Source organism: Lycium barbarum, chromosome 9 (genome assembly GCF_019175385.1).
Source record: "Lycium barbarum isolate Lr01 chromosome 9, ASM1917538v2, whole genome shotgun sequence".
Lineage (NCBI taxonomy): Eukaryota > Viridiplantae > Streptophyta > Magnoliopsida > Solanales > Solanaceae > Lycium > Lycium barbarum.
The window spans coordinates 28,383,782-28,455,870 of record NC_083345.1 but is presented as its reverse complement, the minus strand read 5'-3'; the positions used below and the strand labels follow the sequence as shown (position 1 = coordinate 28,455,870).

The following is a 72,089-nucleotide window of genomic DNA, read 5'->3' as shown; positions in this document are numbered from 1 at the left end:
TTTATAGCATGTCCAAAACGGGAACAATTTCCAGACAAAAATGCCCCTGTGCATCAGGTGCGTCTCGCACTTGGTGTCGCAAGTGCAGCATGCGAGTCGCATGTTGCACCAAATTATCGCATGTGGTGTCGCATGTGGTGTCACACATGGTTTCTTCTTTAGCCTCCTTTTGTCAGCAGATGTTGCATCACATGCGATTCGCATGTAGCACATGCGACTCGCATGTGATGCCTTTGTTCAGTTCAGCTGGCTTTTTGCTTCATTTTCCTTCATTTTGCTTCAAGTTACTTCCGGTACATGTTATTCTACAAATTGTCACAAAAACACGAGAAACGACATCAAAAGTACTTGGGGATGTGCAAAAGACTAAGTAGTTGGTGTCGAATATCGCGTAATTTCACGACTCATCAACACCCCCAAACTTGTACTTTTGCTTGTCCTCAAGCATTTAACACAGAACTATAACATATGCCAAATGCTAGGTACTACAATGATGATCGTGACCAGTCAAAACATAGTTATTCAAAATACGAGTTCCCCTCCCTCTTGTTGCGAGACATGGTGCCTTTCCTCAAAAGGTGGGAATTAACCAACTGCTGCATTTGATGACACAAGGTTACTCTATCTTTAAAAGAAACGGCTTCAAATGAAGCGTCAAGAAGTAATTCTTTCGTTGAGCTTAGTAATCCATATGCCCTCACAAAAAGACCAAAGAAAGTCCCACACACACATATTCACGAATAGCAACTGGGACAAAAGACGAATAAGGAGAGAACCACTCGCACTCATAAAAGAACAAGTACAAGTACAAAAAATGTGGTGCCATAAGCTTGCCCTTTAAGTATTTCTCCACTAATGTAAACACACTTGTTCAAAATCAATTAGGACTTGCGGGTCATAGCTAAGGTTCGGGGTTACAGTGGGGTGAAATTTGGGTAAGAGTGACTTGACGTCTCCCTAAGCATTTTCGAGCACGCTCCCTTCACCTAATCCGTACCTTCTTCAACATTTAAGCATTATCCGCCAATTCGTGACTCCTTTTGTCAATATCATTATTGCTTCTCTAGTTTCCCCACTTATTCCTTACGTCACAACCATTATTCACACCCTTGCTTTCACTGCTAAATCTACGATTTATATGTACATATACACACCTTTCTTTACACAAATATCTATATATACATTTATATATATATATATATATATATATATATATATATATATATATATATATATATATATATATATATATATTTTATTTATTTATTTTATTTATTTTTTATTATTATTATTATTTTTTTAGCTACCACCCCCAAACTTATGCGTTTTAGCCTATTGTAGCGTATTCGATTTGCTTAGGGAGATAGGGTGCTAAAAGGTGGATATGGTTGTAATGAAAGAAAAGAAAAACAAAGTTACGGCTCAAAAATGGGTTAACTAGGATATCAATGCAATGGGTAGTAGTTTTTAGGTTTAGTGGCGGTCCAAAGAGAGCCTAATATCCTTTTTCAAACAAGTGTAGTTTAGTATTTCGCCTTGAGATACTTTCCGGGCAAGTTCTAGATCACAATTATGCACAAGACTAGAACAATAACCTTTCACGCACATGGCACATGGATTACTTTGCTAACTTCTAACTACTTCTCAACCCATCATTCTAGACTTGCAAAACATTTGTGTGTCACCAAATGAGTCATGTTAGTGTTATTCCTCCCCTCTGAGTACATATGCAAGAATTTTGGGAGGGGTGTTATCAAACTACGATGGAAAAGCGAAACAAGAGAAATTTATAAACCGATCAACCATCACTATTATACTTGGTAATGACAAACTACAAGTGTACAAACTTAGACATGAGCTATCCTAAAACAATAAAAACAAACATATATAATAAAAACAAACATATGCCGCGTGAGCTGTCCTACCCCCAACAAAAGGAATATGCAGTGTCCCCAATGCATCAAATGTATTACAAGGGATGAGTAACTCACGATGGACGCTTGGCGTCCGATGGTGTCTGATCAGCAGGGAGGACCTCCAACGGAGGTACTATCAATGGGAGCGTCACAGCATCACCCTCCCTCTCGGGTGTCAATATCTCAGGCCCCACAGACGGGGGTAATCGTGTGTCAGCAGGAGGAGCGGTGGATGAACTGGCCTCACCCGCCCTCGGGGGTCGAGAGGCACCCCTAGATTTTCTGCTCGCCTCAAGGGACTGCTGCATGGCCACATATGTGTCTATCTCGTCTTCAGCGATACCAGCAGCTCGGGCGGAAGTACGTGCCTCCTCAACAGCTGGGTCAACCTCCAGCTCCTCATCAAACTCTTCCTCTCTTTCTTCCCCCTCTTCTTCCTCTTCTTCCTCAGTTTCTTCGTCCTCCCCAGCTGACTCCTCCACCCCTTTTTCCGAAGGCATAGCAGGCGCTGTGGGCCCAGTAGAGAATAAGGAGGAACCGGATGGTAGAATGGGTGCACTGAGCTCAATGTCATGGGCTTTCAATACCCGAATGTCCTTCTTGACTTTAGCTAGGTCCGCCCGAATGGCAGGAAGGCCGCCTGCACTGCCCCCCTCAATCTGCTCCAACCGACGATCAATGTGGCGAACATGCTCCTTAATTCTGTCCTGCTCTTTTCTAATATCTGTGATCACCTGAGTGTAGGGTGCCATTGCTGCCTCAATCGCCTCCTTCACAAAATTGGGGAGCCGCTCAACCAACCAATTAACTTTAGCATCTGCTGCCCGGAGCACTCGCATACCCTCGGCAGACACTCCACGAGCTGCTGTGGTGGATGGCGGAACCGTATCAGTAGGAACTGTAGTGGAAGAACTCGGAAGGTCAGACCTCGGTGCTCGAGGGGCTGTGCTGGGAATGGTTTCCTCATCATCGGTGGCCAAGTCTTCGGACTCAAGAATATGAGCATCAAGTGGTGTCCCCGAAGCTCTCGGTTCTGTACTCACCCGCTTTCGCTTTCTAGTTCCCGGTTCCAATTTGGTGTAATCAATCAATTGATCAGCCGGTACATTTCTGTCCACCCGAGGAATATCACGAACCTCTGTCTGGCGGCATAATTCAGTAATCAAACAGGGAAAAGGGAGCGATGTGCCCTTATGAGTGGACGAATTCTTGATGTGGTCTCGGATAATTTCCCCCACATTGACAAGATGCCCCGACATGAGCGAAGCAATGAGAATACACTTAGCAATAGGTATGTTGGTGTTGTTCTTGGAAGGAATCACCCGCGATGATACGAGAGATAGCCAAAACTTGGCTTCGCGGTTGAAAGTGTTCTTCTCAATTGTGACCGATGGATCTAGCCATGGTGGAGTCCCAAAGGCAATCACTGAAGCAGCCCACTCTCGATGCTCCTCCGGGTTCTCCATCTTCAAATCATATTCCGAACTCACCGGAGGCCAACCTTCAACAGGGTCTGTTTCGCTGCGTTGCTCATATAGGATCGATGTTATGGTATCGGTAGCACAATCAATCTCTTTCCCCCGAACCGGAACCCAACATAAATGTGCCAAGGTTTTCTTTGGTTGGCGGCGCGACATCTTCGCATTCAGTGTGGCTGCATAAGCTGCGTAGAATTCCATTACCAGGGCCGGGCAATATACAGCGGGCTGCATGAAATAATTCCATCTCAAGGTTTCAAGCTTGCGAATGATGCCCGGACATTGGTCGTGCAGCCCCTGGAGAGTGACTCTCTTTTCGACAATGAAGCCCCAGACTGGATTCCCATCAGGCTTAATTGTATTCCAAGTCTTATATAGTTCCCTAGATCCAGGCACGGTGAACCATTGCTCCATTGCTTCCCTCCGTTGACCTCTGGTAACAGCATCCTCGGGCTCAGGAGAAGAAGCCCCATGTGTCCCCTCTTCAGACTGGGGGACGGGATCAGCAGGTGCCTTGTCTTTTCGTCTTCGTGTTGCTCGTTTTCCTCCACTTTGAGGTTGGTTTGATCGAGCCATCCTGCACAACATACAAAAATATACCCATTATTTATGGTGTTCCTTTAGCAACGACGACGAGGTATATAAACAGAAACAAAGCATTGAAGGGGTGACACCACATGCGAAGCAGTACATGCGAGTCGCATGTGTGACATGCGACTCGCATATGGTGTCACATATGATGACAGTGATATCACTTCTTGTGAGTGTCTCACTGTCACCATATGCTACAGCATATGCGATTCGCATGTGCAACATGCGCATCGCATATGATGCTCGCATGTGAGTCACTTGAGTTTTTTTTTTTTTTTAAATAACACAGATGCACACAAACAAAAACATGTTTACGTAACTTTTTCCCTTAAGAGCGATTTCCCCCGTCTATCATTGGAAAAGTCTATTCAATTACTCACACACGCCTAAGTTCGATGATTGTTCTTCACAACAGAAAATGACACTTTGTAATTCAAAAGGCATCACGGGTCCTATTTCACAGGTAATGTGCCATGGGTACTCAAGAATTCCCCATTTTGGCGAACGATCATATTTCCGCAACATCCAAACATTCAAAGTGTCATTTAAGCATTTAATCACATGAGTTGCGAGCGAGCCTGAACTAACAATTCTTACAACAAATGGGTACTCAAGAATTCCCCAGTCATTATCTCATTCGTCATCAACAACAAATTCCTAGAAAGACTACACAATCATGGGTACTCAAGAATTCCCCATTTTTCATCAATTTCTAACAACCCACATAATCACATAAGATAGATCTAATCGACTAACTAATTACATCACGTGTTATGGAATGACAATACATGGGATAAAGCAGATCCTAAGTACCACTTAATGTAAAGAAAAGCAAAGTTAACATACCTTGAGAATTAATGAAAATTGGAAACCTTGAAATCTTTTTCAGGGTAAAAGAAATGGGAGCAGTATTCAAGATTTGGTGATGTGAATTCGAGTGATTGGAGTGTAATTGGTATTATGGGATGATGTAGGAGAGAAGAGGAAAAATGAGGAGAGGAATCGTGAAGATTATAACTGAAAAACAACGGTTACCCTCTTTTATTTAAAACACAACGTTTCCGTCGGGTCGGGTCAACCCGCGATTTTTCACCTACCTGCACAACATGCGACTCGCATTTGGCGTCGCATGTTCAACATGCGAGTCGCATGTTGTGACACTCCGTCGCATCTGCTGACAGAAAGTTTGGTTCACATTGACTGAATTTTGGCATCAGATGCGAGACGCATATGCAATGGCAGACACCACATGCGAATCGCATGTGGTGTCGCATGTCATGCCTGTTGGAATTTTTCCAATTCTTCTTCTTTGTGCACACTTTATTCCTACACACTTGGACACACATCAAAACATCATAAAAGTAAGAACAATAAACACATGAAAATAAAACTTGGGTTGCCTCCCAAGAAGCGCTTGATTTTACGTCGCAGCACGACGTTGGTACCTGGTTAGCCCTTTTATGGCTCGTTGAGGATGAAGACCTCGATAATCTTTGCTTTATTCTGAGATCCCCAGTAATGTTTCACCCTTTGCCCATTCACTTTGATTTTATTACCACTTGGGCAAACAAGTTCAATTGCTCCAGATGGGAACACTTGTGTGATTTCAAACGGGCCGGGCCATTTGGACTTCAACTTTCCGGGAAACAACCGGAGCCTGGAGTTGAACAGCAATACCCGATCTCCGATGCTGAACTCTCTTTGCAAGATCTTCTTGTCATGGAAGTGTTTCATGCGGGCCTTGTAAAGTGAAGAATTCGCATATGCCTTAAGGCGAAATTCATCGAGTTCGTTAATCTGCTCCAACCTCAAGTTTGAGGCATCATCCCATTCTAGATTCAACTTTTTCAAGGCCCACAATGCCTTATGTTCGAGTTCCACCGGAAGATGACAGGCTTTTCCAAATACCAGTTGATATGGAGACATGCCAATTGGTGTCTTGTAGGCTGTTCGGTATGCCCATAGAGCATCATCCAATTTCCTTGACCAATCAGTCCGGTTAGCATTTACTGTTTTGGAAAGTATGCTCTTGATTTCTCTATTTGAAACTTCAACTTGGCCACTTGTTTGGGGATGATACGGGGTGGCGACTTTATGCTTGACTCCATACTTCTCAAGAAGAGTTTTGAACAATCGATTGCAAAAATGAGAGCTCCCGTCACTAATGATTGCCCTTGGAGTTCCGAACCTTGAGAAGATAACCCTTTTAAAAAATGCAGTGACACTTCTTCCTTCATTGTTGGGGAGCGCGACGGCCTTCACCCATTTGGATACGTAGTCTACTGCCACAAGAATGTACTTGTTGTTGTAGGAGCTTACAAATGGACCCATAAAATCAATGCCCCATACATCGAACAATTCAATTTCGAGAATCGGTGTCATTGGTAGCTCATGCCTTCTTGATATGCCCCCATGCCTTTGACATTGATTACAAGCTTTCACAAAGTCATGAGCATCTTGATGGATTGTCGGCCAATATAAACCACTCTGAAAAACCTTAGCCGCCATTCTTGAGCTACTATGATGTCCACCAACCGGTGATGAGTGACAAGCTTCGATGATGGGCATCATTTCTACTTCGGGTATGCACCTCCTTATGATGTTGTCGGCGCAAACCCTGAATAGATATGGTTCGTCCCAATAGAATTTCCGGGCATCACTCAAAAATTTCTTCTTTTGCTGGAAGTTCAAATCCACCGGCATAATGTCACTTGCATGGAAGTTAGCAAAATCGGCATACCACGGGATCATGTCATGCGACCCCACCATTACTTGCTCATCCGGAAATGACTCATTGATTTCTAGGCCATCCAATGGACGCCCACCCTCTTCAAGACGAGACAAGTGGTCCGCCACTTGATTTTCACACCCTTTTCTATCTTTGACTTCAAAGTCAAACTCTTGCAAGAGAAGGACCCAACGTATCAACCTCGGTTTTGCATCTTTCTTTGTCATGAGGTAACGTATGGATGCATGATCAGTGTGAACAATCACATGAGTGCCCAAAAGATAAGCCCGGAACTTCTCGAAAGCAAATACAATAGCCAGCAACTCTTGTTCTGTGACAGTGTAATTCATTTGGGCATTGTTCAGAGTTTTGCTTGCATAGTTAATTGGGTGAAAGATCTTATCACGCTTCTGGCCAAGAACAGCCCCCATGGAAAAGCCACTTGCATCACACATAAGGTCAAAGGGTTGAGACCAGTCCGGGGCAATGATGATAGGAGCCGATGTGAGTCTCTCTTTCAGAGCCTCAAATGCCTTCAAGCAAGCATCATCAAATACAAACTTCGACTCCTTCTCCAACAACTTGCATAGCGGGTTGGCTATTTTCGAGAAATCCTTGACAAATCTTCTATAAAACCCAGCATGTCCAAGGAAGCTACGAACACCTTTAACGGAAATTGGAGGGGGAAGCTTAACAATAACCTCAATTTTAACTTGGTCGACTTCAAGCCCCTTTTCCGAAATCTTGTGCCCCAAGACGATGCCTTCTCTAACCATGAAGAGGCACTTCTCCCAATTCAGAACCAAATTTGTCTCTTCACATCGTTTCAATACTTGGGCAAGATTCTGCAAGCATTCATCAAAGGAATCCCCAACTACGGAAAAGTCATCCATGAAGATTTCAATGGACTCCTCAACCATATCGGAGAAAATAGACATCATGCAACGTTGAAATGTTGCGGGTGCATTGCATAACCCAAAAGGCAGTCTCTTAAAAGCAAAAGTCCCATAAGGACAAGTGAAGGTAGTTTTCTCTTGGTCCTCAGGGGCAATGGTGATTTGGTTGTACCCGGAATACCCATCAAGGAAGCAATAATAATCTCTGCCCGCAAGCCTATCAAGCATTTGGTCCATGAATGGCATTGGGAAGTGGTCCTTTTTGATCCACTTATTCAACTTCCGATAATCCATGCAAACACGCCATCCGGTAACCTTGCGAGTGGGAATCAACTCATCTTTATCATTCGCAACCACGGTGATTCCACCTTTCTTTTGGCACGCATTGAACCGGACTCACCCATGAGCTATTCGAAATGGGGTACACAACCCCGGCATCTAACCACTTGATTATCTCAACTTTTACGACCTCTTGCATGGGAGGATTTAACCTCCTTTGCTGTTCAACGCTTGGCTCACAGTCTTCATCAAGCTGAATTTTATGTGTACAAATACCGGGTGGAATCCCTTGAATATCCGCAATACTCCACCCGATAGCTTTTTTGTATCTTCTCAAGATCACCATCAACCTCTCTCGTTGCTCATCCGTCAATCGGGCAGATATAATCACAGGCAATGTGGTGTTGAGTCCAAGAAACTCATACCTCAAATGTGAAGGAAGAGGTTTGAGTTCCAAAGTAGGAGGCTCAATAATTGAAGGTTTTGCAGGAGGAGTTGCTCGGTTTTCCAAGTCAAGATCTAGTCTCTTTGGATTGAGGTGGTAAGACCCCATTCCAATCAGTGCATTGACCATCTCCTCAAATTCTTTTTCGTCGTCCCATTCATAATTCATTATCACCGCAGCCAGAATATCACCTATATGCTCATGTTCTATAGTTGTCTCCATTGCTTCATCAATTGTGTCAATAACCGACACAACACTCATATCAGCCGGTTGTTTCATTGACTTACAAATATGGAAAGTGATCTCTTCATCATTCATTCTAAATTTCAGATCACCTCTTTCCACATCCACGAGGGCACGCCCTGTGGCTAAGAATGGTCTTCCCAAGATTATGGGAACTTCAAAGTCAACTTCACAATCCAAGATCACAAAATCGGCCGGAAAAATAAATTTATCCACTCTTACAAGCACATCATAAAGAATACCAATGGGCCTCTTTACAGTTCTATCCGCCATAAGTAATCTCATCGTGGTAGGACGGGGGGTGCCCAATCCCAACTTGTTGAATATAGAAAGCGGCATCAAATTGATGCTTGCTCCAAGATCACATAAAGCTTTAGCAAACTTGTATTTACCGATGGTGCATGGAATTGTGAATGCTCCGGGGTCTTCTTTTTTGTGCACCAAAGCTTTGGTGACGATTGCACTACAATGATGAGTGCCCCCCAATGTTTCACTACCGGGACTCCTTCTTTTGGTGACGAGATCTTTCATGAACTTAGCATAACTGGGCATTTGTTCAAGTGCCTCAACCAATGGAATATTTATTGAGAGATCCTTTAATCGTTCGATGAACTTGAGGAATTTTCCATCTTCCGCTTTCTTTGCCAATCGTTGGGGAAAAGGAGGGGGAGGCCTCATAACGGGCGGTGAAGCCCTTAGTACCTCCTTTGCCGCTTCCTTGTTTTCCGAGGCATGATTTCCGGAAGGTCCTTGTCAACGATGGTTTCTTCAATACCAGCCCGCTTATTCGTTGGGTTTGCTTCTTCTTCAATAACCATGGGTTCTTCAACCATTTTCTCTTCATCACCAAACACATTCTCTTTCACCAACGCATTTTCCCCAATTTTTCTGCCACTCCTAGTAGTAATTGCGTTGCATTTATGTTCACCATCGTTCCTTGGGTTTGCAACTGTGTCACTAGGGAGTGAGCCTTTCTGCCTTTGGTTTAGGATAGCCGAGATTTGGACAAGTTGAGACTCCAATTGTTTAATGGAGGTGGAGTGTGAACTAACAACTTGACCCATGGATTTGACTTCATCTCTAGTCTCCTTGCAAAAGGTGTCGGTGGATTCTACTTTCCTCAATACCCTTGACAACATATCTTCAATTTTTGAACTAGCGGGGTCGCTATTGGGCGGTTGACCAGAGCTTGGTTGATTTCCCTTCGGAGGGACATACGGATTTATGCTCCGATGATTGTTGTAATTGCTATTGTAACCCCCTTGGTTGTTGTCACAAATATCTCTCCAATTAGAGTGACCTGGTTCTTTGTTCCAACCTTGATTCCCTTGACCTTGCCGCCAAGATCCTTGATTCGGACCTTGGTAGTTTGGACGGGAACCATCCCTTAGATTGTTTACATAATTTTCTTTCTCATCATACATTTGGAAACATTGCTCATCCGGAGGACCCCCTTCATAGGATTCTACCGCGTTCACCTTTTTGTTTCCGCCACCCATGACATGTTTTGTCAGAAGGTCCATTTGGGTGACAAGTTTTGCCATGGACTCATCTCTCTCTTCCTCCTTCTTAATCATCTCACGAGTGAGCACATGTTTGGATGAACTTCCTTCACCCACTTCTGAATCCCTAGTGTGCCATGCTTCATTAGTCTCGGTCAATTTATCCAACAATTCACAAACGGTGGCATAAGAATTATCCATAAGAGACCCCTCTGCAATGTTGTTTGCCACTGATTTGTTGACCGAATCTAGAGATCTATAAAATGTTTGTAGAAGCACACCATCGGGCAACCCATGCTTGGGACAGCTTTTGACTTTCTTTTTAAAACGAGTCCAAGTTTCATGGAGAGCCTCATCAGGAAGTTGACGAAAGTTGTTGATTTCGTCACGGAATTGTAACATCCGTGATGGAGGGAAGAACTTCTTGAGGAATGCTTCGGTCAGTTCCTCCCAAGTAGTGATGGATCCGGAAGGAAGATCATCTAACCAAGCTGTGGCTTCCCCCGTTAGAGAGTACGGGAAGAGCCGTAGCCTGACTGCTTCAAGTGAGACGCCCGGATGCACATTGGTAGAACAGACCCCAAGAAAGTTCCTAAGGTGCCTATTCGGGTCTTCTTTGGGTAGACCACCGAACAGGCCCTTAGTGTTGAGCAGGTGCAGCATTGTGTTGGTTATATGGAAACTCGAGTTTCCAATTAAAGGTGGGGGCTGAATTGCAGCTGCATAGCCTGCCCCCGCAGCTTCTTCACCAACCGCTACTAGTGGATTTTGGACAGGGATACCATCCTCATCCATAATTCCTGCACAACAAACAACAACAAAAAGAAAATAAGAAAAGAAAATAAAGACTAAAAGTAAAGTTTTACACTAGTTAGTAAATTTTTAGACCGTATTCCCCGGCAACGGCGCCAAAATTTGATACGCCCAAATTACACCTTAAAAATCAGGAGTAAGCGGTCGTTGTCAAATATAGAACCCAACAAGGTTGGGGTCGAATCCCACAGAGAATACGATGAAGAAGAATACTAAATAAGTGTAACACCCGACTGTTAGTCTATATTTTCAGGGGAAGGGAAATATAATAAAAGTTTGATTGTAGTTTATTCATTAAAAACTGAGAATGGTTATAGAATGTAAACAATTGGTAAATGGGACTAAGGGTTTGGTTCAAATGGAAAGTAATACGATTGGGTGTCAATTCAACTTATTTATATGCCTAGGTGCGTTAAGCCAAGGGTTACATGATTCTTGCCAAAAGTTTTCCAACCAAATCAGCAAATTTCATCCTAGGCTTTTCCAAGCCCTAGAATGTTTCCTTTAAGAGAACTCCCATGTAGCCTCAACTAGCTTTCCTATTCCTAGCTCAAGCTATTAGATGGATTTAATGACCCAAATTGTTGCTATTAACTCTTTTCCTAACCTCTACTTTCTTTTCCAAGCAAAGTAATGGTATTAAGGCACAAGTAATGTTGTACACCATCACAAGACATTGATGCTTGAAGAGTTAATAGAAAACACCATTAGCATACAAACATAGTATGAATATGAAACTCAATCACATAACTAACACATTGGATACCACAACCTTAGCTGAAAGATTAGCTACTAATATTCATTAAAAGTAAAGCAATCAAGTAAAATGTATTCATAAATCTTACAAAAGTGTTGGATGAAGAAGATGACAAAGCTAAAAGAAATCTCTTAAATGCTTCAACAACTAACAGTAAATGACTCCACAAGAGTTTATGCCAAAAACTGCAGGATAATCCATCCAAAACCCTAGAAAATCTATTTATAGCATGTCCAAAACGGGAACAATTTCCAGACAAAAATGCCCCTGTGCATCAGGTGCGTCTCGCACTTGGTGTCGCAAGTGCAACATGTGAGTCGCATGTTGCACCAAATTATCGCATGTGTGACATCTTCAGTCGTCTGTTGAGCAGCATGTGCGACACCATATGCGATTCGCATGTTGCACATGCGACTCGCATGTGGTGTCGCATGTGGTGTCACACATGGTTTCTTTTTTAGCCTCTTTCTGTCAGCAGATGCTGCACATGCGAATCGCATGTGGCACATGCGACTCGCATGTGATGCCTTTGTTCAGTTCAGCTGGCTTTTTGCTTCATTTTCCTTCATTTTGCTTCAAGTTACTTCCGGCACATGTTATTCTACAAATTGTCACAAAAACACGAGAAACGACATCAAAAGTACTTGGGGATGTGCAAAAGACTAAGTAGTTGGTGTCGAATATCGCGTAATTTCACGACTCATCAAGAACCAGTTCGGATTCATACCGGGACGCTCAACTACAGAAGCCATCCATCTTATGAGGAGACTGGTGGAGCAGTATAGGGAGAGGAAGAGGGATTTACACATGGTATTCATCGACCTAGAAAAGGCTTATGACAAAGTTCCAAGAGAGATCCTATAGAGATGTTTGGAGGCTAGAAGTGTACCTGTGGCGTACACTAGAGTGATCAAGGACATGTATGAGGGAGCCAAAATCAGGGTAAGGACAGTAGGAGGGGACTCAGAGCATTTCCTAGTTGGGATGGGGTTGCATCAAGGATCAGCTCTTAGTCCGTTTTTATTTGCCTTATTGATGGATGGATTGACGCGACAAATTCAAGGTGAGGTGCCATGGTGTATGCTTTTCGCAAATGACATAGTCCTGATCGACGAGACTCGTAGTGGAGTTAACGCTAAGCTGGAGGGTTGGAGACATACCTTGGAGTCTAAAGGGTTTAAGCTGAGTAGGACCAAGACAGAGTACTTGGAGTGCAAGTTCAGGGAAGCACCTCAGGAGGTTGGCGTGGAAGTTAGGCTTGGTACCCAGGTAATCCTGAAGAAAAGTAATTTCAAGTATCTTGGGTCTATCATGCAAGGCAACGGAGAGATTGACGAGGATGTCACACATCGTATTAGGGCAGGGTGGATGAAATGGAGGCTCGCTTCCGGAGTGCTATGTGACAAGAAGGTGCCACTGCAACTTAAGGGCAAGTTCTACAAAGTGGTGGTTAGACCGACTATGTTGTATGGGGCGGAGTGTTGGCCAGTTAAGATCTCTCACGTTCAAAAGATGAAAGTTGCCGAGATGAGAATGTTGAGATGGATGTGTGGCCACACCAGGAGTGACAGGATTAGGAATGAGGCTATTCGGGACAAGGTGGGAGTGGCCTCGGTGGAAGACAAGATGCGGGAAGCGAGACTGAGATGGTTTGGGCATGTAAAGAGGAGAGGTACGGATGCCCCAGTGCGGAGGTGTGAGAGGTTGGCCATGGATGGTTTCAGAAGAGGTAGGGGTAGGCCGAAGAAATATTGGGGAGAGGTGATTAGACAGGACATGGCGCAGTTACAGCTTAGTGAGGACATGACCTTAGATAGGAGGGTTTGGAGGACCCACATTAGGGTAGAAGGCTAGTAGATAGTCTCGTTATCCTTCATTATTAGTAGGCGCATTATCGCAGTAGAATTTCTTGTGCTCTGATTTCTGCTATTATCTGTTATTTCCTGTACTTTGATTATTCTATCTTATCTGTGTCGCTTTCGTTATTTGCATTTCCATATCGCTTTGAATTTCTTAGCATATCTGACCTCTTTTTATGATTTTCATTGAGCCGAGGGTCTTTCGGAAACAGTCGTCCTACCTTGGTAGGAGTAAGGTCTGCGTACACTCTACCCTCCCCAGACCCCACATTGTGGGATTTCACTGGGTTGTTGTTGTTGTTGTTATGTGACGCACAAATGATTTTTATGTCTAACATTACCTAGGTAATTGGATAAACCGTTAGTGGTGTTCACGTTTGATCCTCAGGTAAATTAGTCATAGTGGTTAATTTAAGTACATGTGCTTACTAGAGACAGAACATAAACTTGGTACCAAAATGCATCCAGGTCCATGAAAACCCCCTGAGTTTGATCTGCACATTGAGTTGACACTAAACCCATATTCCACTACTTTTGCTCGTTTAATCAAGCTTTTGGGAAGCTAAAATTTATTAGTATTAATTTTTTCTAAAAAAATGCGTATTTTAGAAATTAAAGTTGAGTTGTTTGGCCAAGTTTTTAGGAACTTATTCTTTTGAGCAGTAGAAGAAACTGGTTCCAAGAGTTGAAAAAATAGTTTTGCACATAAGCATTTTTGGAACCTTAGACAAGCACAAATCGCTGCTCTAATATTGCAAAGGTGATTATTTACAAATTGATTACTTAAACACAAACGGCTACCCTCCAAAAGTACAATGACTAAAAATAAGTAATTTTAGAGTTTTTCGCCAAACAGGCTATCAGTTCCACCAATCAAGGAAACACATCATTAGACACAATTCTGAAGAACAATCCGTGAATGTCGGTTCTCTTAATCTCGATATCAAGTACTAATATAGTACTAATAACTAGACAAAGATATTTTCGCGCCAATAACTTGATTGGAATCAAATGAATAAACTAGTCAATAAGTAATTAATCAAGTTCAGCCTACTCTAGATTTTTCGTCATACACAACAAGATGACAAATACCGGTCAATGATTAGAGGCAAATATAAAGTGGATATTGTGAGTTTAAATGGACCACTACTTTCTACTCGAACAATTTGCACGTATACATACAAAAAAAGCTCAAAATATTCAAGCTTATAAACTCACAACTGACGTAGGAAGTGCCATTCTTTTTTACATGGTCAGGTGGTGCTAGTACCATTAGGTAAAACCCCTAGATAGTTATTTAAAATGGAGAAGTGAAATCTCACAAAATGTATTGACCAATCAAAGTCATTATTTGATTTTTACTCAAAATTTTAATGAGTAAATAATCAAATACATACAGCTCGAACTCCTAACTCATAACACATAAAGATTAAATGGTAGATGATGATTGCCAAACAATTGAAAGAATACTGTGTTACCCCACGAAGCGAGATCAAACAATATAGGACAAGAAGAAAATCCAACTTCTTTGGCTTTTTTTTTTTTTTTTTTTTTTTGTGAGTTCCTGTATATTCGAACACCAAATCCGAAGAAACCTGACAATATGCATGCAGTACAGCACATTTGAGAGAGTTGCAAAAGAATTCAAATGTTTAATAGGGGAAATTAGAAATAAAATAGAAAAGTATATCAAGAATGAGCTCTTTTCATTTCCTGTAATTGATCTGCAAACAAAAATAAGTGAAAGATTGAATGAAGAAAAATGAATCTTTGGTGAGAATTTTTTTTTTTACCTTCTTAAATGGCATTTAAATTAGGGATAATTACCTTTTTGAACCTCTCTAAAATATAATAGCCGACAAATGTATATGTTTTGCATAACAAGTATAAATATCGATATAATATACATAATATATGTTTTGTATAATAAGTATAAATATACATATAATATACATACTATTTACATAATCAGTGTATATGTTGGCTGGTGCCCTTAATTAATTTCGGACAACGGGCCAAAAATGAAAAAATCTCTTTAAATTAAGAGTTTAAGTTTTGTGCACCTATGTTTTGGAAGTATAATCATATACCATAGCAGAGCATTTACTTGCCCTATAAGGATCACAGTTGTTGTTCAATTGTACTGCTTCACATGCAGTCACATGGCATGGAAAATGTCATGTTTTATTATGTACAGCCTCGTAGGTTCATAAAATGTAAATATGCTACCAACCAAAAGAAATTCTGCACACTGATCACTACACAAGGAACAGAAAATGATAGTGATTCTGGGCAATTCTAAACGAGTTAGAACCACAATAAAAACCTCAACTTTGCAACAAACACACGTTTGTCAGTTCTACAAGCATTCTGTTTCTCCTGCCCCTAACGTTGATATTCAATGTAAAGCAATTAGAAACCTGATACAAGCCGAGTTGCCTCAAAGATGTTGTCATGGGCCGTCCCGGGAAGTCCAAGAGTGGATGATAGCATGGGATGACGGATTGGGGATGGATGCACATTGAAGGGGCCAAACGAGCAAGGAAGGCTATGTTTGCAAGAGGCCACATTCACAAATTCAAGATTTCCATCTCCACAAGACTAGTCAAACAAGACTCTTGCCTCATTAATGACATTTATATAATAATAGGGTCTTTTATTATTTAGTTAGTATAAATAGCTAGTCTTTTATTTTATTAAGGGACTTTTGATGAATTTTTGAATATTGAGTGTTTAGGGTTATCTCTAGAGAGAGAAACTTGTGAGAGGCTTATGGAATTAAGCTCTTGTTGATTATTGTTTGTTGAGAAGATTGGTTGCTTGGGAATTCAATTCCCTTGAGGTCATCTTAAGAGGTTGGTGTTATCTAGAGTGTAATTAGGAGGTATTGGTTATTGAAAAACCTTGGTTGCCTAATTGTGCCTATTTTTGTGTCAATCTATCTATCTTTTATTTTCCTTTTATTTATCTTCTTAATTTCTCGTTTCCGCGTATCCGTTATTGTATCAAAACCTATTCATGAAAAATTAAGGTACTCTTAATAATCAATTATATTGTAAAAATGCAAAAACAGGATAATTGTGTGAAGAAAAGTTCAAACAGGGCAAGCTGCGGACAATGTTTTTGTACAGAACTATGGTCTGTTATTTGTGAAAAGGATATCTTAGATCTGCTATGACTTAGAGATGATGACCCTAAATTAAGTACATCTGAAGATTTCCATGTACCCTATTGAATAATACTTCGAAGGGGAACAAAGAGGTGCAAAGAGAGGAGGAGAATATTAAAGAATGCAGTTGTACTAGAATCCATGAAATAAGAAAAGGACAGGATAAATAGTACCATCCCTCTCTAATTGATAGAAAGAACTGCTTTGAGGATTTAATCATATAAGATTATAAGGGCATCTGCAATTGAGAAGTTGTAGTGAAAGACAAGGCGCTTACTCTTTCGAGGGAACATACAAGTATAATTTTTTATTTTGATGAAAAAAGAAGAAGGTAATGGATGCACATCGAGAACAAAATTCAATTCTAACTGGGGAAGCTAACAAATCATATTACGGTTTCTATCTCTTAGCCTCGCTGAAATTACATTCTGTTCAAGCTTCTTCTCACAAGCATTTGCAGGGAAGTTAAATGGCACCTGAATCTTGATTAACTTACAGCCTCAGCTCCTTGCTTGACTAAAACCAGGGATTCATCATTACTATTGTAACAAATACATAAGAAAAAGGGAAAAGGGTCAAATATAACCCTCTACTATAGTTTATTGGCTAAGTTTACTCTCCGTTAGCCAAAGTAATTAAAAATACCCTATGTTAGCCAAAGTTCATATTTATGTCCCTCCACAAACGGAAAAGCCCAAATCAGACCAAATTATCCATTTTTTCAAAATTTACCCATGACCCATCAACTTGGGTGACCCGACCCGCAAAAATTATTTCCCCACCCAAATAATATTCCCCTGTACGCCTTAGAACTAAACTATTCAGTCAAAACGCAAAGTCCAGATATTTTCATGTGCAATCATTTTCAAGTTCGCTGTTGAATCATTTAGCACAGGTGCAATCCTGTGGAGTTTTTTATGTGTTTTAGTCAGTGAATTTCTTAATGAGTAAATGAAGAATACTTTCCACTTGTTAATCTTATTTGACTTGTAGTTTGCTTGTAGGCAGTATATCAGTAGCCTGCAATTTATAGTCGCATCTATAAATGAACAAAACCTTAAAAGGAAATAGATATCAAATTTGTCTTAAAATTTGCCAGTAAGCTTGGAACAACCAACTTCTTTGCTTTTATTTCAGGAACTCAAACTTTTAGAGCTTCCCTTGGCTTAAATTGCATGCTACTGATAACCTAAGCTTCATTTGGTTGTGATAGTACTCCATTGCGGAGCATGTCTCTTGGCTGATAAGGTAGTGATAGATAGAAGAAATTATTCAACTACTAATTGGAGCATGTGCATAAAGTATCTATCATGGAAAAACATCAAAATGGAGTAAATGATATGCTTCAGTATTCCAATATTGACAACTTCTGAAAGACTATTATTTAGACTTTGCGTTTTGACTGAATAGTTTAGTTCTAAGGCGTGCAGGGGAATATTATTTGGGTGGGGAAATGATTTTTGCGGGTCGGGTCACCCAAGTTGATGGGTCATGGGTAAATTTTGAAAAATGGATAATTTGGTCTGATTTGAGCTTTTCCGTATGTGGAGGGGTATATGAACTTTGGCTAACAGAGGGGTATGTTTAATTACTTTGGCTAACGGAGGGTAAACTTAGCCAATAAACTATAGTAGAGGGGTATATTTGACCCTTTTCCCTAAGAAAAATCCATATAGTGAAACCTTTAAGTTCCGGCAAAAATAATAGATTAGTCATAACACAATCTAATAGAAAATTTGAGCTTGTAAGAATTCCGACAAGGTAGCACTCATGGGTAACCAAATTGGTTGAGATAAAGTAATTTTCTCCCATATATAAGCACTTCACCAAAAAGTATAGAACTTACACAAAAATATAATTCTTTGTAAGAGATACCCCATCTTCTATACAAGCAACGACTTTATTGGTGCACCAAACAGAAGCTACAGACAAGAGGCTACTCCTCAAAATGTACAATATCATTCTCAAACTCTTTCAGACATTCTCCTAGTTCTCTGCTTTGATATTCATAATCCACACGAAGGCCAGCGCGGCATATTCATTACCTTGGGTCTTCTTTCCTTTTTCAAAAGGTCCAACTGTATACCGCCTCTTTCGCTGTGCATAGCATCGCCCGTGGTAATTTAAACGAATCCGAGACCACCAAACAAGTGTGTTGCGACCTGAAAATATAGAAGGAGGTGACCTCCATATCCTCTCGAACATTTACTCATAAGCACCAGCCAACATGAGTGAATAAGTGATCCTCTTTTTCCTCAGGTTCTCTACTCTCAATATCGTTTCCTTACAGCTAACCAAGCAAAGAAGCACACGTTCCTAGGCTCCCTGGGGATCCCAAACCTGTAAGTTCAAAAAATCCGACTCTTCCCTTTAAAATAATTTCTAGTAGTATGATTTAACTGAGAACAAACTATCTCTCCTCATCTTCCATCTCCCTTTCTCTTCCTTCCTCGTCATTTCCCCTCTCCGTCGCTATATAGACAGTGCCACCCTTTCCTCATCTTTTACAAACAACCTAACCCTAGCAAGCTAAAATAGGTAAGTTACGATCCACGTCAACAAAAATTCCACATACACTTCCCACCTTTTTAAGATTCATTACTAGAGGCGGAGCCAGGATTTTTAGTTTACGGGTTCTGGAGCGTAATTACTTTTTCTGACTGGGTTCTTGATAGATTATTTGTATATATTAAATGAATTTATTCATCACAAATGCAAGCTCTAAACCAATGCTACTGGGTTCTGCTGAACCATAGCCACCATTGTGGCTCTGCCTCAGTTCATTACACCATAGATGGGTTGCTAAGCTGGTGATGTTATGACCACTACCCCCTTGTAACTTCTTAATTTTTCAGAATGTGTCCTCTCTGCCCACCGTCTAACCCTTACCCAACACACGTAAAGCTTTCACATGCATTTACAGCGAAGAGGCTACCTACCAGATGATCCCACACTCTTTTCAAACCTCCCAATCAAACACCATCTTAAGGAACTCCGTCCTTCTCCAAATGTGTTCCCCGGATAACCTGAATTTGTGTTTTTACACAGTATCCACTTTCCATAATTCCCAATCATCATCAATGTTGGCTCATACGCCAAAAATTCCTTGTAGGATTTGTTGGTTAAGGTTTCTTTGGTTCTAGAAAGACGGAGTCTCTCTCTAAAAGCCATTGTCATACTATTAGGTCACTTAAGGAACTGTGTTATGTTCACCAAACCAAAGTGGTTATCAAGGAAATTATTCATTGAGAAAAGAAAACAAACACGACTAAAAATGATGTTTCATCCGACAATCACCTCCTTCAAAACCAATACATAAGAGAGGAGTGAGAATTCAACAAAATATTAGGCATCGTTCCCACATTTCAATAAAGAAAATCCACCAAATGGGAAAAAGACTGAACTTTGTTCAAACGATGTTCGCGTAGCTTAATAATCTGCAGAAAGAAAGCCATCAAGTATTCTTAAACACACTTGTTCTCTTAGAAGAATACATGAAAGGTCTTTGGCAGATTTTATTATTGTCATTCTTCTTCTTGTTTTGATAACCAGCAAACTCCAAGGGACTATGGTGCTGGGTTGGAACTCGGTGGATAATGGGCACACTACTCTACCTTTCTCCATTTAAATATCAAGATTTTGTCTGCAACATGGTTTGAACCCATGAGGTGTACGTAACTCACACATCTCATTCTAATTTATTCATTTTAGAGAACTCCCTGTTTCACTTAAAAAGAAAAGTTATAATCCTAGAATGGAATGAGCTTGGGATTTGAATAGACATAGGATTGATTTCTCGGATGGTCACTCAACTAATAGTTATTATCTCAGAAAGCCACCTTTCTTCTTGATTCCAATTGTCTTCAACAAAGAAAGTGGCTTTCTGACTGCTGAAGTGACCGAACTAAATGTTAGATTGATTCGAAGTAGAATCCCAGATCTCCATAGATGACTATTGGTAGCCGTTAGGGGCTGCATTTTCCCGAAAGAAAGATAGTGGCAAAAGGATGGTAATCAAGATCTGACTTCTCATAATAGCTATTATTTGAGTGGACATCTGAGAAATCAACTAAATAGACATATTGGTATGATATTTCTCACTAGAACCTCCTAATATAGGGAACTGAAATAACTTCAACCTTAAACATAAAGGGAAAAAAGTGAAGAAGCCTTATTTATTGTAGGTGAAAGAAAGCTTAGATTTCTTTCCTTTAAATTATAAAACCAACTTTTTATAGTTGGGCTGAGTTAAATCACCAATTCTCACTGTAGGAGTATATGCATGATAATGGGTCAGAAATCATGAAAGAGGGAAAGTACAACTAACTGAAATGTAAAGAAAGATTTATCAGGAATGTCAAACCCTGTAAAGATCAAGAATGAAAAGAAGAATCAAATAACGCAAACAAAGAAACTAAAATGCAATTTGTGAGTTCTGAGGGAACTAAAATACCTTTTGCAGTGTATATTAGGAGGGCGCTACAAAATACCGTTACAGCTTCAACAGACAACAGCACCTAATGAATAAAAAAAGCAACCAACTCAACTTTTAAAGTTTTGGGCTAAAACTGAAATTTAGTCCACAACTCTTGCTTATTTACGTGTTTGTACCAGAACTTTACTTGTTTCAAAATTTGTCAAAATAGTCCTCAGAGTATGCAATTTGGTTCTTTTTTCTGGTTTTAATCTCCCAAAGCAACCTTTATAGGTTCTGGAGGATTTAGTGAAGAATCTGTTCCAAATAGGGGTAATGACAACAATAAAAGATTTAAAATGTATTACAGCACTAGTTGCTATTTCAAAATGAAATGAAACAATCACAACCATTGTAAGTTATCTATCATTTTTCTCCGTCTCGCAAATGCTAGGAGCACATAAATTAATGTATGTTTGTCGTAGAAGTTTATGCAAATACATAAATAACATACACTTAATAAATAAATAAATAAATAAATAAGCTTCCTTACTTTTTTTGTAAGTTATATCATATCCATTATTCTATACGAAAACACATATTATAGGTGAAGAGAATTTATTAAGACGGTGCATCAGTGTAATTCAGTGAAACCTTGTGTGTCGGTTCGGTATATAAATTTAAATTGGGAAAAATATAGAGCTTTTGAAAATATTTATGTCACGTAGCATTATGCATGATATATCAATCATGTATAAAACATACAATAATGTATAAAAGGTGTTTATACATAAATATGTTGAAAATCGGGTATTTACCCGGAAAGTTGAACTACGCTAGGTAAATATTTTAAAACTAGCAAACTATGTCCGTGCGATGCACGGGCCCAACATGATTAATTTGGTTACTCACTTTAGTTAATCTTTATGGTTTATATATTTTGCAAAGGATACCGTAATTCTCCTTAGTTAGTCTCCATATTTTGTTTCTTTTCCTCTTATTTTCCTCCTTAATTTCTCAATTGTTGTTAAAATTTATCTTATTTTGATTATGTCCGCCTCTTTTTATATTTAGTAAGTTGACAATTCAAATATCCTACATGTCAAGCAGTGGCGGAGCCACAGTGTCGAAGACAGGTTCGGCCGAACCCACAAGTTTTTGTGCAAACCTTATATTTGCCTTAAGAAATTCATGTAATATGTATCAATTAGTAATTTAAAACCAAATAACTTAAAGGGTTTGAATTCGGAACCCACAAGTCTCAAATTCTAGCTCCGCCTCTGATGTTAAGTTTATAATCTCAAGATTCAAAGAAAATTTTATTATATTATACACATTTTTAATTTAAAACCATAAGATTCAAAAGTCTATCTTTATTTCTTAAACTCCGTGTCTAGTCAAACTTAGACACTTAAATTGAGACAGAGGGAGTATATGCCAAATGAAGGAAATGAAAGGACAATTAAGACACTGCGTTAGATCTAATTAACAAAGAAATTTCTATAATAAACTCACCAAAATTAATAGCAAAACTCTAATTTAAATAGGAAAAATTAAAAGAAAATTTCAAATTTAGAGTACCAACTATATGAACCACCAAGCAGCCCAGAGAAAAACCAGATCGAGCGAGTGAAGGCCGGAGAAGTAGAATAAAGGCTGAGAGACCACCGGAATAGTGAAGAAGAAAGGCATTACTCACTTTAGTTAGTCTTTATGGTTTGTATATTTTGTAAAGGATACCGCGACTCTCCTTAGTGAGTCTCCATATTTTGTTTCTTTTCTTCTTATTTTTCCCCTTAATTTCTCAATTGTTGTTAAAATTTATCTTATTTTGGTTATGTCCGCTTCTTTTTATATTTAGTAAGTTGACAATTCAAATATACTACATGTCAAGTTTATAATTGCAAGATTCAAAGGATATTTTATTATATTATACACATTTTTAATTTAGAACCACAAAATTCAAAAGTCTATTTTTATTTCTTAAACTCCGTGTCTAGTCAAACTTAGACACTTAAATTGAGTCAGAGGGACTATATGCCAAATGAAAGGAATGAAAGGACAATTGAGACACCGCGGACACGTGAGGACTTAAAAAGTAAATACACAAGAGGTAGAATTAATGTTAAACTTCTTAAATGTACACATGCTAATCCCTGCTTAGAGTACAATTTCATGTGCTTTCTATAATAGAGTAATAAAATGAAGTGTAGAAGTAAAGAAATATGATAACATAAAAGTGAAATACACGTGCACAGAGAATAAGTGGCAAACCAAGTACCCCCTCCATCCCAAAAAGCTTGTCTTAGTTTGACTTAACACAGAGTTTAAGAAATAAAGGAAGACTTTTGAAATGTGTGGTCCAAAACAAGTCTTAGATATTTGTGTGGTTGTAAATCATCTCATAAAGTTAAATTGTTTCTAAATATAGAAAGCTGCCAATCTTTTTGGGACAGACTAAAAAGGAAAGGAAGACAATCTTTTTAGGTCGGAGGGAGTAGTGGTACTTGTTAAATGAAGTGGACCCACAACTGAAAAAAAAGGAAAGAAACCAAGTACATTGAAATACGTCTAAATTTAGCGTACAACTCAGACAACTTTTTGTATAATTTGTTGTTGCTGTGTTTGTCCCTCTTGGACACTTATATATATTAGAAAAGAAAAATATTCAGCAAGAAAGTGAAAAGTCAAAGTGAACAAGTAAAAGTGCACAGAGGAAATAAATGTGTCGGAGAATTAAAATTGAAGTGCATACGTGTATACATGAGAAGAGAATAAATATTCAGTACTATGACATATGTCCATGTGGGATAAAAAAGTAGTTGGTTAAAGTGTATAATTTATATAGCTTTTGGTACAAAGCATTCATTACGTGTACAATTTATAAAGCTTTTGGTACAAGCATTCAGAGCTGCGTTAGTCCCTCTTAGACACTTATTACTATAAAATATAATATTACTACAATATATAAGAGAGAATAACAATTTTTTTAGTCCTCACTACAATCCTTATGACTTTGTGCATCCTCACATATTTTGGTAAATTTTAAGAACTTTAACTACTTTTTTAATGCCAATAAAAATGATGATGTCATGGAAAAGGTTATAGTGGCCCCACAAAGCACACTTATAATTATTTAAGTCTTTTATGAGAAAATATAATTAAACTTGTTTTAAATTATAGTTTACCTTAAGAATTTATCACAGACACGTAAAGAATTATCCTGTTATTTAAATTCTAGCCTAATATAGGCTTGATTATTGAATTAAGATATTTGTCTCATAATAATATTTATTATTTCTTAACATTATTTACCAATTATCATTTTCTATTTTAAATTTTTATTCGTCTGGTTAAACGTTAAAATTTTCTTATTTTCTCCTGTAATGTTGTGTCATACATGCTCGCAAAACTAAGTTATTGATAAAGATTTCACTTAATATAGGATTAAGTTTTAAATTAAAAGAATAAATACAATTAAACTTATACATTGTTAAATACTTTAAAAATGTATCAACAATGTAAATTATAGTCATTTCGTCTCAATCGAAAAATGAACATCGAAGTATGGTAGTTAATTAATCAAATTTTACATGCGTACGCTTTTAACATAAAATTTATCTAATAAATTACTATATTAAAAGAGGAACTATGAAATATTATTTTTATATAAATTCTGAAAATATTTGAAAAAACACTGTAGTTAAAGAAAATACTATTTCATCTCCAAACAGCAACAATACTAGACAATTGCAAAAAAATTTAAATATTAAAATATTTTACAAAATACGGATAATCAATATTTTATGTAATTTAGGACAAAATAGCTAAGTTCAACATAAAAAAGTTATTACAATATAAATTTCATCAAATGGTTCATTAAATTATGAAAAAGATAAAATGTTATTTTTAACATGCATCATTTGGAAGCTAATAATTTGCAAACCTTAAACACCATAAATCAGACGACAAAGAAAACTATATTAAAAGAAGCATATTATTTCAATATGGTTTGGCCAATTGGCCTACATATGGGAAAACTAATATAAAAATATAAAATCCTATTCCCCCCCCCCCCCCCCCCCCTCCCCCACAAACAAGAATCTTTAATGAATATATTGTGGATGCTATTGTGTTGTAGTTGTGGGAAGGAGGTATTCAATTTATAGGTGTCCAAAAAACTTTTTCCTCCAAGACAAGGATTAACCAAATATGAAAGGGAATTATATTTTCCTTTCAGGAAAAGTAAAAGCACTTATGGTACTTTGATTTTCCTTCAAGAGAAAAGGGAAACTCAAATATAGTAAGAAAATCAGGGCAAAAACCCTAACAAAACTCCCTTTTGGCCTGAATTTTCTGGCAAAATAATCTAATCCTCCTTCACATATAATCTTCATCACTGTTGCTTGTCATGGTTAAAAATAATATTAAAAATATTATGGGTTAAAAATTGGTTTAAAAATATTTTTCTTTATTTTAAGATGCAGCAGCAGGGATGTTGAAAATATGTCTTTAATTGTTTCCTCTACTATGGGGTGTTTTAGAAATATTAAGGCAATTCTAAGCCTTTTTATTATTATAGAAAATCTCTTAGACTAACTTTTTGAAGGTGACGACAGGTACTATAACTTCTTCATATGGGACATGTACTATAACTTCTCAATATGGCTTATTTTTACTCCTACTTTATTTCTTTATTTTTTAAGGTGCCACCACCCAATTATGGTAAATTTAGAAAATTTTAAGGTCCTCTTAAAACGCTTAAAAATTTGTGATGATGTCAATTAAAAAACAAAACTCGTCACTATGCATAATTTGAATGAGAGAATACACCACATTTGTAGTTACCTTAATTAAAACATGTATTGCACAAAAACAATTGAAATTTCTCTAATTAATAGCTCTTTAATTGTTCAGTGTGAAACTTTGAAAATTTGATAGATAAAATTGGTCTTAATTTGGATTAGATATTGTTACCTAATTTTTTCTTATCTAATCATTTTTTAACAATATTGAAATTTGAATCTTTTCATCAGCATGTGTTTGTTGGTTTGTATGTTGATTACCCATATTGTTCATGCTTAATAAAATAAACTTTCTTTTTTGGATATTATTTTGTGTATTATAATATTTTATTTTTTAAATATGATGCACGCATACTTAATTATATTTTCTATGCATAACGAACAATGTAAGATGTAGTTTATACTGTATTCATCTAAAAAAATAATGCAAGACGTACTAAGTGGTTAGTCAGTTCAATTTTTGGTATGAATTCATAAATATATTTCTTAATATATATGTTACATAAAAATAAATTATAATATGAACTTGATGGAGTAGTTTAAATGTTAAGAACATCTTTGAACAATATGTAGTTAATGCAACATTTTTTAGTTTTTCAGTATTAGTAATGCCAAACATCTTATGACAAAAGAGAGTAAACTTTTTATGTTTTATGAGTATCATTTTTTTTTACACGGGTAAAAAATATGTTAGGCCGTGTTTGTTGGCATAGGGAAACAAGATTAAATGAATCATGAAGCATTGAATCTTCATTTGTGTTTGAGAAAATAATTTAAAATATACATTTTATTAAATAATGTACCATTTAAACTAGCAAAAGGAAAAAATATCATTTTCTCATCACGTAAATTTTTAAAAAGTAAAAGGAAAGTTTAATTATATTAAGAAAAGTAATCGTTCACCAAAAAAAAAGTAATTAATTTTCTTCGTCTTTTCAATATACTTTGTATAATTTAATTGAATTAACATCTACAGACATTTGTAAGTATAAAATTTTATTTTTATTTATTTGAAAGTTATTTTTTTTTATAAGTAACCTCATTAAAGTCTCAACAAAAGAATAAATATAGCATATCTAATTGATGTCTCTAGAACCAAACTTTTTTTTTTTTGAAAGAAAATGTTATAGTTCATATTGGATATATGTTGCTAAAAATTAAGAGACTTTATGTCATGTTTTTGTTTGAAGGTTAAAAAAAGGGTCTAAAGTAAGGTGAAAAAAAAGAATTTTTGTTCAATTTTCAAATATTTTTATGCAATTTAAATATATGGGAAGCCTTTATTTTTAAGAGCTTGCAGAAAATATCGAACTAATCTTTCAATAATTTAATGTCATAATGAGTGGGGAAAAATAAAAAATAATTATAATTGTAACTTTTAATCTTGATATTGGGCCGGCGCTAGAGTTTATAGAAAAAAAAATTAACTAATCTTTCAATAACTTAATGTCACAAGGAAGCGGGAAAAAAATAAAAAGTAATTATAAATTTAACTTTTAATCTTAAGAAATGCCACTAGTATTACTACTTATTAGAAGCAGGAGTTTTACTACTTTTGGTCGTCTGCTTCGTCGTCATCAACAAACAAACAAACAAAAAAAAAAAACAGACGTTGTCATCAACAAACAAAAAAATGTGGGCCCCACCTAAACATCAATCAATATTAAAAAAAGTGTGGGCCCCAACTAAATCAAGCAATATTAAAATATGAATCCCATATTAAAAAAACCAACAATGTAAAAAAAAAAAGTGCATCTCATATTAAAAAATCAAACAATATTTATGTAATTTCCAAAGTATCTCATTAAATCAATAATGATGGATTCATTGCCACATGTGTATCAATCCATTAGTGGGAGCAAATGAAATTATTGTACAACAACATACTTAAAATACTTATATATTAAAATAAGATAGAATTTAATTACTTTTTCATTTTTATCCTTACTCTAATAAATGTGAAAAGAGATTAATATCAAATGGACATCAAATAATGAATAAGGTAAATTAGTCAAATTATAATTCTAATTCACGTTTCCTTAAAAAACCATGCAAAACACAACATGACAAGTAAAATGAACTAAACCGAGAATATTTACCAAAAATTAAAAAATAGCATTTCTTCGTTTAAATAGAAAATCAATTTCTACTTTGTTTCGTTTCAAACATGTAAAATTAATTTGATAATTTGACTTAGAATTATTCAAATCAAAATTTGACAAAAAATAATAAGTATTTTACACCTTTAAATTAATTGAATTAAAATTGAAAGTATCAATTGATGCTTAAATATTGCTATTGTTTTATATCAAAGAGAGGAAAATAGTTTTCTTTTAAACAAGTCTTCTCTTTTAAAAAGTATTAATAAATTTTCGTAGCAAACACGAATGTAATAAAGTTTTAGATACGGAGCACAAAACCCATACTTCGTGTGTGTGTGTATATATATATATATATATATATTATCACTATCCAAATACAACTACATAAACATAGATACACTATAATCTAAAGTGTTGGGCCCGTAAGCAACACACACCCATGCTTCGTCGTCCGTTTCCACTGGAAACAAAAAGTGTGGGCCCCACCTAAACATCAACCAATATTAAAAAAAAAGTGTGGGCCCCAACTAAATACCAACCAATATTAAAAAAAAAAAAAAAAAAAAAGTGAAACCCCCATCTCCAAACTCATGGAAAAAAAATGGACCCCATATTAACAAAATCAAGCAATATTAAAAAAAATGAATCCCATATTAAAAAAAAAACAATGTAAAAAAAAAAGTGCATCCCATATTAAAAAATCAAACAATATTTATGTAATTTCTAAAGTATCTCATTAAATTAATAATGATGGATTAAAAAAGTGAACCCCATATTAACAAAATCAAGCAATATTAAAAAAATGAATCCCATATTAAAAAAATAAACAATGTAAAAAAAACAAAAGTGCATCTCATATTAAAAAATCAAACAATATTTATGTAATTTTCAAAGTATCTCATTAAATCAATAATGATGGATTCATTGTCACATGCGTATCAATCCATTAGTGGGAGCAAATGAAATTATTATACAACAACATACTTAAAATACTAAATGTGAAAAGAGATTAATGTCATAAAAGAAAAAATAATACTAAATGGAGATCAAATAATTAATAAGGTAAATTAGTGAAATTATAATTCTAATTGACGTTTTCTTAAAAAATCGTGCAAAAGAAAACATGACAAGTAAAATGAGTTAAACCAAAAATATTTACCAAAAATTTAAAAATAGTAGTTCTTCATTTAAATAGAAAATTAAATTTCTACTTTGTTTCATTTTAAACATGTAAAATTAATATAATAATTTGAATTAGAATTATCCAAATCAAAATTTGATAAAAAAAATAATAGGTATTGTTTAGGCCCAATCTACATACATTAACAATAGAATATTTTACACTTTTAAATTAATCGAATTAAAATTCAAAGTATCAACGGTTTCCTTTTGAATAAATCTATTAGTAAATTTTTGCCAACTTTGTATTCGTAGCAAACACTAATATAATAAAATTTTGGATACGAAGCACAAACTACAATGTTATATTAATCGTGTTTTAAACAATATATATATTACTTTACTACTATATAGAAGAGTCAGTTTATAAGCAAGATCATCGTCCGTCCTTTGGTCCCACTTTTTTATTTAAGGGCAAAAAAACCTTTGTGATCCCACCCACGTTTTTATTTAAAGCCAAAAAAATGACATTTTATACTTTATATAACCAACTCTTTTAAAAAGTAGATAGAAATACTTTATTATATTTCTATTTTTCTACTATATAAAAGCATCGGTTTACCCATGCTTTGTCGTCAGTCACTCTTAAAAAAATGCTTCTATAAAAAAAAAGTGCTTCTGTATAGTTAAAAAAAAAAAAAAAAAAAGTGGACCCCGCCCTCTCCAAACTCATTAAAAAAAGATTGATCCCGCCCTCTCCAAACTCATAAAAAAAGTGAATCCCATATTTAAAAAAAAGCAATGTCAAAAAAATAAAATATATGTGCACCTCATATATTAAAAAATCAAACAATATTCATGTAATTCCCAAAGCATCCCCATCAAATCAATAATAGTGAATTCATTGCTACATGCGTATTAACCCATTAGTGAGAGCAAATGAAATTATTGCAAAACAAAAAACATGGACCCCATATTATTGTTTTTCTTAAAAAGGTTTAGTAGGCAAATACATACAATTTTCTTTCTTTTCTTATATTAGCCTGAGATCTAATCTAGATATATAATTGTTGTATTTGCTATTCCGCCATGTCATTTATTTGTTATGATTACTAAAATAAATATACTTAAAATATTTATATTTTAAAATAAGATAGAATTTAATTACTTTTTCATTTTTATTCTTACTCTAATAAATGTAAAAAGAGATTAATATCAAATGGAGATCAAATAATAAATAAGGTAAATTAGTCAAACTATAATTCTAATTCACGTTTCCTTAAAAAATCATGCAAAAGACAACATGACAAGTAAAATAAACTAAACCGAAAATATTTACCAAAAATTAAAAAAAAAAAAGCATTTCTTCGTTTAAATAGAAAATCAATTTCTACTTTGTTTCGTTTCAAACATGTAAAATTAATTTAATAATTTGAATTAGAATTATCCAAATCAAAATTTGATAAAAAATAATAAGTATTTTACACCTTTAAATTAATCGAATTAAAATTGAAAGTATCAATTGATGCTTAAATATTGCTATTGTTTTATCTCAAAGAGAGGAAAATAATTTTCTTTTAAACAAGTCTTCTCTTTTAAAAAGTATTAATAAATTTTCGTAGCAAACACGAATATAATAAAGTTTTAAATACGAAGCACAAAACCCATACTTCATGTATATATATATATATTATCACTATCAACTACATATACATAAATATACTATAATCTAAAGTGTTGGGCATAGAGCATCTAGTATAATAAAAAGAAATAGACATAGGGCAGTAATTTACCCTAAAAACCCCCATCCCAAAACCGGCCTTTTTGAACAAACGACATCATATTTACTTGTTGTCTGAAGGAACAAGACAAGAGCCCTAACCAATTCAATTCACTCTCGACTTGTTCCTATTCACAACTCTAGAAAGGTAATCTTTCTTTTTCTTTAATACCCATTAACTTCGGTTAATGTTAAAAATATTTCTTTTTTTTTTCAACGCCCGTTAATGAAGATGAAGAGGGCAATGCCATGGAGTGATGATGAAGAAGATGATACATCCTCTGATGATTCTTCAGCACTTCATACTGATACTGGAGACAATCTTGGTTCCTCCAAAAATAAATCTACCCAAGGTAACTTTTTTACCCCTTCTTTTACCCTTTTTCTCTTCCATTTGCTTGAGAAATTTACTCCTTCCGTTTCAATTTGTTTGTCTGGTTAAATAAAGAATAACTTTTCAATCCTGTGGTCTTAAACTAATGATACGTAGCAGGTACCATAATGTTTTGTGGTCTTAAACATGTCACGTGAAAAGTTATTAAATAGTTGTCAGCCGCTACCCTTTGGGTGCTCACAGGGTAAACCCTGCTTCTGTTCAATAGCTCGCAAATCACACAGAAGAGATAACCCGCACTAGGCAAGCCCCGTGCGATGAGCTCGACCCAGAAGGCAAATCCCCTGCTTTTTGTAGGCAGTGGGTTTCGAACTTGAGACCTCCATTAAGAAAGCCCCATGCTCAACCAACTGAGCCACCCTTGCAGCTTGTTTATATTGTTAGTTTTATTACTTAAAATTGAGAAAAGTATGATCATCTTTGTCCTTTGATTGGACAGAATACTGATACTCCAATATGATACTACGATTTGCTTATTAATGTTCTTGGGCCTAGTTAGAATTGTTCCCTATTCCTTCATTGGAATTCTAAGGGATGATTTTCTTTTTTTAAAAAAATAAAAATCTAGCATAGTTTATTATGGTGATGGAGATCAACATAGACGCATGGAATAAATCACCAAGATCCATGAATTTGCAGAGTCTCAAATTCTATTGAGGATCTTAATTCAAGCAATTTGTATTAATTCTAGCATCAATATAGTTCTGGTTCTATAGCTTATAGGAAATTTAAGTCTCTGTGTGTGGGATACAACTGTATAGGGGTGTCAAATGGGCAGGTTGGGCTGAAATTGAGAGGGTAAAATTGGCTAAAAATTGGGTTGGGTCATCTTAATTTAACTTTCTGTAACATTGAGTAATTTGGACTTTATCAAAAATGGAAATAGACGTTTCATATCCATATATAATTACTCCATGGCTAATGTGCTTGATAGTCATGTTGTCCACTAGTTTTAGAAGAATGAAGGAAAAATATCTTAGGATTTCTAGCACCTTCTATATTCCTGTGAATCTTAAGGCTAATTATATGTCGTAAAGAAATGAGGTGCTTAGAAAATTCAACCTTTAATTGGTTCCCGTATGGAGCAATTAATAGATAAAATTTAACACCAGAGGAACATTTCATTTGCGACAAATAGCACATCGTACCTTTGTGCAATATGCCAAATAATACTGCTGGAAGCAAACCTTAAACTAAAGGTAGGAGATGGAAGCGAGATCCAGTTCTGGAAAGAAACTTGGATTAGCCAAACCTCTCTCATGAATTCTTTTCCAGATATGTTCAACATTTTCAGCTATCCTAGAATAAAAGTGAGTGACTGTTGGTCACCCCAAGGGAGGGATCTTACTTTTAGGAGACTTTTAAATGACTGGAAAGTGGAAAGGGTGGCATCTCTTCTGGGAAATTAGCAAATTTCAATGGTCTCACAACTGATTCGGACTATTTTTTTGGGAACATAGCTGTGATGGATGGATGCTACACAGTCAATAGTGCCTACAGAAAAGAGATGATAGATCCATCTGGGAGACTACGATATCAATGAAACTACATTTGGAAAAGTTTGTCCCCTACCAAGGTGAAGCGTTTTACATGGCTGGTTATAAAGAGAGCTTGTCTCACACAAGAAGTGCTACGGAAGAAAGGAACACAATTGGTATCAAGGTGTTTTGTGAGAAAACTTTCCTCTGTAGCAAAACAGAGGAAACAAACAAACATTTGTTCCTTCATGTAGCTCCACTTTTCAACTCTGGGCACTCTTATTCAACTTCACTAACACTACATGGATCATGCCTGAATACACAACATTTTGCTAAGCCCCTGGATTAGAAGGGGAGGAAGCAAAAGCCAAAAGAGATGGTGGAGTATACCATCTTGCATCTGTGGACTGTATGGAGGAAGAGAAATGGTTATTTTTCGCAACCGGAGAAAGACTCAAATCAATTATAAGCTCCATAAAGCGCACATATGCAACAATGGAATCAGCTTTATGAATAATTTTGTTATAACCAAATATTTAAACGAAGAGATTCTATTAGGCACCCCCTTTATAACTCAAATAAAACCATATCTCGCAGGGTTAGATAGAATCCGCACCATTGCGTTAGGAAAACAAATTATTTTTCCCTATTTAAATAGTATGTCAAAAGAAGAAAGCGAGTTTATAAAAGATAAAATTATCTTCAGAATAAATCTACTTTCACAACAAATTTGCTTTTTAAAGGATGATATAAAGATAAAAAACGATTGAATCTTCTTTAAAAACCCCGGAGGTAGAAGCTAAGGTGAGGCAAAATACTTACAAGTTGTTTATTGGTAATAGTAAAACATAGGGAACATTCAGAGAGAGAGAGAGATGTAGGCAATATGAAAGTCAAGGACGATTTTTAGATGCCTCTATTAATGCAATTTTTGGAAGTCTTATAGACCTCAGAATACCAATCAACTAGTTGTTATTAACTTTACATGTGTCGAGCTATAGCTTTAACTTTACTGAAAGGGCAAGCTGGAGATAAGATTTGAGTTATCCCTTGTGGGCTCCATCTTGTCTTTATTAGCTGGCTTCTTTATTCATTTCTTGAAAGGGCACAATAACTTTAACTTTTTCCAAAAGGGCGAGCTTGCTTTTCTCGCTAGTCAAGGAGATGAGCTTGAGCTATCTCTTGTGGGTCCATCATGTCTCCATTGCTGGGGTCACTCGCATGTGAAGTCGCGGTGTCTAACAATCTTATGATTTGTCCCTATCCGCATTATTGTCTAATTTTGATAAAGCTTCTTTGAGCCTTTTTTTTTTACTCTTCTTAGAAACTCAGGATTCCTCTCTTAATGAAAATGCTAAGGATGGTACCGCCTTATTTTCTTTGGGTTTTACGCCCAACCTTTGATTCGGATAGTCTTAACGCCCAACCTTTGATTCGATAGTCTTACTTAGATAGTTGATCCTTTCAAATTCATGGACGTCGAAAGACCAACTAATAATGTAAGAAATTCTTTTTTCTATAAAGAATTTACAACTATAATATAAGAAATTCTTTTTGCTATAAAGAGTTTACACCATTTAACATTATCTGATAGAGTAGAGAGAACAAGACTTGTTAAAACCTTGTTATCAATCGGAACTATGTGGAGACAGATGATCCCCTCAGGACCCGAAGGTATTACGAGTTCATATTAGCTGACACCAATTAATGGCTATTGAGCATATATTAGAAGATAAAAATAATCCTGATAGTCAGGTTTTAAAATTCATAATTAAAAGGATCTTGAGCCCTTTTGAATGGTTCGTAGATCATCTACACTCGCCCATTCCTCTGTCAAGAGTTCATCGACCACAAACATATAATTAGTATGATTATAAGGACGCCTAGTAAAACTCATGTATCTAAGGCCCAATACTCCCATTCCTGGTTTGTGAAGTATACAGAAGAAAATAAAAGAGCAGTCATCCTCAGATGGTTTTACGAATGGTGGAGCCGGTTGGGAGGAAATAAACACGTGTTGTCCAAACATTTCCAGACTCAGTTTGAAAGGTTCCAGGTAGAATAGAGTATCTCTACTCTACCGGATAATATTAAATGATGTAAATTCTTTATAGCAAAAAGAATTTCTTGGTCTTTCGACGTCCATGAATTTGAAAGATTCAATTATCTAAGACAGACTATCAAAATCAAAGGTTGGGCGTAAAACCCAAAGAAGATAAGGCAGCACCATCCTCAACATTTTCATTAAGAGAGGAACCCCGAGTTTCTAAAGAAGCATAAAAAAGAAGCCTTATCAAAATTAGACAATAATGCAGAACAGAGACAAATCATAGAATTGTTAGACTCTGCATTTTAACATGCAAGTGACCCCAGCAATAGAGACATGATAGACACACAAGAGATAGCTCAAGCTTATCTCCTTGACTAAAGAGAAAAGCAAGCTCGCCCTTACGGAAAAGTTAAAGTTATTGTGCCCCTTCAAGAAAGGATTAAAGAAGCCATCTAATAAAGACAAGATGGACCCCACAAGGGATAACCAATTTTATATCCAGCTTGCCCTGTCAGTAAAGTTAAAGCTATTGTGTCCTTCAATGGAATGAAAAAGCCAGTTGCCCAGACAGCTTGACACTTGTAAAGTAAATAGCAACTAATTGATTAGTATCTTGAGGTCTATTTAAGACTTTCAAATTGTATCAATAGAGGCATCCGAAAACCATCCTTGACTTTCATGTTGCCGACGTCTCTCTCTGAATGTTTTACTATTATCAATAAACAGCTTGTAAGTAATTTGCTTTATTTTCAATTCTTCTTTATTTCTACGATCCGCTTAATGGTAAATTCAATTCCATCCAGAAAGCTAATGAAATTGCATTGTATCTTTATTTTCCTGGTGTAAACTACAATGTATAGAGGATGTAGATTTATTAGGAACTCTGTAACTTTTTGGAGGTAGCCATTAATCCTGAGGAATACAACTTTACCAGCTTCAAAAAAATAATAATACTGGCAGTCAGCTAACTTCTGATTTCTGAATATCAACTTTTGACATAGGTATTCGTTAATTCGTATGATCAACAGGATTGCACAGTACCAGTTTCTCAAAAAAAATGTGCAGCAATAGAACCCGCAAGGGTGGCTGAGTTGGTTCAGTGAATGGTTTTCCACATGGGAGACCTGGGATTAATTCCCCTCGCCAACAACCTTCTCAGTCTGAGCTCGTCACACTTGGCTTGCCTAGGGCAGTTTACATCTCTTGTGAATGTGTGGTTTGCGGGCTATTGCACTAGCGGGGTTTACCCAGAGTGCATCCAAAGGATAGCGATTGCGGGTTTCCTAGTTATCAAAAACCATATGTACAGCGATGGAGATTAGCAAACTCAGGTTACAAAGCTGGTTGGATTGGGCATAGGAACTGGGCTAAGTTGGGGATTGTTTCAAAATGGGTTGTGATTAAATGGGTTAAAATTGAGCCCATTATTAAATTATCTTGGGCCCAACCCATAAAATTCTGGGCGGGCCACTAATATTTGGGCCACATTTGCCACCCCAATACTGAACTTACTAGTTATTTGTGACAATGGCTGCAAAGTTAGTATAAAGTTTGATCATTGGGGTCCTTTGCTTTTGATAGAATATTGAAACTCTAATATTATGATACAGCTTGTTCATGTTCTTAAGTTCTTGGGTGTAGTTAGAGTGGTGTAGTTAGAGTTTCTCGTCCCATATCCTTCTTTGGGAATAGTAAGCACTTATCGTGTTTTTTTTTTTTCTAGTACTAATTTATTCTAGTTATGGGAAACCATATAGATGCATGGAACAAATCACCACTCCGTCTTGTTTGATTTCCATGAATTACCTAGGATCTCAAAGCAGCTAATTTCAATTCTAGCCTCAACATAGTTCTGGTTCTATAGGCTATCTAGGCAATTTAAGTCAGAAGAGTTAGTATGAATATCAATATACTATATTGTCAAAAGTAAAATGAATATGTATATGCAGTTCAAGCCGAAGGCAGTTGATATGCTCCCACATACTGCTGAAGGCTATATCTACCACTGTATAACTAACTTAGGATAGTACACCTTTGTTGCCTGCTTCACTCAGTTTTTCAAAAAATTTAAGTCAGAAGAGTTAGTATGAATATCAATATACTATATTGTCAAAAGTAATATGAATATGTATATGCAGTTCAAGCCGAAGGCAGTTGATATGCTCCCACATACTGCTGAAGGCTATATCTACCCCTGTATAGCTGACTTAGGATAGTACACCTTTGTTGCCTGCTTCACTCAGTTTTTCAAAAAATTTAAGTCAGAAGAGTGGGTATGAATATCAATATACTATATTGTCAAAAGTAATATGAATATGTATATGCAGTTCAAGCCAAAGGCAGTTGATATGCTCCCACATACTGCTGAAGGCTATATCTACCACTGTATCACTGACTTAGGATAGTACACCTTTGTTGCGTGCTTCACTCAGTTTTTCAAAGTAGTTTGTCGTCCTGTATACCAGGAAAAAAGTCAATTAGTTGATGCATAATGGCTAACTTGTCTATGTTCAGCTGAGTCTGCAAAGCGGAAGAGCAAAGGTGTGGACTTTGAAGCTCTAAGCCGCCATGGGTATAAAGGTGGATTATCTGTCTTGAAAGTTCCACCACCCAAGGAGCCAGAACAGGAACAGAATTGGTCTTGGTCAAGTGGGAAGGAAACTCGGGAAAAAGAGAAGGACGAAACTTATGAGGAGCGTCAGAAGACGAGAGCTGCACTTGTGGAAGCAGAGCAACTGGTTCATGCACGAACTCAGAAAGAGAGGAAGAACTTTTCTTTCTCACAGAAGGAAAAGAAGAAGAGAGATCTTGGTCAAGCTAGCAGAGGGAAGAGTTACGTTGAAGAGGAAAAGAGGCTGCTAAGGGATAATGGCATTTACTCTGGATTTGATGCCTGATTCACGACCTGTTCTTCTTTAGCATTTTATCATGTAAAGGGTTGTAAAAGTTGGTTGTGACTATTGTGCACACGCTATATCCAGAATACTAGATACTGTAGTCACATGAAAATGAGTGTATTATACTTCTATTGTATTGCTAGACATTGCCATTTCATCAGTGTCCCAGAGAAATATAATCAAAGTTGATGTTCGGTTATCCATTTGATGCTCAATATTTGTACTTTCCTAGTGGCTTTGCTTGATAAGTCCTCAAGTCCTAAGTTCTTTACCCAAAAAAAGGTCCTCAGTCCTAAGTTTTGCAAAAGACGGAGTTAATTCATTGTCTCCCATGTTTGGGGAATTACCTATTGAAATCATTTTTATTTCTTTTAGGACTCGAATATTACTTAACTATCACTATTTTTCTCCGAATATGCTGAACACCACAAAATCCTCCTCTCCTAATTGGCATGTCATGTCACATTAAAACTCTATTTTTCAACAACCAAATGGTGTGCCTTGGTGCATGTTATTTTGTGGATGTATATACTAAAAACCACAAAACCCTCCTTGTTGCCAAACTAAGGTTAAGTGAAATGTAGACCATATACTTCTTTGTGTTACTTGATGGAGCAAGTGTTTCTCTATGATATTTGTAAAACCCAATTATTCAGAGAATTTAACTAAGTAGGCGTTTGGCCATGAAAACCAAATATTTTTTACTTTATCTAGAATTTTGGAGTTGGAATTGAAGATGGTGTTGTGTTTGGTTATAGTTTCTGCAAAGAATATTTGGTTGTTTGAAAGTGAAAAAAAGTGAAAACAAGGTTTTAGTTGTTTTCCAAATAAGTTGTATTTGGAATTTTCATGGCCAAACGCTGATTTCCTAATAAAGTGAAATAATTTTCCAAAAAAAAGTGAAAAAATTTCATGGCCAAACAGGTCCTAAATAAACATAGGAGGACTTTGTATTTTTTATTTTATTTTTCTGTTTAGCTATCAATAGCCCTTGATGCATAACTAATTGACCTTGTAACCCGTATAGTTATCCCCTTCTGGAGGGGGGAAGAGATAGAAGAATAACATATTGTAATATGCTCTTTTGATAGCTACTTATATTAGTTCCGAGTAACAACCAGCAACTCAGGAACCATTTCATACAATAGCCATCACCATCTCATGAAGCAAAAACCTACATATAACTAATGTAATCAGGGATTTAAGCACTCAAGTCAGGAGCCACGCTTCCGCAACAATCAGACAGCACTCCGTGTAGAACTGGGCACCTGCTTATATCACTCCCATAGCCCTTCCGATACTGCACATCCAAATTTGTCTATATTCTCCTTGGAAGATTGTCCAGTCATCAGTCATGGTACCTGACCCAAAGTTGTTCAATAAGGCCGACTTGTTAAATCTTTTTCTTGGTAAGGCAGAGTTCCTCAATATTGCCATGGCAGCCGACGGCCTGAAATCAGGCTGAAGATGAGTGAAAGTTTGATTTGTCTCCACGTACACAGACACACTAGAGGGGTGCTCGCGTTTGATTGTAAAGGAGACTATTGTCAATTTCCCACTAGCCATACTGGCAAAGGAGACCGGTAAGGCTGGGCATTCATTATGGGAATTACTGGAGATCGCAACCATGTCTTAAGCTTAAAATCATATCCATACAAGTAGAGGTCATAAGTGAACCAATACAAAGTGGAGTCTATTACCACATGTCGTGCACTGTTGATTACGTGTTCTAGAATGGAAAGTTCGCGGAGCTCAAGCCCTAGTGGATTACGTGAAGCCAAATTCAAGGAGGGATGCATAGAATCAACGCGGAATGTACACGTATGTAGATTGTAAAACATAAGACAACCCGTGTAAATTTCATGGAATACTAGTTCTAGAGGTTTTCCCTTTCTCTCCATAAGGGCAGCGATGCTGAAATTATGCAGAGGACCGTGGCTCTATCCAGTTTTTGTGAAGACCCCTTTTAACTAATTTCCTAAGTTATCCCATATAGAGGGTGGGATAAGTTATCCCACCCAATCTCATTTATATGGAATAACTTATCCTTGTACCAAACGATAATGTACCCGGAGACCCAATTGCTCCTTGTGAAGAGAAACTTGGGCACTTATTTTCCATATTACTTTTTCCTCCCTCTTTGTGTGGTGTGTTGGGGATGGGGGAAGGAAAGGGGGAGAACATTGTGTAGCTTAAGGTATTCTTCAAATACTACTGCTCTTTTCATTTTCGAAGCAACTTTTTCCGCGAAGGCAATCTTTTCTGACACTTGCATTTTTGAGACATCCCATAACAACAACAACAACAACAACAACAACAACATACCCAATTGAATCCCACAATGTGGGGTCTGGGGAGGGTAAAGTGTACGCAGACCTTACCACCACCTTGGAATGTAGGGAAGCTGTTTCCGAAAGACTTTCGGCTCAAAAGAAAATAAGGGAAAATAAGAGAAAAGAGTCAGATACGGACAAGCAAATCAAAGTAATGAGAAAATGAGAAATAACAAGAGCAAAGAAGTCATGATAAAACAACATGGATAGACAAGACCCAGCACATAAAAGCAGGATAATAATACTCCTAATACAGGAAAGAAATCCTTGCGGCCCCCCACTAGCCCTTTATCCTGATGCTCGACCTCCGCCCCCTCCTATCCCCGGTCATGTCCTCGGTAAGATGAAGTAGCATTATCTCATGCAGAATCACCTCTCCCCAGGCTTTCTTTGGTCTACCCCTCCCTCTTTTCAGGCCCATCACTACCAGCCTCTCGCACCTCCTCACTGGCGCATCAACCCATCTCCGCTGCACATGGCCGAACCATCTCAACCTCCCTTCCCGCATCTTATCCATCATAGGGGCCACACACATCTTGTCCCAAATCACTTCATTCCGAATCCTATCTCTCCTGGTATGCCCGCACATTCATCTCAGCATCCGCATCTCTGCTACCTTCATCTTCTGGACATGAGCTTTCTTAACTGGCCAGCATTCCGTCCCATACAACATAGTCGGTCTGACCACTGCTTTGTAGAACTTTCCCTTTAGTATAGGCGGCACCTTTTTATCTCATAACACCCCCGATGCGAGCTTCCATTTCATCCATCCCGCTCTAATATGATGTGTGACATCATCGTCAATCTCGTCATTCCCTTGGATGATCAACCCCAAGTACTTGAAACTTTCTTTATTCAGGATGACCTGAGTATCTAGCTGCACGTCCTCGTCCTCTACCTTGACTCACATCACTGAACTTGCACTCTAAGAACTCTGTCTTAGTCCTGCTCAACTTGAAACCCTTCAACTCCAGGGTCTGTCGCCAAACCTCCAGTCTTGCGTTAACACCGTTCCACGACTCGTCAATAAGCACAATGTCATCTGCAAACAACATGCACCACGACACCTCTCCTTGAATGTGGCTTGTCAGTGCGTCCATTGCCAAAGCAAACAAAAACGGGCTAAGAGCGGACCCCTGGTGCAGGCCCATCGTGACTGGGAAGTGTTCTGAGTCACCTCCAACAATCCTCACCCTGGTCTTGGCTCCATCATACATATCCTTAATCGCTCTAATGTATGCTACAGGAACACCTTTAGCTTCCAGACATCTCCACAGCACCTCCCTTGGGACTTTGTCGTAAACCTTCTCTAGGTCAACAAACACCAGTGCAAGTCAGTCTTCCTATCCCTATACTGCTCCACCAACCTCCTCACAAGGTGAATGGCTTCTGTAGTCGAACGCCCCGGCATGAATCCCAACTGGTTCTCTGAAATAGAAACTATCTTCCTCATCCTCACTTCCACCCCTCTCTCCCAAACTTTCATCGTATGGCTCAACAGCTTGATACCCCTATAGTTGTTGCACTTCTGGATATCCCTTGTTTTTATACAACGGGATCATGGTGCTCCATCTCCGCTGTTCAAGCATATTCGTCGTCCTAAAAGTAACATTCAACAACCGCCTAAGCCACTCCCATAGTATTTGACAATTAAACAAAATCATTCTTAAATTTCACAAATTATTACAAGTCAAGTTCTAAATCTGATACGCGATCTTTCTGCCAAACTAGCTTTCTAACAATTATTTTAACATTTTTCACTATTGCTACCATATGAGCAAGTTAAAAGTTATAAACTTCATGCCAAGTCAAATTGCATCACATACAATAAGCTTTGAACCCCCTTCCCTGAATATTAGATTGTGCAAATAGAATAAAAACTAAGGGAAGGGGACAAATATACCCCTCAACTTTGCGATATGGAGCGGATATACCCCTCGTTAAAAGTGGGGCAAATATACCCTCGCCGTTATACAAATGGTGTATGTTTTCCCTTTTCTTGACAAACCTATATTTAATGAATTAAAAATTATTTACCTTTATTTTTCAATTAAAAATTGCAATGTGGATTTTAAAAAATAAAAAAAATGAAAAATAAAAAAACTGTTCATCATCTTCATGTTAACCCATTTGTAAATCTCCATCAAAATCACTCAAAAACTTCACCAAATCATCCCAAATTTTAGGTATGAACTCCTCAAGACATTCCCGATCTTTTGAAATAACACCCGTTCGAAAAGGAGCTCGCTTGCGGAAATCCGAAATTTTGAACTTTGAGCTTCAAGCTCCTTCAATGGCTAAGAATGAACTTAAAAACACATCATCCTTTTAAGTTCATTCTCAACCATTGAAGGAGCTTGAAGCTCAAGTTCAAAATCTCATATTTCCGCAAGCGAGCTCCTTTTCAGACGAGTGTTATTTCAAAAGATGGGAAATGTCTTGAGGAGTTCATACCTGAAATTTGGGATAATTTGGTGAAGTTTTTGAGTGATTTTGATGGAAATTTACAAATGGGTTAACATGAAGATGACGAACAATTTTTTGATTTTTCATTTTATTTTATTTTTTAAAAGCCACATTGCAATTTTTAATTGAAAAATAACGGTAAATAATTTTTTAATTCATTAAATATAAGTCTATTAAGAAAAGGGAAAATATGTCCCATTTGTATAACGGCGAAGGTATATTTGCCCCACTTTTTTAACAAGGGATATATCAGCTCCATATTACAAAGTTGAGGGGTATATTTGCCCCTTTCCCTTAAAACTAAAACTTTCCTTGTTATGAAGAAGCTGTTGACTCTCCTCAACAAGTGCGAAAATTCTAATTATAGTGGCTAAAGGTGTTCAAAAATAGCTTTAGGTCGCCGGTTCAAGTCCCAAGTGTGACATTTTGCCTTTGTATAAAATCCAGGCTCTGCTACTGCACACAATGGAGCATTTTGTTTCACACGAACAGTAAATTGCCAGAGTGGCCATCAATCATTAGGTAACTTTGGTTTTCAAAGATGGTAAGATCAAGGTTCAAATCTCAGAACTTCCAATATGAAAAATGAAGTTCTAAACACAATAATACAGAAGTAAATACTAAAATAGCTATGGTTTTTGTTGGTAGTAAAATAGAGAGAATAGTACATTCATTGAGCAACCACAATGTGTGTAATCCTTGCAAGTTCTTAAAAACCTAATATTTTGTTGATCTTCGAACATCCTGCAAGTACCAAATATAATACACCGCTAACAAATAGCCTAGGTCGATCAGTGGATGTTTTCTTGAACTCCAGTCAAGCAGAAACCTCTTCTGAAATGTAGGCCATCCAGGTTTACTAGAGACGGAAACAATCCTTTCAGCCTGGACACAAGATCTTGCCCAGCTCTTAAGTTAGATTCCCCTATTTTGTTCTCCCCGGATTAGACAGTACGTCTTCCGGAGAGTGCATTGTGTATAGCTCTAATGGTATTTGGAGTAGTTCTGCAGCAACCCCCAACCAGGGATGCTCCTGCTTCACACCATTTATTAACATAAGGAACAAAATCTTCATCTCTTATCCCAGTATTACTCTGCAACACAGAGAAAAGAAAATTAGGAGGATAAATTTGAACTTTACAGCCATAGATATTACTAAGAACATCTGACAACCACACGACTACACAGCTGATGATTAATGTCTGGATTTAATTAACTACATACAGGGCACAAAGTCCTCTAAAAATTCCTGGTTGTATTAAGCTCGAGGGGCCTAACTGTTTCTTTTTTCTTTTTTTTTAAAAGGAAAAAAACTGAACAGAAGTGGCTCTTCTCCAGTTATTTCGTGAGCAGAACCTTAACTTTTGGTTTCAATTTACTTCTTAAGCGACAGTCTTGGATTTATTTTGCTATCTTGAAATGTCTTTCTTCTTCTGTTGTGCTTCAGGCAGTATCTTTAACTACCTAAAGTAAAAAATGGAAAAATTTCACATTAATGCTTGAATGATTTTTTTTAAGTCACATTACTGCTTTTGAGAATAACAAAGGTTGTAAACCATAATATCACCACTTAACAAGTGTGGAGCCTAAAGGAAAAGATGAAAGTGGCCTTTTTCGAAGATATTGACCTCTAATAACTCTAACATTCACATTAAAAGAAAAAAGAAATTGCCCACAAGGGTTAGCTCAATTGGCAAAGGTTGCGGGACTTGTGTCCTAGGTCACAAATTCGATCCCTGTGCCAAGTGAACTAAGTCCAGTATTTAAGTGAAGAAGGGTAGAGGGGTGGGCCCATCATCCCCCAGTTTCGAAGGCTGCGGTTGGCCCAATGGGTTGGCTCCACACAAATTTCTTGGTCACTAAAAAAAAACTCATGAAGGTTTCTGTTCTCCATTCCATGTTTTCTGCTAGAAAGGAAATGACGAAATGACATAGTTTCTTTCCTACAAACCGCTGACTAGGGATAAGCACATAATTGTGTTGTAAATCAAAGAGAATCAACGAGCCTTATCAGTGTGACTCAATAGGTACAGTTAAAAGCATGAAGTCAATGAGGAGAAGTACTCACCACCCACTCCTTCCGAATGCCATCGTAACTCTCACCACTGTTGGGATATATAAGAATTGGTTTTGTTGTTACCTGAGAAATGCACGTGAAAAAAAGTAACAAGACTATATTATAAATAAAGCTATTGTTAAGTAAATGAGAAAAATAACCTAGGATAACAAGCAACCTAAGCTTAACTTGAGAATCAGTTCTCCCCCTTCTGGGAGGAGAGATTAAGAGAAGAATTTGAACATTTATCACAAGATTACTTGTTATTTTCCACCTATGATCCACACTAGAAAAAATAAGAATCATGTTCACTCGACCTAATTTCCTCTATATCCTTTTTTCCCCTTGTCCAGATTAAAGTTAGAATCTTTTTTTTTTTTTTTTTGATAATCGAGTTAGAATCATTTGTTCAATATAGCTAGTTTTCACTTTTGAACTGCTAGCATTGCAAGAACTAACATGAGGCATCTGCTATTTACCCAAGCACCAAGAGGAGTTACGTAACCGCATGTATTCATGGATTAAAAGATGAGAAGCATCGTAGTGTAGACCTTCAACAAGGTCATAGATATGGCTCCATGACCCCTGAACATGAAGGCATTATAGCCCAAGACAAGTAGGTTTTATAGGCCCAAAATTGCTGAATATGTTATCATCGAAAGTGCAATATAACAGAAACTTGTGTTTCCACGTGTAAGTAAAACCAGTTCTCCTTCCCAGTTCCTTCTTCCCTTCCACTTATCGCTCTGCATGGGACAGCTAGGTGTTCTGTGAAACTAGACTGTAAGAGTCAAATAATGAACCTGTGGATAGTTGGTGAGACAAGGCAATGATGAGGGAATTGCCATGAACCTGATGAGCTCCTTTCTTGATTTGGAGATATAATAAGGAAGGAACTAAGTACATGGTTTTTTTCAATTTTGTCAAATATAAGGTCTCCTAAGACCGGGTTTAACTTGTTTTGATCATTTCACTCGTCTGGCAGGTTCAGCTTGTAACAAAGATTGGAAGACGTTCTTGGTTGACCAGGTGTTCCAGTCTAAGTTTTGGGAACAAGAAATAATCAACTCATTTATTCTTACACATATCCATCTTCTAGTAAGCGTAAGCAGCCACTAAAAGTGTCACTTAAAATCCCAAATTGATTAACAACTCTAGTGAAAAGAAAAACTGAACGAAGTCAGGAAAATGTAATGAAAAAGTACCTGATTGATGGATAGAATAAGATCCAGAATAAATCTAGGAGGGGTGCAGTTGATTCCAACAGCTAAAACTTTTTCACATGATTCGCCAATTGCAGCACATTCTGATAAAGAATCACCACTGACCACATTTATACCATCTTTAGAGTTGAAGGATAACCAGGCAGGAGTCTTTATGTCTTCTTCCTTAAGAAGCTCGACAAAAGCCTGGAAAGGTGCTAATAGCTGTCAATCTTAAGATCTTAACAAAAGAATGCAAGCTACTACTCCACAGTAGGCTTCACCACATTATACTATGTTACTAACTTTTTCTCTTGTCACAAACAGCGGTGTGTCAGATAATCATTGTCCAAAGCATTTCATAAAGAATGATAACAGAAGGATACCACTAATTTCTACTAGTAGTAAAGGCTATGAGTAGGATTAGTTTCAAAAAAAAAAAAAACTAAAGGCTATGAGTAGTATCAAAAAATCTCCTCAGAACTTATCACCAACAAGGCAACAACGACCATACCTGAGCTTCCAATTTATTTGGCACAGTCTCAAAAGCTATTATATCAGCACCAGAGTCTGCAAGAAGCTGAATCCTTCTTCGATGAAAATCCTTTAGAAAGTTGAGGTCAACCGCATCCCCGTATTCCCCACTGCAAATTGATAAGCAAGTCAGATTCACATGGATGAGAGGCTATTAGCGATTTGTGCTCAAGAGGCAAAGAATATGTTAATGACACCAGGTGAGTATTGTCAGAAGCATTTCATGGGTGTTAGTGAGACAACTTTTATGCTCTAATCTTGAGTTGACTACAAACTAAAGAGTAGTTTCTGCAAATATTTGGGACATGTCTTCCCAGAATGCACTTTAATGCACAAAACTATCAAACATTAACAGGGATGACATGGACTTAACAAGACACAAGGTAAAGAAAAATTCCTACAAGGAACAAGCAGCTCAGCATCCTTACATCCCATAAAAATCCTATATTCCTTTTTTTAATCAAGTAAATAAAGCTTTCATTAATCGGAAAACTCTCGCATACAAGTAGTATACCAAATAATCCTTAGGTTCCTAGCAAGGAAATCACATCAGACCAGAGAAAGAAAGAGGAATGAAGTCCTAATATTCTTAAAACTACCTGTATTCAGAACCATCAGCTAAATACGCCCCATAACTCCCAACAGATGCTGCAACTAAGATAGGACGCTTTTTGAGAACCTTTCCCTCAGTGTTATGATCAGATGAAGATTCACAGCATCTATTATAGTAGACGTCCCGTGCTTCACATGCAATCTCGACACTTCTTTTGAGCAAAGATTCACTTTCTTCTATAGAATATCCTTTGGCCTTAAACCCCTGGATGGTTGCCTGTCCAAAAATGGGAGACCATGAAACTAGTCACGAGGATATAGATAGAACTTGAGATGCATCCATGCGCGATTGATCATGCATAAGAGATAGAGAGAGGACGAATAGTTGCAAATGACAAAAGTGGTACCTGATAAGATGAACTGAGTATTATATCCGCACCAGCTTCAAGGTAATCCAAGTGTACCTGCTCTATTTAGTACACCAATGAGCAATGTAATAGTACGAAGAGGAGAACTTCATGCACATTATATATTTAAGAATGATGATACTACACTAGGCTCTCAAACTTTTCCAGCAAAGCTTTTGATATTTGATGAAATTCAAAGTCTAAATCCAACTATAAGAGCCACAAAGGATGGAAAGAATCAAAGAGAAGATTGCCAGTTGCCAGTTGCCAGATGTTGAGATCTAGAGATTCATTTGAGTTAGTTATGCCAAGTGCCAAGAGCTTTTAACTATTAAAGATGAGGATCATCACATTCAAATTAATATGGGATATTGTATACATGGTAACACTTAATGGTCAACAATTCACTGAACCACAAGCACTTCTGTTGGACCTGTACCACATACATATTTTCATCAAACACATTCAAGGGCATGCCAACAATGCCAATCATATTATAATTATTGGTAATGGTCCTATCTAGGATGCTCGTGATGTTGCATTCTTCCAGAAACTGTTCTCATTTTCGCATTCCTCTTATAAATAACAGTTCCAGCAATTTTAACAATAGTGCTTCCTTCATTATAAATTTTGTAGAAAATGCATATATTCAAAATTATCAAGTATTTTCTCTAATTCAGTGCTTCTATACCTATTTCACCATAAAGAATAAAAATTGGCAAAAAGTATAATCCATAAATGAAAATAAGAACTTCTCCAGCTGCATGCATTTGTTGAAAGGTTTAACTAGTATAAAGAAGAGAAAGTCATTTTTGTAACAAATGGAGCAACGAGAAGCGAAAGAGTACAAAAAGAAAAAACAAGAAGAGGAGGAATTGTTATGCTTTTACATTAGGTCAACTGAATGGTTGAAGGGGATTGCCAGACTCAAAAAGATGGATAAAAGGAATAAGGAAGCTGAATAAACGGAAAAACTACGGGTAAATTTGCTTAAGTGGGGAAAGTGGTGGAAAGAGGGTGGCAGAGGACCTATCTGAGATAGCAGATCTGAATCCTTTCAATGCTATTGAAAACTGGGAAGTTGAGGAGGCAGAGCCTATCCAAATTCAGCAACAGCAAACAATCATGGATAAAGAGCAAGAAGCTTCGGTATGGGTACAGCAAAAAATGAGTAAATTCAACAAAAATTTTGGGGGAAGATTTCTAGGGGCATGAGGAAGAGGCTATGGAACTATTACTAGAAATCGACAGCAGTAGACAAGCAAGAAGAATGGTGCAGGACTCTGAATGCAGAAAAACAAGGTTTAAGGGTGCACAAGAGCTGAAAGGTCTTGTTTCTTTTGATGTTAAATACAAGAGCAATGGGAATAGGTACAAGGGGAGAAGTATCATCCCTGTTTCTTAATGCAGTTCAAACTAGTAACATGGAATGTTAGGGGATTAAACAATAGGGACAAAAGGAGACTGGTGAGCAGTTTAGTTTTTGACTGGAGAGCAGATATCATCTGTTTTTAGGAAACTAAAATTGAGGGTGACTTTACAGAACTGGTGAAACAAATCTGGGGGGAAGATGGATTAGTTTTGCTTGTTTGGAAGCTAGTGGAACAAGAGGGGGGATTCTGTTGATGTGGGATAAAAGAGTATGGAGGGGGGATATTCTTGAAATAGGTGTTTACACTCTAACCTGTAAGTTTGAAGCACAATAACAAAACTTCTCATGCCATATCACAGGAGTGTATGCTCCAAACTCTTATAAAGAAAGGAGACTGGTGTGGGAAGAATTAGGTTCTGTGAGGGGCTTAATGGAAGGGCCATGGGCTGTTTGTGGAGATTATAATGTCACTAGGTTTATCTCAGAGAAGAAAAACTGTACTCAAAGAACCAGGGGGTGAAGGAATTTTCTGATTTCATTGAAGACATGAACCTAATTGACCTACAGCTTGAGGATGCTACTTATACTTGGTTCAAAGGTGACAATCTAGAGATAGCTTCTAGAATTGACAGGATATTAATCTCAAAAGAGTTTGATGATAGTTTCAACAATTTGAAACAGCTTCCTCTTCAAAGACTGGTTTCAGAACATATTCCAGTTGCTTTACAAGGTGGTTCATGGAACAGGAGTAAAAGTTATTTTAAATTTGAAAATTGGTGGCTAGGTTCAGAGGGTTTTGTGGATAGAGTTAGGGGTTGGTGGAATTCTTTTAACTTCACAGGCAAACCAGACTACATACTTACTTGTAAATTAAAAGCTCTAAAGTCTAATCTCAAGACTTGGAGCAGAAGTGAGGATGGAAACTTGGGCTCTAAAAGAAGAAGTTTGCTAGGACAGATGGCTGAAATGGATGTAGTGCTGGAAGAAAGAGTCCTAACAGAAGAGGAATCAATCAAGAAGGCAACTTTACTTATGGAGTATGAGGAGTTGGTCAAGAATGAAGAAATATCTTGGAGACAGAAATCAAGATCACTCTGGTTAAAAGAAGGGGACAAGAACACTAAGTTCTTTCACAAAATGGCAAATGCTCACAGAAGATATAACAATATTGATCAGCTTGTGATTCAGGGAGAAACAATTGAGGCGCCAGCTAGAATTGAAGAAGAGATAATTGATTAATTGATTACTATCAAAAGTTGTATTCTGAGACCACACAATGGAGGCCAGCCTGTAACTTCACAAATTGCCCTACTATATCAGAGGAGGAGGAAAAGGAGTCTTTACAAGGCAGTATTGAAGAAAATGAAGTATTGAGATGTCTAAAATTGTGTGCAGTTGACAAAGCTCCAAGCCCTGATGGATTCACCATGGGTTTCTTCATCAAATGTTGGGAAGTAGTGAAGCATGACATAATGAACACTTTTCACAACTTCCATGAGCAAGGAGTTTTTGAGAAAAGTTTTAATGCAACTTTCATTACTCTCATTCCTAAGAAGAAAGGTGCTAAGGAACTAAGGGACTTCAGGCCTATCAATTTGATAGGTAGTATTTATAAAATCTTTTCCAAAGTGTTGACTGAAAGAATGAAAGGGGTCATTGCAAAACTAGTGGGCTCCCAACAGATGGCCTTCATTAAGGGCAAACAAATTATGGATGTTGTGCTAGTAGCTAATGAAGCAGTAGATTCCAGGTTTAAGCAGAAGAAACCTGGAATCCTTTGCAAGTTAGATATTGAAAAAGCATATGATCATGTAAACTGGAGGTACTTACTTTAAGCAGAAGAAACCTGGAATCCTTTGCAAGTTAGATATTGAAAAAGCATATGATCATGTAAACTGGAGGTACTTACTTTAAGCAGAAGAAACCTGGAATCCTTTGCAAGTTAGATATTGAAAAAGCATATGATCATGTAAACTGGAGGTACTTACTCCAGGTTTTGGAGATGGTGGGTTTTGGACAGAAATGGATCCAATGGATCAAATTCTGCATATCAACTGCTAGTTTCTCAGTTTTGATTAATGGTTACCCAGCAGGTTTTTTTAAAGCACAAAGAGGTCTCAGACAAGGCCTTTCCTATTTTTGATTGCAATGGAAGGTCTAAACAATATGATCAAGACAACAAAGGTGAATGGATGGATAAATGGTTTTGAGGTGGCTAGAGCTGGTAATGAAGTCTGGAGGTGACACACCTCCAATACGCAGATGACACACTGATCTTTTGTGATGCTGAAGAGGAGCAACTAAGGTTTTTAAGGATGATACTAGTCCTATTTGAAGGAATTTCCGGGTTGCACATTAATTGGAGGAAGAGTTTTTTGTATCCTATCAATGAAGTCCCAAACATGAACTTGTTAGCTGCAATCTAGGTGGTGAAGTTGGTACTCTGCCAACTATCTATCTGGGAATGCCTCTAGGAGCCAAATCTAATTCAACAGAGATTTGGAACAATATGATTAAAAAATGTGAGAGGAAACTAGCCAGATGGAAGAGCCAATATTTGTCCTTGAGGGGTAGAGTGACACTCATCAACTCAGTCCTTGATGCCTTACCAACATATATGATGTCTCTTTTCCCAATTCCAGCAGGGATTATCAAGAGGTTGGATAGCATCAGAAGGAAATTCCTGTGAAAAAAAGGGATTTCACTCGGTGAAGTGGAAAGTAGTGATTACTGGCAAGAAGAGTGGGGGACTGGGAATAGAAAATATGAAAATACAGAGCAAAGCACTCAGAATGAAGTGGCTATGGAAGTATGCCAATGAAAATCAACTTTTATGGAAGAAAGTTATCAATGCAAAATATGAAGAGGAAGATAGCTGGATGACAAAGGAGGTTACCACACCATATCGGGTTAGTCTGTGGAGATCCATAAGAGCCTTATGGAATGAAGTTAAGTGCAACTCCAAGATCAAAGTAGTGAATGGGGTCAAAACCAGATTCTGGAAGGATAATTGGCTTGAGGCTGGTCATCTGGAAACACTATTTCCAGATATATACAATATTGTCTTAGATCATCAAAGGACTGTGGCTGATTTGTGGACACCTCAAGGATGGAATTTCACTCTCAGAAGGCAAATCAATGATTGGGAGATACAAAGAGTGGCTGATTTTCTTAACATACTGGAACAATTTAAGGGACTTCAGGTAGGAGAGGATGTTTTTTGGTGACTGGGGAATAAAAAAGGAGTGTTCAAAGTTAGTTCAGCCTACAGGATGATGAATCAATCAATTCAACAGATTACCAACTGGCCTTGGAAACACATTTGGAGATCCAAAATCCCACATAAAGTTAGCTGCTTTGTGTGGTTTTTAGCTAAAGAAGCAGTTCTTACACGGGATAATTTGATGAAAAGGGAGATAATTTTATGCTCTAGATGTTTCCTCCGTGGAGAAACAGCAGAGACAGTTAACCATCTGTTTCTACAGTGTAAGTTTACACAACAACTTTGGAGAATATTTTTAAATCTCAAAGGTATAGCCTAGACCATGCCTAGCAGGGTTTCAGAGGCTCTAAAGAGTTGGGAAGAGGCAGGATTGCAGGCAAAGAACAGAAATAGATGGAGAATTGTCCCTGCCAGCATATGGTGGGCAATATGGAAGGAGAGAAACTCCAGATGTTTTGAGAGCATAGAGAATGGAGTGAAGGTCAAGTTGAATTGTATTTTATTGCTTTGTTTTTGGTGTAATCAGGCTTACTCAGATGATACTGTTTCCATTATTGATGTATTAGATTCAATATAGGATTAGAATAGTAGAGTCTAGGAGTACTTTTGTAGATATGGTTTCAGTACAACCTATGTACTGTTTTGTTCATATGGAATACAATGCAGTTATCAGTTTCCCAAAAAAAAAAAAAAATTGTTTAGGTATCATATAGAATTAACGATTTAGCAGAGTATTCACAGCCTCCTCTTTATTTTATTATCCATCTCTTAGTTTTCATTATCAGTTTATTGGATTTGCGATAGTGATACAGCAGATAGAGGAGAATTACTAGTATTTCCTGCCCCTCCTCCTTGGTTTCCCGAGAAATTCCTTGAAAGTCGATTGAGGTGTAATTTTTGTTGTTATTGTTGTTGAACAAACTATTATAACTAGTTGTTTCATCAGCAAAACATAGTTTTGACTCAAATCTCACATTTTAAGATATTACATCTCTATTTTTATTTTTATTTTTAATTGTTGTTAAAAAAAATTATTTTACATTCCTGGGCAAAGCCTTAGTTTCCGAAGAAGCTCAAAGGATCTTTCTTCTTTCCAGAAGATAGATAGATAGAGAGAGAGAGAGAGAGAGAGAGAGTCTCAAAGGATTAGTTGATCATAAAGGCAAGCTACTTCTCATGCATTTGTTTAACAATGTGTTCTAACAACTTGTTGGAACAAGAGGTGGAAGGCTATAGCAGCTTGTATATGGTGGACTGTGTGGAGAGAAAGGAATATGAGGTGTTTTATAGATACAACTCGCTACAGAAGATTAAGCCTGATTGTATTTTGTCTCTTCATTTTCTGGTGTAAAGAACTTTTTGTAGCTAATACTGAAGCTATTTTACAGTTTTAGAATCCTTATAAGCGGTAGGGGATAGTTTAGTCCACTCAACCTTTTGTAAAATCTGGAAAGCAGCATAGAGTTTTTGTGCTGATGTATAATATTGTTACCATTCTTAAAAAAAAAAACAACTTGTATGAGATAGTTCCTGGAAAAGACAAACCCAGAGACATTATCAGAAAGACCAGCAGTGTGCAAGATAATGATGCTGCCTACAACAACAACTCTCCCCCTGGATCCAGGATTTTCACTCAGGGGTTCAAAAAAAACAACAAAAGCTAAACATAAAAATAATGTTGTCCCTGGGGAATCGAATCTACGACGCTGGAGAGCATTTTGAATGCCTTGGACCATTTGAGCTAACTTTTTGGATATGTTTAGGGTGTTCACAACTTACATATGTACAAAAACACAAAAAATCTACCCTATATATACAATGTAATTTTTTGTCGAGGGTGGGAGGGTGTTCATAAATCCTCCCCCGGCTGGGTGGGGGTGGGGGGTGGGGGTTCTCACGCTTCTGCAGAAAAAGGAAGTTGGGTATAGACAAAAAGCCCATGTCTTACCCATAAGGTAATATTTTTAAATCACAAGCCCCACTCAGCAAGATATACATCGAGTCCTAATAAAAATTGCACATGGTGGTCCAACTTATCCCCATACCAGTGCTGTAAGCTAACAGATCCTAAAGAACTGATCTGAAGTGATAATCCATTACATTATCTCCACTCAGCTGATAAGCTTGTCAAATTTTATATAGGAAGAGGAAAAAAAAGGGAAAGAAATACTGCCCTGGAACACAAAGCTATAATAAACATTTAAGAGAAGACGAAAAGGTCACTGAGCTAAATACTATTTATAAGAAGAACTAGTTATAATAGAATGGGTCGAAGAAAGAAGCATACATCGCGGACGAGGTGAGGATCAGTGAAGAGACATTTAGCACTCCAAAGAGGGTCATTTAAGTCCGCCCCATGACGCTCTAACTCCGTCGCAAACCCCCCGTCTATCACCGCAACGCCGCCGCATTTGTTGAGGAAATCTTTGATGAGGGACAAGGATGGCTTGCCATTGGCGTCGGAAGTACCCATGTTTTATGTGCAAGAGAACTGAATTCAATTTGGCGTGGTTGGTAGGGGATGTAATAATCGGAAACTAAAGACTACTGAGAAAGAGTTAATAATAGTGGGAACTGAAGATCGCAAATGTCTCAACACTGGGAATTACATTCCCTCTGTTTGGATGGTTGTTTCCGGGGTTTGGTTTGTCCTGCATCGAACTGTATTAATGAACTAATGTTTTGTTTTGATAGACGAACGTGGTTTGATAACATTTATATTGTTTGATTTGACTGTATTATACTGTATAATAACTTGTAAATTTATTAAAATATCTTTAATTCTTAATTAGAAATTAATTTATATATATTAATAAAACTCAGGTAAAAAATAAAATACGAACTTTAAAAAATAAGTAGGTAGTGGGAGGGGTGGGTGGTGTGAGGTGGGTGGTTGTGGGATGAGAGTGGGGGTAGTTGGTGGTAGGGTGGGGGTGGGGTTGGGTGGTGGTGAGGGGGTGGTCGAGAGGTGGGTAGTGTGAGGTGGGTGGTGTGGGATGAGGGTGGGGTGAGTTGTTGTGGGGTGGGGTTGGGCGGTGGTGAGGGGTAGTAGGTGGTGGGGGTGAGTGGCAGAGGAGTGGGGTAGTTGAGGGTGGGGTGGTGGTAGGGGGTGAGTGGCGGAGGGTGAGGTGGGGGTGAGTGGTGGGGGGTGGGGTGGTGTGGGGGTGAGTGGTAGGGTGGGGCAGAAGTGGGGTGGGGGTGAGTGGTAGGGTGGGGTGGGGTGGATGGTGGAGGTATAATGGAGAAATGGAATACATAACCACGGAAAAACCACCAAATCGATGGTTTCAAAAATTGAGACTTTTCATGGTTATATAACCATCGAATGAACCACGGATTTACAACACCATACCGCATAATTTTAAGAACAATGGAAACAAACATGGTTGCATAGAAAACCATACATTAATGAACCACGGGAAACCACCATCCAAACAGGGGGTAAAAGGGCCCATTTGAACAATCATATCTCGAGTATTCCAAATAAATAGGAACACCTCTGTCCCGACACACGCTCCTTTTTAATCTGTCTGGAAAAAAATATATATATTATGTTTAAAAATCACATAAATATCTGAGGCTTATTTTGAATCACAAATTTCAAAAATTTCCTTTCTTAACCGTCGTGACAAGTCAAATAATGTCACTTAAATTACGACGGAGAAAATACTCAAATTCACTATTTGCAGATATTGGTTAGGTCATCTGTATTTATAAACATGGATACTGAAGTTCTAATGAAACTAACTATACAACAACAACACTAACATATCCAGTACAAATGTACAGTTTCACCAGGTGGGTTTGGGAAAGGTAGAGTGTACGCAGATCTTACCCTACATTTATAATAGTAACGGTGTTTCTGACAGACCCTCGACTCAAGAAGAGAAGAAAAGACAACAGTAATAAAAGACAGTAGCAGCAGCAAGATGAAATTAAATATAGAAATCTGAAAAAATATTCTAATTTAAGAATATCTTTTTTTAACTTCAGCTTCAAATATTTGATTTTTATTTTCAATACAGAAAAGGGCCAAATATACCCCTGTACTATGAGAAAAGGTTTAAATATACCATTCGTTATATTTTGGGTCTAAATATACCTCTCTCGTTATACTATTGGATCAAATATACCCCTCCTCCGTTAAAGTTGTCCAATGTGGACATTCAATCCTGAGTGACACCAACATTTGATGAGTTGGATGTCACGTGGCACGCCACCTAAGCGCCCCTAACCCATTTTGCCATTCCCCTCTATTTGTACCCTTTAGTCCAATATTAAGCGCCCCTAACCCATTTTGCCATTCCCCTCTATTTGTACCCTTTAGTCCAATATTTTTAGTATTGCTGACTTTTTTAAAACACATGTCATAACATATGGAAGTCGTCCCCCTATGTTCTTTGTAATTCGTTTATCGCATTATTTCATTGTTGTTACAGTTCCTTTTTTAATGCTACATATTGCTTTTCATATCGTATTTATTTGTTGTTCTTACTGCTTTCATTTTTGCATTTCCTTTTTTTTTTTTCAAATTGATTTGAAATGTTTTACTCGAATCGAGGGTCTATTGAAAATAATCTCTCTACTACAAGGTAGGGGTGAAGTCTACGTAGATTTTACTCTCCTCAGATTTCAACTATGAGATTGCACTGATATGTTGTTGACATATGAAAGTCGGGACAAAGAAGGGGAAATTAGGTTAAGAAAAATTAATTAACACTTATCATGTAAAGAGCATGAGTTGATTGGTCCAATATTTATCTAACTAACTAATAAAAATTGTATAGAATCATCATCCTTTAAATTGTCAACGAAAAATCACTCTGTTATTATTATTTGACCCATAAAGTCGTCTTACAGTTGTTATTTCCAGATTATTTAATCACGTGGCAAAAAAATTAGAAACATAAAAACCACCGATATGGACTTAATGTACCCAAAATTTTAAAAAATATAACATGCATAGTTTAAGAAATTCTTTAATTGTGTCATTCTTATCCTTCCAACTTTACAGGTGAAGACTTAGTTGAGTGTGCGAATAAAGTGCTACATTAATAACTGAAAAGAAAAATAAATAAATTATAAGGTGTAGTGATACTCTTAATAGTGAGAGTATCACACCATATTAAAAGTATGTTCTAAATTATTTTAGCCGAACAACTGATATCAGACCAAATAATTCGGTGAGATGAGTATGAAGATGGTTAAGTGACAGCTTATGGTCCAGCTTAATGCATTTACTTGTCTGCGAGCCGATTTGTTAACTTTACCTATAGCTTTAAAGAGGCATAACCCAAAAAAAAAAAAAAAAAAAAAAGGGCTTTGGTGGCCATAATAACTTGGTTGATGTGGATGACACACAGTCAATCGCCAAATTAGCCTAAGAATAGTGATGGATTATGTAAAACGTAGTCCAAGAAGGAGATTGTGGAGTATGAGGACAAAATCTCACATTGATAGGTGAAAAGAGAGAAAAACTGGATATAAGATATACGAATACTCTTAATGGCGTGCGGTCTGTTGGAGAAAATTGAATGGATTTAACTCAAAACGAACAATATCACATAATTTTGTTATAAAATACAAAAAAATATTTTTCTTACATAATTTATTAATTCTATAATCATCCAGGTAATCAACTTATAAATTATAAATCTTTGTAGAGAATAGATGATCAAAATTAATTTAGTCGCAAACAACTTAAAATTGAAGGTTGATCTGATGCTAGAAGTCCATGCTTAAATTGAGTTCAGTTTAATTTTCACACATGCAGGTGTCATCTCATAGGTGTCACTTATTTTTTGTCTTTTTAGTAAACATTAGTTATTAGTCCAATTTAATGTTGTCTACCACACGGATAAATAATTGAAGGAAAATGTTTTATTGATAAACTTTATGAATCTCTAAACGCTATCTACAATCTCCACAATCGATCTTGTTTTTTCTCTTAGTGAAAATAGATAGTAGCACCCTTATTTATAATAGTAAGAAACCTACTTTAACTCAAAACAGGAAAACTTATTCCTATACTAATTTGACTTTAAATCCTAACACATGAAGTAAATTATCAAATCATGACAAATTTTGGTTTCCTACAATTTTGAATTATTATTTTCAATATTCTCCCGTAATTCAAAATTGTATATCTAATTCTTAATCCACTTGTAACCATCTTCAAATTGCTGAGGCACTTGTTTCCAACTTATCAATTATTGAAGCACTTTCTCTTCAACCGTCACTCATCATCTTCCTATTTTGTTGAAGCACTTGTCTTCAACCTCGTTGATGCACTTGTCACCAACACTAAATTTTGTTGAAGCACTTGTCTTCAACCCATTGATGCACTTGTCACCAACACCAAATTTTGTTGAAGCACTTGTCTCCAACCCCGTTGATGCACTTGTCACCAACCTTTAATTTTTGTTGAAGCACTTGTAACCAACCCCATTGATGCACTTGTCGCCAACCCAGTTGATGTACTTGTCACCGACCTTTCAATTTTTGTTGAAGCACTTGTATCCAATCCCGTTGATGCACTTGTCACCAACACCAAATTTTGTTGAAGCACTTGTCTCCAATCCCGTTGATGCACTTTCTCAGCAACCTTCAATTTTGTTGATTCACTTGTAATCAACTTCCAAATATATATATTTTTGCCCACTTCTGTGCAACTTTTAGAGAAGAATTTCTTCCAATTGTGCATATTTGTTTGCACCTCTTGAAACCTGCAATATTTTTCTCAATCATTCTCAGCATGATTATTCTTCATGCTTATACTATTGGCCCGACGTTTGCCTACATAATTCTTGGCCAGATACGCGGCATCTATGAGTTATAGCTGCCCGCCGGCAGCGGAAGCTCTTTGATTTTCTACAGGATCGTAGAAGCTCTGATACCAATTTGAAGGAAAATAAATTTATTGATAAACTTTATGAATCTCTAAATGCTCTTTACAATCTCTCTTGGTTTTTCTCTTTGAGAAAATAGCTAATAGCACTCTTATTTATAATAGTAAGAAACCTACTTTAACTCAAAACAGGAAAATCTATTCCTATACTAATTTGACTATAAATCCTAGCTAGACATAAATTAAATTATCAAATACTGATCAATTTTGGTTTCGTACAATTTTGAATTATTATTTCCAACAATAACCAATGTGATTTTTCCAAGGATAAGTATTTATTGAAATTAAATAGATAAACTTTCGAAGTGTTAGGTGGACTAGTTTAGAAATGTAATACCTTCTCCGGTTCAACTTAGACATAATTTGAATCGATACGAAATTTAAAACGATGATAGTGGGGGGCTATGGGTTGGTGTGGGAGTGAGAGTAGGATGTGTTGGAGCATGGAGGATTGTTTGGAAACAAATACAGTTAAATCTCTCTATAACGACATCGTTGGGTCAGAACTTTTTTGGCTGTTATAGAGAATGGTTGTCATACACCTATAACACTATTGACTAGATATATTTATCTGTTATAGGCAAAAACAATGCATAAAATCTAATTTTTCATTTTAATTGTCAAATTCTAAGTTTAATCACACTTTGTATAATGAAGGAAATCTTTTAATGATGAAAATATAATATATTCAAATGATATTGTATCATAAATAGTGTATTAAAGGATCATATGTTTGGTCAAAATCTCTACACTTATTATTGGTAATCATAGATATTCTATTTTTATAAAGATGATTAATTATTATATTACAAAAAAAAAGATCATCGTTGTTATATGGTGGGTAATTTTACAAAGAGCGTATTGTTATAAAGTTGGTCGTTATTGTTATAGGAAAAAAGTTATTATAAAGAAGTAAAATATAACTTAAAAAATTTGGTTCCGAAAAAACTTGGTTGTTACAGAAAGGTGTTGTTATATACGAATGCAGTTATAGAGAGGTCTGACTATATAACTATGAAACTTGTCTTCCCAATTTTCATATGGGAAGTCATTTTCTCTATTTTAGAAGAACTTATTTTTTATAAAAATTATTTTAACCAACCAATTATGAAAAAAATTCAAACCTTTTAAAAAAATATTTTTCTCCATATCAAACACAATTGTAAGATCCGAATGAATAAGATTCAAACCTTTACTAATTGCAAACAAATGAGGCCTCAAAAATCTTTTGGAAACATTTTCAAATTTTGGCACACAATTACTCCCTCCGTTCCAAAATAAGTGTCACTTTAACAAACAAAAAAAAGTGTTGCTTTAGTAATTCAGGACAAAAAGTAGATTGTTTCCAACTATACTCTTATATTAAAGAACTAAGAACTTATTCTTCATGGTACTCAATTCTCAAAATCATCTAATAAATAGGGGTAACTTTGTAAACTATACCTTCTATTAATTAGTTTTCTTAATAAGCATGAAACGAGCTAAAGCGACACTTACTTTGGGACGAAGGGAGTATTTGCTTGGAATTTTCAGAAATGCACAATATAGCCCAAAAACACTTTTATACAATGTTATATACTTATATACAAAAGACAAATACATTATGTGTATAGATGTATGAAAGTGTATAATGTGTAGGTATATAAACTAAAAGATAAAAATATATAATATTATACACGAAAATATGCAATAACTTGCCAAACTAACATTTTATTTTTTTTCGAATAGAAGCAGAAGGAATATCATTGTCAAACGTTCCAATAACTTGCCAAACTAACAAAAGTATAATAAGTACAAATTCAAAGTGATCTTATCGCCAATACTCTGAATTTAAAACAAGCACGGCAGTCACCACAGTATCTCCACGTCATATTGGCCTTATGGATCAATTCAAACCCCATTAAGGCGTACTCATGATACGGTTGCACCACTTCAAATAAAAAAATAATATCTGTTCCTTTATTATCTAAAACACTTATCAGTCAACCAAGTCTTACCTTTTTTTTTTTTTTTTTTTTTTTTTTTTGTCTATCCCAAATAAGCGTATCTTTATATTTCACATGGTAAGTTTTAGATCGCGTGATTTAAAAAATTAAACACATCTTTAATTTAAGACCGTAATATTTAAAAGCGTCTCTTTATTTTTTAAATTTCATGCTCAGTCAAATTAAAACATTTAAATTGAGACTAAAAAAGTACTCCATCCGTCAATTTGTTTGACACTTTTTATTTTTCGAGAGTCAAACAAGTTGTTCTTTGACCGTAATTTTTTTATGTCTTTTAAATATTTTAAATTTTTAATTATGGTGAGTTATAATATTTTGTACGTAATTTTTAAATATATAAATTTTATATCGAAATATTTAAAAATTCTATATTTAAACACATGATCAAAATTAAAAAAAATTGACTATCAAAAAATCAAAAATGCAAATAAGTTGAGAGAGAGGGAATAATATAATTAATTCTAATAAATCAAACTTCACGTGCCCCATAAATAAGTTTAAGTTGTCTGTCACAGCTATTCCATTAGACCAAGTTAACTGTTTAACCACAACTCCTCATTGATCATAACAATGTCGTTGATGACGTTCATACTCCGGCGAAAATTGCACACAAAACCCCACATTTTCCCACAAACATCACTGTACTCCACAAAGAGTTGTAATAATCAACGAATTGAGAAAATACTGATAGCAAATAGAGGTGAAATTGCTTGTAGAATTATAAGAACAGCTACAAAGTTAGGGATTCGTACAGTTGCAGTATACAGTGATGCTGATAGAGATAGCTTGCACGTGAAGTCAGCTGATGAGGCTTTTCGAATTGGTCCACCACCTGCTCGTTTGAGTTATTTGAATTCTAATGCTATTATTCAAGCTGCTAATCAATCAGGCGCACAGGTATACTATGCTCTTAATTGTATTTTTTTATTGATTGATTAAGTATGTCTGGACACTGTTACTGGCTTTGAATTGAACTATATATAGTTAAAATTGTTGAAGTGTGTGATCATTTCGCTTAAAGCGTCTTAACATGGTACTCCCTCCGTCCATTTCGAGATAATTTACCATTTCATACCTATCTTACCCTTATTATTAAATATTGGGTTAAGGGGCGGAGCCACTAAGGGGCAAGGGGTTCATCCGAACACCCTGCCGCGAAAAATCACGCTGTATATACAAAGTTTAAATTATTTTTTTATGTATATAGTAGATTTTGAATCTCCTTGGCTTCTTTCGCGCGTTTATTTTTGTATATTTTTTAACCCCCTTAGTAAAAATCCTAGCTTCGCCACTAATTGGGTTGGAAACTTCAAGAAATTATTTGTGGCTGTACAACTTTTAAAGTATGTTTGTTTGATTTTAATTATTTAGATGATTTATAATAATTAGGGGTGATATAGTGAAATTGTCATTTTATTTATTGCTCCTTAAGGGGTGTGCCAAGTCAAACATGGACAAGTAAACATGGACGGAGGGAGTATGAGAGAAGTCATGGGTTCGAGTCTTACCGCTATTCCATGTGCTTGGCTCATCAAAAATCATGCCCGTGAGGGGCGTGTGGTGCTCTCTCTAGTAAATATGGTTCTGTGCCCTGGATATGTTAAGACGCTAGAGTCATCATTTATGCTAGTATTTACGTTTAATTTTCCAAGGGTTGATATGTATCTAGGTCTCTTATATGACAACAATATGTAATATTTCAATTTTTTCTTCACTACCGTTATCTACTCTCTCATCCATTTGTAAAAACTTCTAGGCCAATAAGTACTTACTGAGCAGGAGTGCATTATGTAGGTGATCAATGGACCCGCCCTCTCCTCCCACCAGTAAAGGAGAAAGGAAAATTCTCGAAATGAAAAGGGAAAGAAGAGAAGATGACAATTTTAATCATTTTTATCTAATTCATACCAGCGAAAATCATGGTTAAAGCTCGAAAATGTAATTTTAGGCATATGTCAATATAAATAATGATAATCTTTTGAGTGATCAAAAGCGATATTACAGCTAGGATAGAAGCTTTTTTCAGAATAGCTTTTGATCAAACGTTGATTTTAATGTGTGTCTGGGCTTTATTGTTTTCATCTGTTCTTTTCGGTTGTCCCAGACCCGTATTCTTCTAGCAAGAACTTTGATACATTAGTTATACTATTGTTTATATGGGATGTCAGTGTGTAATATATAAGCTTGTAGTTTCTTTTAACATTTGGGGACTGCTAATGGTTAAGAGATTGGATGTGCAAGCAACGCATATTTTTGCTTTATCTTTGATTGTGGAGATACGCGTTTCAAGTCATGGTCGTATTTATAATTATACATCTCTAGAAATCACTGACTTTACCTTTCTCTTTCTAAAGGAGATATAAGAGACAATTCCATGATTTTCCCCCCCTAGCTATCCAACTTATGAAAATATTTGACAGGTGTACTCTATTGCACTCTACTCATATAGTGTTTCAGATCCAGCTATGTCTTAATGTAAAGTTCAATTGGACTAGAGGCTAGACTTTGTGATGCTATGGTGCATCCTCAAATATGTTATTTCTTGAGTAGAAAACATGGCCTTTCTTGCCACTTGACAAGATCTTCAAAAAAAGTCTAGTTATTACAATAAACATACTTGTGTCTATGATTTCTGTATACATTTCCTTTCTTTTCCTTGTTTGACTCATGATAATTCCAAATTTCCTGTGGTTCACATATTAAAATTTGTCGTAGGTGATTAAATGATTACCGACATGTAAACATTCAGAGAGGATCTCTTGTTTATATTTTTGTTTATTTTATAATTAGGATATGGATGGTTTCAGAAGAGGTAGGGGTAGGCCAAAGAAATATTGGGGAGAGGTGATTAGACAGGACATGACGCAGTTACAGCTTACCGAGGACATGACCTTAGATAGGAAGGTGTGGAGGACCCACATTAGGGTAGAAGGCTAGTATATAAGTCTCGTTATCTTTCCTTATTAGTAGGCGCATTAGCGCATTATAATTTCTTGTGCTCTGATTTATGTTATTATTCGCTACTTTCTGTACTTTGATTACTCTATTTTATCTGTGCCGCTTTCGTTATTTGCATTTCCATATCGCTTTGAATTCCTTGATTATCCTGTTTTACTGTGTCGCTTGCATTATTTCATTACAATATCGTTTTGAATCTTTTAACCTTATCTGACTCCCTTTTTTATGCTTCTATTGAGCCGAGGGTCTCTCGGAAACAGCCATCCTACCTTGGTAGGAGTAAGGTCTGCGTACATTCTACCCTCCCCAGACCCCAAGATGTGGGATTTCACTGGGTTGTTGTTGTTGTTGTTGTTGTTGTAGGCTATCCACCCAGGTTATGGTTTCTTATCTGAAAGTGCTGATTTTGCTCAACTTTGTGAGGATGAGAGTCTCTTGTTTATTGGACCTCCTGCCTCTGCAATCCGCGACATGGGTGATAAAAGGTAGAGATCACTGCATTCCACTTGCTATCAAGTTATGCCTCCGTATCCCACTTGCTTTTCTCAAGTTAATTCATGCTACAACAGTCGACTCATTCAAATGCTAGTTCTAGTTTGTGAGGGAGATTAAAAGGCATAACTTTGAAGTAGGATTATGAATCATCTTAGGAAGTTGGTCATACACTTTTGGATTTCAGCAGGAGAAGGAATTATGTTAATAGTCTACTGTTATCGGAAGAATGGAAGCTCTGTGTTTGTTCATCTCATTTCTTTGTTTATGATTTTTCAGTTTTCCCACCTTTGAATGTGGACAATCATGTTTCATCTCATTGCTTTCTGCTTTTTTATCGATATAGTTGATTTATGTTTTGTTAAATCTCCCCAGTGTAAACTGACTGCACTAATACTTGAATAGATGCGTATTAACTGTTTGCACCAGACACAAATTTGCATCTACTACATGCATTTTGGCGATTTAGAAGCTGCTGACTGTGACATTGGGATTAATATGATAGCTGTTTGTGTCTGTGCAAGACCAGAATGTCGATTTTTGCGTAGCAGCAAGCCTTAGAAAATATCTATGCATAAACAATGGATTTTTGAAGTTGTTCGAGTGTGTTTCATGGGGCTAAGCATCACATTTGCAAAGGTCCCATGTGCAACTGACATGGAACATGACAATAATCCTGGCAAGACTTATGGGTAAAATGTTAGTCCTATATCACCTGCGTGTGAATTATAATTTCAGATTCTCCTATATTGATTAAGCAATGACATAGAGAGTATCTATATGCAAATGTTAAATCCCGTTGCATCAACCTACATTTTCGGCATGCATTTCTATGAAATGATCTGTCATATGTTTCTTGTCTCTGAGTTCTTATGTGGCTGGGGTTTGACAGCATTACTTCGAAATATAAAGTATATAATCTGAATAGCATATAATCTGAATAGCACTCCCAACTGCTAGCCTTTAATGAAGTTGTAATTTAGCAGTATGCAGCTGCATTTGGCTGCTGACAATTCATGCTTATTTCCTTTCTTTCTCTGGATATTTCCATCAGTGCTTCAAAGAGAATAATGGGTGCGGCTGGGGTTCCACTTGTGCCTGGATATCATGGTGATGAGCAAGATATTGATTTTATGAAGTTGGAAGCAGACAAGATTGGGTATCCTATTTTAATTAAGCCAACCCATGGAGGTGGAGGGAAGGTTTGGCTTTTGTTAACATACACTTATTTTCTTGAAGGAATGCAAACTTGATTTCTAGCTTACGAGTTGTGCAATCGAATCTTATTGTGTATGGCCATTACTATTAAAGATTTCACCATAAGAAGAAATCTTATAATGCCAACAGGATAGCTAAAGTATGTCCGAACAAATGCTTTTGTCTATCTTTCTATAGTAGAAAATTACTGTCTACTAACCTGTTTTTAATTTCAGGGTATGAGGATTGTTCAGAGTCCAAATGAATTTGCGGACTCATTCTTGGGTGCCCAACGTGAGGCAGCTGCATCATTTGGTATAAGTACAATCTTACTGGAGAAATATATCACTAAACCAAGACACATAGAAGTCCAGGTAACTCTTGTTATGTTTGATCGACTGCTAGGTCCTTTCAATTTTTGTTTTCTTGTTAGTTAGATTAATAGCCAACCCCATCTAGCTTGAGATTGAGGCATATTAGTTGTAGTTGTTGTATTTTCCTGCCTTGCCCTTTTTCATACTTCATAAATATAATTCCAGCTTGCTTTCATTTATTTGTTAGATATTTGGGGATAAACAAGGTAATATAATACATCTTTATGAAAGAGATTGTAGTGTGCAGCGAAGACACCAGAAGATAATAGAAGAAGCTCCAGCTGTAAGACTTTTTTATTATTTTCCTTATTTCCGTGAAGTGTCCTAAAAGGTTGACAAAACTTTGTTATCCGCAGCCTAATGTGAGCTCTGACTTCCGCTCGCACCTGGGTCAAGCAGCTGTCTCTGCAGCTAAGGTCAGATGAATTTGTCTGTTTTCTCTGTACAAATTAGGAAGTCTTCTTGAAGTTGTCAAGTTTATTGGTTGCTAGTTTTTACATACCTTTATTTTTTATTGGCTGAATTTGATTATCTGAAATCCAGAAAAATATGTGCTTATCTTTCACTATCATAAAGCATTAATTATGCATTAACACATGTACACAAGTCTCAGCAATTACTTAGAACATGACAGTGAAGAATGAACTTTGGGTCTAATTTAACCCAAAAGTTAGCTCATGAGGTGAATACTGCCTGAGGCCATATAAGGAGACAAATAACAATAATTGCAGAGAAGTAGAATGTAGGGGTCAACCTGCATCTTTGACTAGTAATTAATTTCTATCATTTTTTTTCTAAGTAATATCGTAATCTTTGTTTCCGTAAGGAGATTTGAGTTTGAAAAGCATTCTACTACATTGCCATTAGATGACCAATAAGACAAATTTCTCCATTTTCTCTCGCTATCGTATATTCCCCCTCCCCCTCTCTCGTTCTTGTGTGTAATGTGATTGTTGTATTGAGTTCCTATACAGATTCTGCTATGATAAAGTTAATTCTTGATCAATTAGTATCACTAGCCTTCTGTTTGGAAGAGATGTTCTGTGAAAAAACCTCTAACATTATGATCTTTTCCTTAATGCTGCTGTCTGCTGGCTGTTCAAATCATTTTCCGATATTGTTCTCAATTGTTTCTCCTGACCTGACAGCCGTCCATTATGTTTGAAGGCAGTTAATTACCACAGTGCAGGAACTGTTGAGTTTATAGTTGATACACTATCTGGACAGTTTTATTTTATGGAGATGAACACCCGTCTTCAGGTACTTTTGATCAGTATCTGCCCTTCCCTTGTAGTAGCAGCAGAGCAGAGGATATAATCACTCTTTGTCAGGTTGAGCATCCAGTTACAGAGATGATTGTTGGTCAAGATCTGGTAGAGTGGCAAATACGTGTTGCAAATGGGGAGCCGCTTCCCTTGACTCAGTCAGAGGTGCCACTTTCAGGTTAGAGTTTACACTGTTTAGCTTGCTTTTCAGTTCTCCAAATTTTTTTTTGGCAAAGTGCTGGATTGGCAGGATCTTCTGGATGAACGTAGAGTTCTGACCTGGATATACCAAGACTGCATACGATTCGATAGCCCGACTCTTGATATATAATGTTGCCCGTTACTTCCAGGAAGGAAACTGTATTTCATTATAACAAAAATTTGTTCTTCTAGATTCATGTAGTCAACAAAAATAACAACAACAACATTAATCTAGTTTAATGTAGTCGATGCATGGAATGGTTCTGCAGAAATTTCCATTTCAGAGTTGGACTAGCACAAAATGAACTTAGTATAATAAGTTACTTATTTATCAGTGGAATTCCTGCGTGAAGAAATTTCTCTGAAGTAAACTGTTGCAGGGAACTCTTCTTATTACTAGACAAATATAGGAGTTTTAAATTAAAGTTAACCCTAAAGCATATGGGAAAATTCGTAGATATTAACGTTTGTCAGTTTGATGCCAGGTCATGCTTTTGAAGCTCGAATTTATGCTGAAAATGTTCCAAAAGGATTTCTTCCAGCAACTGGTGTTCTTCATCGTTATTGTCCTGTTACAATTACATCAGCAGGTGCAGATCCATACTATGAGTATCTGATTTATGAGAAGTTACATAAGGCCTCCTTTAACTGGGTTGCCACTGAGGAAACATGATAGAGCCCTCAATTTCTCCTGAGGGAAGCAAGATATATGAGCAGTTTTTTTAACTTCTTATCATATCAACTGCACTTTGTTCCTTGATTTATGTAGATTGTTTTTATTACTGTACTAGCATCAAATCTTAAATGTGAAGCAAGTTTCCATGTAAAAGGCATCATCCATGGCTGCAAAACGTACGAGCAGATGCGTAACTGCTTCCTTGGTGTTGAATAGGAATAACAGCACTTGCTACCCATTCTCACATTTCTGAAGATCTTCATGTCTATGAGTTGCTATATATATAAAGTGACTTGCTATCTTAAAACCCCATCCACTCAGAAAATGTATGCAATGGCTTTCGGGGAGATCTATCAGTGTTTTCATGTCAAAAATTGTTATATGGAATTGATTATCAGCTGGATTTCCTTTTACACTGCCTAGCCAAAAGCTCTTCAACTCGAGCTAGTAGTCAATTACTTCAAGGCCTTTGAAATATCAAGCTGGGTTGCTTAATTTTGCTGTCTGATAAAAAAAGGGCAGCCAGGCAGGGTCTGTGGAAGGGTAGCATCACAGATACCTGATACAAGATCAGTGGTCCACAATTTGCTGACTGATACTATAACATATTTATAACATATTTACTGAAGCTAGTTGCTATACTAATCCATAGAGGATTCTCTGCTGATCATCTATCAGCTTATTTGTCTTTCTGATTATGCAAATTGCTAATTATTGTTGAGCTGTATATTTTGCACTCGCATGACTTTAATACACAATTGCAGTTAGAGTAGAGACTGGAGTTGAGGAAGGGGACACAGTAAGCATGCATTATGATCCCATGATTGCAAAGCTAGTAGTATGGGGACAGGACCGCCTTTCTGCACTGATAAAAATGAAAGATTGCCTGTCAAAGTTTCAGGTTTGATATTTTCTTTTGTTCTTGACCTAGCAGGTATTGATTCAGAATCAATAGTTTATAATGGAGAATATTCTAGTAATTGAGAACTAATCACTGGTCATTTAATAAAGGTTGCAGGTTTACCCACCAATATAGACTTTCTCTCTAAGCTTGCCAGCCACAGGGCTTTTCAAAATGGTGAAGTAGAAACTCATTTTATTGAGCAGTACAAGGATGACCTGTTCATAGATGGTTCCAATTCAATAGCAGCACAAGAAGCTAATACTGCTGCCAAACATGCTGCATCCATTGCAGCTGCATGCATTTGCCAAAAGGAACTTGCAACATTGAGGGATAAGGCTCCTGGTGAGTACTAAAGTAGCAAAAGTGTGCTTTAGTCCTGACAGCTGATGCATAGTTTATTGATCTGTTCTCATAAGCAGGAGGCCTCCATTTGTGGTATGGTAATCCTCCATTCAGAGTCCATCATTGTGCTAAACGAACAGTGGACCTTGAATGGGAAAATCAATACAGTAGTAGCGGTTCAAGTCTTTTGACAGTCTCCATCACCTATTTGCCAGATGGGAAATACCTAGTTGAGGTAATGATAATTTCTCTATTTGATATAACAGAATGGCTATAGTCGAATTTCTTTTTGCCAGTCAATTTTTCGATTTGCAGCAAAATGATCTATATCTTTAGACAGGAGAAAGCAAAACCCCTGGTTTGGAGATCCAAGTGACACAACTAAACAACAATGACTATAGAGTTGAGGTCAATGGTCTAAGCCTGAATGTCTGCTTGGCAGCTTACTCCAAGGTAACACCTTATATATTTTAGGTCTTGATCTGTCCTGGCAGACATGTTGTTTGACAAGCCCACGACTATTTTTATGCCGAGGCTGATCAGATTTTTCCCTCTACCACAAATAGATATAATCATTGGCAATGCATGATAGCTTCCCACTCTCTCAAAAGGAGCTTATCATATAACAACAACAACAATTACATCTTAGTCCCAAGCAAGTTGGGGTTGGCTATATCAAATCCTCACTGGTCATGTTTCTCCATTTAATTCCATCTCAGGCTAACATTATACAACTAAAAAGGAGCTTATCATACAACAGGAACAACTACTACTTCTTGGTCCAAGCAAGTTGGGGTCGGCTATACCAAATCCTCACTGGTCATGTTTCTCCATTTAATTCCATCTCAGGCTAACATTCTACAACTAAAAATAAAAACAGAAATAAAACTAAAAATAAAAATAAAAAGTAGCTTATCATATGAAAGTTCTTACTGTATTGGAGTTATTGGAATGCCTAACTTTTTCCCCTCTAATACACATACTTACATACATGCATACACATGCATGTGCACACTCATATGTACGTTAGTACATGTATATTGTTTTCATGGTAGAAGTACATACTTGCTACAGAATAGAAATAAAGACTGAGAAGCTTGTGTTAATTGATGAACAAATGCCAGTTGGCCTAGTTTGAATACGTTAACAACTAAGTTGGAATGATGCTAGTTGGTCTACTAAATACACTTTGGACTGAAGATAAAGGGTTTGCATATCTTTAGCGCATTGTGTCTTGGTTCATGAGAATTTCATGCCCCTTGATCAAGAGTGCAGTAGTCACCAGGGAAAGAACTCGATCAAAATTGAGTTAGCCAAACTTCCCTTTTTGCAGGATCACATTGAGCATATTCACATATGGTATGGAAACTACCAACATCACTTCACACAAAGGATGGGCCTTGAAATCTTTGATGATGATGAAACGACAGAAAAGCCTGCTAGGATGGCGACATCTTATCCTTCTGGCACTGTGATTGCGCCCATGGCTGGTCTATTGGTTAAAGTATTGGTGAAGGATGGGGAGAAGGTTCAGGAGGGACAACCTGTGGTAGTATTAGAAGCAATGAAGATGGAGGTTTGTATATTACAACCACAACTTAAGATTAACATCTCCTGAGTGGCTTAATTGTTTTGGCTGTTTTAATTTATTGTTTACTCTGCCCTTTACATTGGCTATGAGTAGCATGTCGTGAAAGCACCAGCTAATGGTTATGTAAGAGGGCTTGAAGTCAAAGTGGGCCAATCGGTCCAAGATGGTGTTAAACTCTTTGCTCTCAAGGTTAGTCTTCTCTTTTTAAGATTCATGGCCTTGGTTTCACATTTACATGTAATAAATATTGCATATAACATCTATATTTGTTAGAATGGACATTCTTTCATGTTGCACCAATATCATTACTACATCAGCATATAATGGTGAAAGCATATACTGAATTAGTTGTTCTAACCTTTGACAGGATTGACATTATCCTGAGGATATGACAACATCATCCTAGACAACTGTATTTATGGCCTTCCTAGGTGGACTGTACATCCTATAGGTATAAGAATAACAACATTGACATGTAAAAATTTTTGGAGTTTCATCTACTGTTTTTAAATACATTTACTTGTAAAAGACTTTCCATCTCAAAAATTGTCTGGATTAGTGGTAGATGATGAATGGTTGCTCATTCATTGCTAAGATATACAAGCAAAGTTCTTTCTGCTTAGTTCAGAAAGGTATTTCTTGGCTATTGCAAGAAAAAGGTGAGCTTTGCCTTGTCTTGTTTCTCACGTTCTTCTATCATTTCACCGTCATTAATGATGCTTAGTTCTCCATTTCCTCTTTCGTTTTGAACTCGTGAGTGGAACTATTCCGTAACCTAAAAATGTGGCTCTGCTGTTTGCTGTTTGCTGTTTGGAGACTACACGCTTTTAACAAACAACGTTATCATGCTAGTTATATTCCAATTCAGACGCATCTATGCAGTTTGTATTATTATTTTCCTTGTAACTTGTTAATAATCTCCCTGGCACTATAGCTTTCTCTTTCAGTTCTTTGATCTGTGTTCATTTAGGCTGCAATCTGAACGGCAAACTTGACAAATCTACAAGAATATTCAGATATTGTGTGATTAGGGAGATTCTTTAACTTTAAATGAATTTAAGGATGGGGTGTAAGCTCATTTTTCAAGTGTTGAGGATTATCATGTAAAACTCTATCTATCTTGGTTAAGACGTCTTACACATTTTGGCGAACAACACTTTTTGTAGCTCTTATCTATGCATGTAATAACAATTATTAGTCATGCAGTTGCTCAAAACCAATTAGGGTATCGTTTTATGAAAATGGATGAGGTGAAAATTTGTTTAAATGTTTTGTCAATTATCTAACAATATACTCTTCCTTGTTCTTGCTTTCCC

General features: G+C 36.7%; 4 protein-coding genes and 1 pseudogene across 5 annotated transcripts; 2 read left to right on the top strand and 3 right to left on the bottom strand.

The window, feature by feature from the left end:
• Positions 1-5,443: 5,443 nt before the first annotated feature.
• Positions 5,444-9,715, bottom strand: LOC132611808 (uncharacterized; annotated as a pseudogene).
• Positions 9,716-30,901: 21,186 nt separating this feature from the next.
• LOC132610830 (uncharacterized) lies at positions 30,902-37,918 on the top strand. Of its 2 annotated transcripts, XM_060325237.1 has the most exons (3): positions 30,902-31,044; positions 31,129-31,249; positions 37,333-37,918. In XM_060325237.1, the coding sequence occupies exons 2-3, from the start codon at positions 31,129-31,131 to the stop codon at positions 37,713-37,715; spliced, it is 504 nt and encodes a 167-aa protein (XP_060181220.1). In that variant the 5' UTR covers positions 30,902-31,044; the 3' UTR covers positions 37,716-37,918. The 2 variants fall into 2 exon arrangements, with proteins under 2 accessions (XP_060181220.1, XP_060181219.1); XM_060325236.1 differs by having other exon boundaries at positions 30,977-31,249.
• A 2,981-nt stretch (positions 37,919-40,899) lies between these two features.
• LOC132611807 (uncharacterized) lies at positions 40,900-41,265 on the bottom strand. The gene has a single exon (XM_060326176.1). The coding sequence runs from the start codon at positions 41,263-41,265 to the stop codon at positions 40,900-40,902; it is 366 nt and encodes a 121-aa protein (XP_060182159.1).
• A 1,799-nt stretch (positions 41,266-43,064) lies between these two features.
• Positions 43,065-54,543, bottom strand: LOC132610829 (homocysteine S-methyltransferase 2). The gene is made up of 7 exons (XM_060325235.1): positions 54,148-54,543; positions 47,266-47,322; positions 46,906-47,135; positions 46,287-46,416; positions 45,776-45,979; positions 44,583-44,654; positions 43,065-43,608 (listed from the first exon to the last, which is right to left on the bottom strand). The coding sequence occupies exons 1-7, from the start codon at positions 54,331-54,333 to the stop codon at positions 43,459-43,461; spliced, it is 1,029 nt and encodes a 342-aa protein (XP_060181218.1). The 5' UTR covers positions 54,334-54,543; the 3' UTR covers positions 43,065-43,458.
• A 6,725-nt stretch (positions 54,544-61,268) lies between these two features.
• LOC132610828 (methylcrotonoyl-CoA carboxylase subunit alpha, mitochondrial) lies at positions 61,269-71,463 on the top strand. Its single transcript, XM_060325234.1, has 16 exons — positions 61,269-61,670; positions 64,095-64,216; positions 65,278-65,425; positions 65,657-65,794; positions 65,982-66,077; positions 66,151-66,210; positions 66,962-67,054; positions 67,126-67,237; positions 67,746-67,850; positions 68,701-68,837; positions 68,948-69,182; positions 69,260-69,417; positions 69,519-69,635; positions 70,516-70,758; positions 70,867-70,962; positions 71,141-71,463. Exons 1-16 carry the CDS (start codon positions 61,344-61,346, stop codon positions 71,144-71,146), a joined length of 2,193 nt encoding a protein of 730 aa, XP_060181217.1. The 5' UTR covers positions 61,269-61,343; the 3' UTR covers positions 71,147-71,463.
• Positions 71,464-72,089: the final 626 nt, after the last annotated feature.

Coding starts and splice junctions, on each gene's coding strand:
- LOC132610830 (XM_060325236.1), top strand. CDS start 31,123: ATGAAGATGAAGAGGGCAATGCCATGGAGTGATGATGAAGAAGATGAT. Junction 31,250..37,332: donor CAAAAATAAATCTACCCAAG/GTAACTTTTTTA, acceptor GTCTATGTTCAG/CTGAGTCTGCAAAGCGGAAG.
- LOC132611807 (XM_060326176.1), bottom strand. CDS start 41,265: ATGTATGATGGAGCCAAGACCAGGGTGAGGATTGTTGGAGGTGACTCA.
- LOC132610829 (XM_060325235.1), bottom strand. CDS start 54,333: ATGGGTACTTCCGACGCCAATGGCAAGCCATCCTTGTCCCTCATCAAA. Junction 46,417..46,905: donor GCTGATGGTTCTGAATACAG/GTAGTTTTAAGA, acceptor ATCAATTTGCAG/TGGGGAATACGGGGATGCGG. Junction 44,655..45,775: donor TTATTCTATCCATCAATCAG/GTACTTTTTCAT, acceptor TGCATTTCTCAG/GTAACAACAAAACCAATTCT.
- LOC132610828 (XM_060325234.1), top strand. CDS start 61,344: ATGTCGTTGATGACGTTCATACTCCGGCGAAAATTGCACACAAAACCC. Junction 65,426..65,656: donor CCCATGGAGGTGGAGGGAAG/GTTTGGCTTTTG, acceptor TTTTAATTTCAG/GGTATGAGGATTGTTCAGAG. Junction 69,418..69,518: donor ATGGGAAATACCTAGTTGAG/GTAATGATAATT, acceptor CTATATCTTTAG/ACAGGAGAAAGCAAAACCCC.